The 72,089-nt window shown below is 32.2% G+C and overlaps 3 protein-coding genes and 2 non-coding genes across 5 annotated transcripts; 2 read left to right on the top strand and 3 right to left on the bottom strand.

The window, feature by feature from the left end:
* Positions 1-5,893: 5,893 nt before the first annotated feature.
* TRNAY-GUA (transfer RNA tyrosine (anticodon GUA)) lies at positions 5,894-5,989 on the bottom strand. Its single transcript has 2 exons — positions 5,953-5,989; positions 5,894-5,929 (listed from the first exon to the last, which is right to left on the bottom strand). It is a non-coding gene; the product is annotated as a tRNA-Tyr (tRNA).
* A 474-nt stretch (positions 5,990-6,463) lies between these two features.
* On the bottom strand, positions 6,464-6,537 carry TRNAN-GUU (transfer RNA asparagine (anticodon GUU)). The gene has a single exon. It is a non-coding gene; the product is annotated as a tRNA-Asn (tRNA).
* An 11,012-nt stretch (positions 6,538-17,549) lies between these two features.
* On the top strand, positions 17,550-55,821 carry fid (class I SAM-dependent methyltransferase fire dancer). Its single transcript, XM_085196620.1, has 8 exons — positions 17,550-17,743; positions 22,064-22,259; positions 46,193-46,405; positions 47,557-47,660; positions 47,756-47,959; positions 48,123-48,205; positions 48,306-50,272; positions 50,645-55,821. Exons 3-8 carry the CDS (start codon positions 46,213-46,215, stop codon positions 52,495-52,497), a joined length of 4,404 nt encoding a protein of 1,467 aa, XP_085052746.1. The 5' UTR covers positions 17,550-17,743; positions 22,064-22,259; positions 46,193-46,212; the 3' UTR covers positions 52,498-55,821.
* Positions 55,822-55,947: 126 nt separating this feature from the next.
* On the bottom strand, positions 55,948-63,149 carry Top3beta (DNA topoisomerase 3-beta). The gene is made up of 14 exons (XM_085196621.1): positions 62,912-63,149; positions 62,544-62,833; positions 62,011-62,230; positions 61,407-61,653; positions 61,049-61,166; positions 60,715-60,797; positions 60,230-60,366; positions 59,614-59,801; positions 59,075-59,191; positions 58,603-58,758; positions 58,090-58,344; positions 57,613-57,800; positions 57,080-57,229; positions 55,948-56,913 (listed from the first exon to the last, which is right to left on the bottom strand). The coding sequence occupies exons 1-14, from the start codon at positions 63,000-63,002 to the stop codon at positions 56,610-56,612; spliced, it is 2,544 nt and encodes an 847-aa protein (XP_085052747.1). The 5' UTR covers positions 63,003-63,149; the 3' UTR covers positions 55,948-56,609.
* Positions 63,150-63,519: 370 nt separating this feature from the next.
* Positions 63,520-71,888, top strand: Ndfip (Nedd4 family interacting protein). Its single transcript, XM_085196175.1, has 6 exons — positions 63,520-63,729; positions 63,807-63,906; positions 65,340-65,473; positions 67,304-67,433; positions 68,036-68,221; positions 68,737-71,888. Exons 1-6 carry the CDS (start codon positions 63,727-63,729, stop codon positions 68,838-68,840), a joined length of 657 nt encoding a protein of 218 aa, XP_085052301.1. The 5' UTR covers positions 63,520-63,726; the 3' UTR covers positions 68,841-71,888.
* Positions 71,889-72,089: the final 201 nt, after the last annotated feature.

Genomic DNA, 72,089 nt, shown 5'->3' with positions numbered 1-72,089 from the left:
TAAATTATAATGAAGATTTCGTAGTAAATCAATTATCTGGTGCAAGTGTTTTTGCTTTCAGTTTGCAATAATTAGGTAACGCATGCGTGCAATGCGCCGTTGATATCTTTTCTAGTGCACCTATAACGTGTATTGAGTAATCCGAATAATTTATAAATATAATTATGATGACGGAAATGTTATATGAAATTGTATACTTTATAATTTTGTTGGTTTATAATTTTAGAGCTTATTGTTGCATTAACATTGTGCATAGTAACATAAATTTCTAATTACGTAAAACAGTAAGTTATATTTTAGGTAGAAAATTAAGAGTCCAGGTATAGCTTCAAAAAATTTAATGTAAAGTTATACAGGCAGTGATTTTTACTTACACAAAAAGACAAATTTTCTCTGATAATGAATGAAAAAATATCATATTTGTTATAAATAATGGATTAATTAATTTTCTAAAATCTGTCCCTTATTTCACATTTTTTACTGTTTTTATCTTTTTATAGAAGAAAATGAATGAAAAGAAATCGAAAGTTTCGCTCTTTACACGCAATGTTATAATTAGATATTATTATAAAGACTAATAATATAAAAACTACTTATGTTATATAAGAAAAAACTTACCGCTAAAAGGACGATAAAGCACAGAAAAAATAATAAAAATCCTTAAATATATTTTTTAAAAGCACAACGCGTCACACACTGTTCGAAATATAAAATCGAGTGAATGAATTCGAAAATCGAATGGTAGAGCAACGTATTGTCGCGTTCCGTACGAAACGTCGACTGATCAACAAATCGTTCGAAATTCATTCCTCACGCATCGGTCACTCACTACAGGTCGTGATGCCAACGCTATAATCGATTAAATTGCGACAAATTAAGCTTTCAACTATATTCATTGGCATTTTTACTTATATTGTTAAAAATATATTTAACAAAATAAGCAATGTACGGTAAAATTCAGAGTTATTTCTTAGTTATTTATTTCAATGATCATTAATCGTAAGTCTTAACACGCACTAGACGGTAACATATACGTTGAGCGAATTTAATGAATCAGGGAAATAAAATATAAACTGAATATATAATAGAGAAATAAATGTCATAATAATATAATGTTTTTTTGTGAAAATGAGAAATAATTTGTATTTAGGGGTTGGAGTGTATAAATTAAACGTAAAACATTAAATTTAATCAATATCTTTCGGTTTATTATTTTTTTATGTTCACACATTTATGGAATAAGCACAAATAGGTATGTCTTTGTTATATGAACATTCCATTTTTAAACATAGTAAGATATTTTCTTATAACTTATTAATTAGTCTAATTAAAATAATAATTAAATTAAATATATATAAAATCAACTATTTTTGAATTAATTAATGATGTTATCTAAATAACTTAGAATTAACATTTTACCACTTTTCCAGTTCACAACAGTCATAGGGGAATTGTGCTCAAGATGGCATACTATGATAAGATGACACACTACCAATATTGATGAAACTATTAGCGCTAGGTGCGATCTTGTGACGTTTTAGAGAGTGTCTGTAGATGCAGCTAATGCTTAAATTCAGTATGGCTGAAAGTGAATGCAGATGGGCAAGTAATTCATGTTTTCGTTATTTTGAATTGCTAACAATTTTTCTTTCGCTTTTGCTTGATGGTGAAAAGACATGTAAGATAAAGATTTTCTATTTGAACTAATTATAAATGTAAAATAGGATTATTATATGACACAACTAACGCTAAAAACACATCCTGACCAATAAACTTTTGTCCCAACGGTTAAAATTAAATTCATATATCTATTGGGTAAGATGACATATAAAACGTGAGTATAAGATGGCATACTATCTTACCCTTATAAATAGAATCGATGTATTTTTTTTTTGCCCTACCTACAAAATGCCTGGCAATTACAAACGAATATATATTGGTCGCAAGAAGACATGGATAAGGCTGCTAGAACACCGGCATTTAATAGCCGCAAGTGACGAAGCTTATTTCCCTTTTGGAAAAGTAAGTGACTGATAACGGAATCCAACCTCATAGAATTTGCAACATGTTTGAATCTGGCCATAATATTGTTAACTACTGTTGAACTATGCTCAAAAAATAATGATGGCATTTTTATGTCTCATACGTTGAAAGTGTAATATCACATACTAAGTATGTCATTTTACCCTGTAGATATGTCGTCTTACACTAGTCGACCTAGGTGCGATTTTTGTTTGTTTTTATGATGTTTGAAAGATGATTGTTCTGAAACTAAAATAATTTCGTTGATTATGAAATATATAATAGTATACGCAATATGCTGTTCTCAGATGACTTTATTTATTTGAGATATTTGTCTTGAAACAAAAAGTATGTCATCTTAAGCACAATTCCCCTACTTTACTGCTCAAATGCATAATTTGTTAAGCTTATTATATTTTTTTATGTTCATTTTGGGGAAATACGTGCTTAATCTAGATAGGAAACAATATATCGTACAAAAACTTTAGATCCGTGTATAAAGTATAAATATATTGCTAACGTAATTTAGATTTAAATTGGTAAATAGTATTATCATGTAAAGGAAGAATATTAATAAATATATTGTTTTATTGTTATTGAGAAGCAAATGTCAAGGATTACTCAATCCGTAGGTTTTAAGGAAACAGTTGTATCTTTATTAGTACATAACATTTTAGTTGTTTTTCTTGTACTTTTATTACCTAAATTATAATAAAAATAATTAAACCTTAAAATCTATTTTACATATTGTTTTTTAAATAAGCGTTTGTAATCCTAGTCTTACGTTAGTTACAATTTTTTCGCTGATGTTATACCAACTCTACCATTAACTCTATAAATACTATCTTGATCTCAGAATAGCGTGAAAGACGAAAACAGACCAGTGTAATGGTAATCAAATAAAAATGTACGTAAGCATGTCTATTTCGCCGCGAAATTATACGACCTTGCTCCTTAGAAACTGTGCAAAATATATTCTAAATCTGATCATTATAAACCTACTATACTTTTCTAAGCAAATATTCTGATAATGTAAGATACCTTAAATTAAAAAAGATAATAAACATTTTCATTGATATATACAAGATAAATGTTTTTCACAGTTCAAAACAAAACAAAAAACAACACAAAACCTCACTTTGTAGTTTTAATCTATATATATAAAATCGAAAGGTCACTCACTCATCACGAAATCTCAGAAACTACAAGTGCTAGGAATCTCAAATTTTGCATAGGAGTTACTTATAGGACGTGGGTGCTCGCTAAGACGGGAATTTGCAATATTCGACTTTTAAGGGGTTGTTTTTGGGGTCGAAAGTTTGTATGAAACTTCGTTACTACAAATGCTAGGCGTCTCAAATTTTACCTATAGGTCACTAGGACGTAGTCATGGAGACAGAAATTAAAAATAACATAGTTCACGCGGGTGAAACCGCGAGCGGGCCGCTAGTCTTCTTCTATATATATAAAATCGAAAGGTCACTCACTCATCACGAAATCTCTGAAACTACATGTGCTAGGAATCTGAATTTTTGCATAGGAGTTACTTATAGGACATAGGCGCTCACTAAGACGGGAATTTGCAATATTCGACTTCTAAGGGGTTGTTTTTGGGGTTGAAAGTTTGTATGAAACTTCGTTACTATAAATGCTAGGAGTCTCAAATTTTTCATGGACTTCATTTATAGGACGCAGGTACTCATGGAGACAGAAATTAATAATACGTAGTTCACGCGGGCGAAGCTGCGGGCGGACCGCTAGTATAATATATTTTCGAAGTAATATAATAGTCACCTAATTTTAGTTTAAGATAACGTCAACTGTCTATAAGTAATGTATCCGGTAAAGCACACCGCGGCATATCGGATGCTGGACTTGCGCAATCGAGACCAAACCAACGCTAAATATAGGTTTATATTGAATTAAGTAATCGTACAGTGCGGTTTTACAGTTGTTTGTCCCAAATTATTATTATTTATTATTAGATATTATGATGAAAAACAAAAAGAATATATTTTTCTTCATCTGTATGTTTTTAAAACAACTTGTATTACTGATTATTTTAACATATACGTTTGCAAACATATGAATGAGAAAAAACAATGAATAAGACGTACTGAATCTATTTTTAAGAGCTATCTATTACTAAAATTAAGTAACAAAGTATATCAGTCGGAACGTTGTCTTATCTTTTTTAGTGACAGCTGTCATGGTATGGGTTCTTTGATTATGGCGTTTCGAGGGTGCTGGTTGAGCACATGCACTTCGCCAATGTCTCGTTGCGTGGAAAAGACACGAAGGGGGTTGTACGGTAAAAAAAGATAATGTTACATAGTAGGAGAAAGACTGCTATCATACGACAACAATTGTAGAATCCGTCGAGCATCAATTTCGATTATCTACATTAACTATCAACCTAATAATTAACTACCTACCTGAATCGTCTCTGTCTATCCAAAGATGATAAAGAAACATGAAGAAAAGACATAATCATTCACAAAAATCAGTTAGGACAGGTTTCGTTAAATAAATATTTCATTATAATTTTGTAAAATAAAATAATTTATATAATTTTAATATGTAAATTATAAATTATTAATCATGTAGATGTGAATAACCTAATACATTCAAACTACAGTTGACAGTGTATCTGTGACCGTTACGGCTAGCCATTAATATTTTTCAATTTGCTTAACGGTACATAACGACGTATCTACGGGAGAGGCATGTTATATGCAACATTTTATAATATCATGTTTCACATAAAGGAACATAAATTCTATTAAGCCATTGGTTGCCCGCGTCTTTTCTGGTTCAGTCCAGAAATATTGCTCAAATATATTATTTAATTGATTAAAATACATGCATACATATATAAAACAATAGAATTTACTGCACTGTCTTCGTGTTTGAATTACATCTATATCTTATATATATGGTATCTTTTTTGTCTGGTGTCAATATGACCAGAGTTAAATCACAGGCTTAGATTTGCGAGTGTAAAAAGTCTTACCTTAAATGTTTGCGGATTCGCAAATTCCATATAATTTTATATTTTATTTTCGTTATTGTTTTTCCAATTTTCCTAAGATTTATATTAGTATCCTTTACCAAACTCTATTTTTTTACATATTTTGAATTAATTGTAATGCAATTTCATAAATGCTAACATTACATAGTAGAAAACAAAACGCTTTCCATCCATGAACCAATGTGCATATCTTTTAAAATATACAATTAATTTTAATATGGTTCTTATTTTACTAATAGGTAGACAGAACGATTCAAAAGTAATCTTAAATTAATTACATATTTTTTTAAAGAAAAGCCGAGAATAAATAATGAATATTTTCTACAAAAAGACAAATTCGTACTAAAAAGAAATATTTAAATATGTATTAAAATTAACTTAGACTTATATAATATATTTTATGGTTATTTATAACGATAAGGAATCAATTCCCACTAGCAGTTTGCGTTTAGAAAGGAAAGCGTATATTGAATTCAAGGTAGGTAACTGCACCTAACTAGTTACGCCTAGCAATGACTCTAGTTATTTTAATAAGCGCATTTTTAATAATTCTGTCCTATCTATATGGTTAGAAGACGCCATTGTTACAAAGGTAGATTTATGTCCTTCCAAGTTAAATAATATGCGAATACATTTTTGATTTTAGATGCTTATAAAGAAGAGCCTAATCGCAAGTTTAGCCTGGACGCAATGCTACTAAAATAAGATGGAAGATAGAGTTAGGAATGATTTACCAAAATTCTCCTTTTGTTTTCCCAGGTATAAAAAAATAATTAAAATTAATAAGTAAGTAAAATTATAATACGCATTCAAATGAAAGAAAAAAAGAAACAAAAATATTCCTTCGAGCCGGATTTGAACCAGCGACCTATGGATGACAATGTTACGTATATAAACCTCTACAGTCCACCGCTCTACCAACTGAGCTATCGAAGGTTATATATTGGGTTTGAAATTGTCAGTAACTTCCTCCATGTTATATAATAATAATGTTTATATTAATCATTTATATAAATTAACTTTAATTTATTTTAAATTAAAGTTATTAAAAAAAATCTGTTACTTTTGATTTTACTTACACAATAAAAAATGATAAAAAAAAACAAAAACAAAAAAAAAAATTGCAATTGCTTTAAAAATTGCAACAATGTATTAGAGTTAAATTAAAATGGCCCTTTAATTTTGAGCCCTCATATAAGAATCATTTAAGTTCTAATGAAAAATATTTTAAATTATTATGTTTAAATCGAGTTTTTTTCACATTGCGCAAATGGTTTAAGACTATTATATTATAATTTAAAAATATGTAAAAAAAATGGAAATATCTATTTAATAAAAAAAAATACCGACAAGAACAAAACAAAAATATAAATAAAACAATAAAAAAAATAGTTAAAGAAAAAAAGATAACGCCCCCGGGTGGGCTCGAACCACCAACCTTTCGGTTAACAGCCGAACGCGCTAGCCAATTGCGCCACGGAGGCAGATGAGCACTGTGCTGAAATAATAAATCACTTTTTCTAAATACTATACTATATATTATTACATTTGAGTAAATAATAAAAAATATGTTTTATTTCTCATCTGGTAGTACAATCTGGTATATTTTTTACTTACAGTTTGTTTAATAGCTTAGTTCTCCATCACCCAATACAATTATAATCATTGTGTTTATTTCTATGAAACAATCGACATTTTCCCGAAATGGCTACCACACCCTTTTAGGTTACGTAGGTTCAAGTGTCTTTATTGATAGCCTCATTACTAACATTTATGCATTAAAGCAAAATGTGGCAACCTGTTAAAACATTATTTTTTTATTACAATTCAATATCTCAGCATTTTGAATATCTTGCAAAATCATCAAAATGCTATCTGTAATGTAATGTCAATGAATATAAAGATATAATATTTATCTTAATAGTAAGAAATGCTTTTTACAAATAAACTATTTGCAAATGCGTACTCAATAGATTTCAAATCCATTTCAAAAGTCTAACACGCATTTACAATAAATGTACTTATTGTACTAAATGTTTTTTTTAAATTATTTAACCAAATCAAATACAGTTATTAAACATAAGATCTTATCATAATTTATAGTTTAAAGTATATATTTTTCCTTGAAAAAGGAAGTTAGGACACCTTTGCTGAAGCGGAAACCTTCACCTTTCAAGAGGGCACATTAACTAGGCCAAATCGCCTTTATGCCATTCACTTCCTTTTAACAATTTTAGATGATTGATATAACATTGGACATTTTCGTTAAAAAAAATGTAGTCGTCGTGGCGTACTGCACGCACACTTATTAAGGGTTTTAGTTTTACTAATTTTACATAGTATTGAACAATTATTTTCTAGTGTGAGTATATTATAAAGAATCATATATTTATATTACGTATATTCTTATTCTATATATGTTTTATTACAAAAAAAAGTAATATTGTAATAACATAGAGATACTATATAATAAACTTTATACTTTACCACAAAAGTATAAATTAAAATCCGCATAAAAAAAAATCAAAAGCATAAAATAAAATTCTTATAATATGCTTCATTCATTCTTCTTCATATTCTCTTCATTCAATAGCCTAAAATTAAAAAAAATAGGTAAGAACATTTAATTTATTATGAATCAAATCAACTATTGAAAATTTAAAAAAATACTTTAATATATTATACAGGACACAAATTAAGTATAGACTAAATAACAAAATATTTGAAGTATAATGGCGGCATGGTGGTGCCGTGTTGTGTTCCCATGCTCACTATTCAAAGAAATAATTAAGCAATCCATTGTATTAAACGTTATAGTACTGTATGTGGAAATTTACGGTCAAATATAGTTTTAATCATTTTTTTCAAGTACCTATATAATTATTTTGGATCTAAATTATTCTAATCCAGTTGATTATTTTGTAAGTATCTAGTAAGTATCTAATTTCCTGGCCAGGGTAGATACCCAGCAGTTCATGTCACTAGATTAAAAAAAGCAAATGACGTATAATATGAATACCTTCTCAACTTTCTTACTGTAAGTTATATAGCAAACAGCTTAAACAAAGATGATCGAACTATTTTAAGATGTACAAATTCGCACAAACTGACTAATGTGTTAAAAAGCTTACTCATTCATTAGTACTTACATTTTTACTTTCTATGGCACGGGCTTATGTAAGAAAGGCTTTTGATATTCATTCCTACGTATAAGTAAACACTAAACATACTTAAAATTAAGACTAAGAAACGATACGAAAGTCTAAGCTAAATTGATATATATTCGCAGCGGACGCGCGCAGCTTCGCTTGCGTATTTAGGGGTGAATTCTAATAAACCATGAAACGTGTTCAATGAAATATTTTTAAGAGTCTAAATATCAAATTTTATAAAAATCGGTGGCGATTTAAGAATTTTTCCATACAAACTTTCAACCCCTTATTTGCACCCTTAGGGGGAGAATTATATTATATAGATCGGTGCCGATTTAAATTTTTTTTCATATAAACTTTGAACCCTTATTTCACCCCTTTAGGGTTAACATTTTTCAAAATCCCTTCTTAGTGGATGTCCAGATAACGAAAGTAAACATCTGTCCAAATTCCACGTTTCTACGCACAGCGGTTACGGCTGTGCGTGCGTCTTACCTCAGTCAGTGAGGACAAGTCCTTTTATATATATAGATAATTGAATTTACATCTTAAGAAGACAGCGGGAAACCGCTGGATTCAAAGGGCGCAGGACCGGACGGAGTGGCGAGCATTGGGGGAGGCCTATGTCCAGCAGTGGACCTTAAAAGGCTGATGGATGGATGGATGGAATTTACATCTGGACAAAGTCAGGGTCCATAATATTATTTGAGAAGAATACATCATAAATTATACCTAACTCTCCTGCAAATGTCAGCACTGAATTTAATTATAATAAAAATTCCAATCTCATCAAAACTAGTCCAACTCCAAACATTTATAGATAATAATAAACCAAACTTATATTTATAGCGCCTTATTATTTATATTAAAATACTAAATTATATATCCTATTAATTTTCATATAGCAATATGAAATTAAGAACATGAATACTGTACTTATATATAAAAAAATTATTAAAAAAAATACAGTCGAATTGATAACCTCATTTTCTTACAGAAGTCGGTTAAAAATAGTACATCGTTGTCCTCCGTACTTTTTTATTACTAAACAAGCGATTCGAACAAGCGAACCCTACTAGGGTTTGGCGAGCGAAGTGGAGCATTTTCTTTATTTCGTAATATGTTATAGTTAGGAGATATAAAAAGAAGGTCGTCAGTTCGAACCGGCACCGCGGGGAGGTGAACGACTATGATTATTCACTGAGTACAAACTGAGGTCGCCAGTTCAAATATCGTACAAGGACAATATTTGTACCAATCTTGTTTAAATTTGCAAATTACACGAGTAAGAGAGAGTAACTAAGATGTATATGTACTTTAATTTTTCTTTTAGATTCACGCTTTAGATTGAAGACAGTAGCAACCTATTATGAAGACACTCCTCTCTGCATCCAAGTGATGGCGGAAATTAACGCCGCATTTTGTTTTTACCAGAGGAACGAAATGAGATAACCTATTCCTCCAAATGGGATTCGAACCCACAAGCATAGGTTATACGTGTTTTTGCTAAGGAGTTCCTTTATTCAAATGTTTCGCTAGGCTACCTAACATGGCCATATAATTATGAAGTTGTTGCTCTCGATGGAATACAAAGCAGTACTCATTCTATGCCTTTACCTCTTTAGGCCTCAAAAGAAATGATTACGTATTTGGCAAGACCTACTTATTTCTATGAGGTAGTTGTTAAAGGACCAGTGAAATAATATTTGTGATTTACTAATATGAATACAAAGTTCTAGGAGAATTTCAATTATTTTACAAATTTAACACAATGCGAATTTAAATCTGTACCTGGATTAAAAAGTAAATCAATTCAATAATAGTTATTTATAGCAAGTTTTTCAACCAACATACTTTAAAATGGTTTAAATTTTATATTACAAACAGTTCTATTACTTTACTAAATGCCAGTAATATTTTTTTTTCTTATATATCTTTCATTTACTGACACCGGTCCGTCACTATTTTATTATAAGTATAAAATATGGGCGACAAAAGTGATCACTTTTCTCTAAGTTTCTATATTTCCCATTTTCTTAGAAATACATATAATTAAGACAAATTTAAAGCGACAATCGTATACAATTAGATTCCAATATAGGATTCAAAATAATTAATTAATCATCACATTGTAATTTTATTGGTCTTATTTAAAGAATATAGTGGTATTATAAAATCGCTTTTATTTTATTTTTTAAAATCAGAATATTTTATTGTTTTATTTATTATCTTTATTGTAATAATAATCTATATCAAATTCATAGATAAAACGTAGGATTTAATTGGTAGAGGCAATGACCTAAGACTATTTACGAGATATACTTATATCGAGATGTCAAATTTATAGATAATATTTACTTTTTTTATTACTACCTTCTTTCAAACGTCAACGATCTATATAAATGGCGAAAGAATAATCCATATTTATTAGATACACTTTGCGTGAGTATTTTTCATTTAAATAATACTATGCCACTTCTTTATTAAATTACTTTAAAGTGTTAAATATTTTCATAATTTATTACTAATTTTAAAACACAAATAAATATAATTATGAAATATCTTATACGTATTGATAGAATAAGAAATTATATTATAAATAAGAAATTATTTTACACTATAACACTATAGTATAGCAAAAATAAAAAAATCTTATATATACTTTAAAGTAAAATTATATTAAAATCAAATTTAAACAAATTACACGTAATTTCAAGAGTAAGATCTCTGACAGTGTATTCTTATTGTACACTCTCCTTTGTTAGACTGTGGTCATTTTGCTTCGTGACCATAACATTAAGCTCTGGAGGAATACATCATAGTAAATATTATATAATACAAATATTTTTTTGTTATTTGTTTGTTATATATGCCACGCCTGAATGCTCCGCAGCTCCTGTTGGCATTTATTTATGGTACTTGTATCTGCGAAGGTGTAGAGAGGCCATCCTTATAGTATAGAAAAATGTAAAGCATATTACTACTGAAAAAAATTGTAAAATCAACCATTTAGGCAGTTTGAAAATATACCTAAAGAGAAGTAAACGACAATACATTTTTTACCACCAAAATTAACACGAAACAATCAAATGTTTAGTCAAGTACAAAATCCTTTATAAACACAGCCTTCTTCTCGGCAAACAAAAAAGCAAGGTCAATGACACGAGCATCAAATCATCTGACAATATCATCAAGATCGTAAATCAATAAGTTAATAAAAAAAACTAGTTGAGGTTTTTTACCTTCTGATATGAATACTAGATATAGATCCATGTAAATTGAAATTTAAAACTAAAATATATCCAATATATTTAAATTTTTTAGAGCTTTACAGTTCCTTTTAGATATATTAAATGTTCAAAATTTATCTAAGAGCTTAAGTAGATAGCAGAATATTCTTAAATATTTAAATTTAAATAATTTATTAAATAGTTATACGAGATATTGTGTGATCTAATTCAGTCCCATAGGTGATTTATAATATAATTTAAGTGAATATTTTTAAAAATTTTTGCGACAGTGTTGTTGAGTGGCGGAACTTTGCGCTACTATCAAATAATTGAATGGAACTAAAATCACTTATAAAAACGATTTTCTATATCTATATATTTTTTTTCACGTTACCTACAATGCCTACTAGTTATTTTGATCATTTAAGGACAAATCAGACGTTCAAAATAAACCAATAGTACTTTCAATTGGGGAAGTTCAAAATAACGAAATAGTGTTCGCTTCAATGAATCATTCGTACATAACTTTTAACTTACATAGACTTAGAAAATTGTAGATACAAAAACTATTATATAATAACACAAACGAATTCAATTAGCACGAACATCAAAATACAATATAAAAATATAAACATAAATATAGCTATATTCATCGTTGAAGCGGATATTCGAATTAGCGAAAACATTGACCTTTGAGACTATGTATATAAAAAATATAATAACACTAAGAGAACATCTTCAGTATAAATTAATGACTATACTGTCTAATTTATAGAATTTGTTGTACATACATAATTTATCAAATGTCAAAGTTGAACGTCCCGCCATTTCTTTAGTGTCATCATTATCAATAAAACAATCTAAAAAACATTTTTCTTTCTAGCGTAGGCGTTTTTAAAGTATTTAAATTTATAATTTTTGTAATTGATAGAAAAAGTATTAGTAATTTGAATTTTCTTTTATTATACATAATAATAACAATTATGTTTATATTATGAATCAAGATAATAAAAAATTAGATTTTTATCTAAGCGCCATCTAGCGACGATCATACGTAGGACAAGTTTTATAGCGCCATCTCACTGATAAATCAGCAACTATTTTAACATAACTAGGCTGTTACTGTGAAATTTCGTTTTACCATAGATGTCACTAGGGCGCATTTGTAAATATTTTTTGTTGGTATAACGCATAACATTAATTTATTCATTTGTTTTCAATTATATATTCAGAAGATATCTGTATACTATATAATTTATTTTATAAGTAAGTACTTAAAATATTGTCAAATTACAAAGTAGAAATTGAATTTTAACTGTGTTAATTTTAAAATATTAAAATTAATATTTATTTTTAAGAGGTAATGCAGTATATAATACCGTGCTACAAAGACATAAAAATTAAAACTAAAATAATTTATATTTTAAGAAAATATTTTATTTCATAATATGACTATACTTATAAGTCTAGAAAATGTTACAGTAAATTGTGAAATAATGATTATGACAGGCCATTAGGCATCCTACGTGGCGAGTGACTTCTGACGTAAGTAAACTGTACGTTTTGAAAGAATTTTTCACATTTTCGGCAATCTGTGGCGCCTTTTCTCCGCCTCGTGATTGGTCGACGTAATGTGACGTCTTCGCGCCCACACGTCCTATGTGACGTAAGCCGATCGATGTGTATACCTGTCCTTTTCTAACGTTAGGACGAGCCAGTTGTCTCTATCACACAGGAGTGCTTCGAAATTTAAAACCGTAGGCGTCCTCGTGCGTACTGATATCAATATAGTTAGATCAGGATATTTACAATATGGCTTTATTTATAAAATGGCAATAGACGTTTATTTTGTCTGTTTATTTCTAAGATAATAATTTAATAATAGTAACTAAATTAGTAAAAGTTATTTTTATAGAAGGAGCCGTATAAAAGGTCAACCACGCTATGGGCCGCGTTTAGATAGTCGTAAATTAATCAACTAATTGGGCGTACCTACGCTTCCTAGAAAGTGTGATTAAGCTCGAGCGTCATTGACTAGCTTTCCTATAATTGATATATCTAACAAATAGGTAATATCTATTTCTGTATATAAGTAAACGAAAATCAATAAAAATATTAAATGAAAAATAAATACAACGAAAGCCTCTATTTTAAGCTAGCTAAGTAAACAAGATAACTAGCAAAGCAAAGATAACTAGCAAAGCGAACAACTATAACGAAGCAAAGCGCGCCGTTGAGTTACGCCATTCAACACGCAATGCCTCCAGAATTAGGCGGAAAATAGGCATATAGAGTCGCGAGTGAAAACTAGTTTATTATAATGTTAAACACTTTGCAATTGCTTTACGTTTAAAATTATGAAATAAAATTATTAACTTATTTCCAACCTTATGTCGCGCTATCTTAATCGACACCATAGATTAAACGAATAGACGTTTTGGCCTTAAAATTGAAATAAATAAAACCATTTTTGCTTATATTTCTTTTATTTGGCACAACAAAATAGAAAATGTACTGTCATGGTTTGTAAGTGTTTGCCAAAATTATATTTTTTTTATAGAATAACATGACAAACGAGCGTGCGTCCCCAATTATTCGAATGGCTCTACGTTGTATGCAATCAAATGGTTCAAGTTGATATTGGAGTGCACCAACCCAGAGATGAGAACAGTATTCTATATGAGGCCAAACCTGGACCCTATACACGCCCAATCGGTGTTTTGGCCTGAAGTACCATCTCGCTCTGCTGAGGACCGTTAGTTTTTCGAGGCCAACTTAGTCTTGCTTTTCAGATGAAGACTTTACTGGCAGCCACTCGAAACATTAAGGTTCAATATAGGTACTGATACTGGGCGCGGCAATAAAGGGAATGTTTTGAAAGACTGGCGATACGATAAATGGGGTTTTTTGTGGTTTACGCGCAAACTTGTGTCTTCAGGGGGCTGAATTGCAAATTCGCTGCGTAATTAAACGTGGACCTCACGTGGACCTACAGTTATGAAAATTGACACGAAGTGAGAACTTTCAATAAAACTCAATCACTCTTTAAATAAAATAAAGGAAAATTCAAAATTTATAGTTATTTATAATAAAAAAAATAATATTCTTTGCTTAGTTATGTTTTTAGAAAATGTAATATAAGAAAATTTTAAACATTACAATTTAACGATCAAATTAAACATTATTATATATACTTGTATGTATTTTGAAAATTGATATTTTATTTTTAATTTTTTTTTGCACACCTACACATTTTGTTTGCCCACATGACAGATTGGCTGGTAGAAAATGCTTCTTAGCGTTAAGCCCGCCTATTGTACATTTTTTATTTCTTATTTTCTGCAATAAAGAATATAAATAAATAAAAATAATAATTATTGCGAGAGCTAAAATTTAAGATTAAGATATCTCTTTCTATAACGATGCATGGTCAATGTTATAGGTTATTTTATACGCAATGACCTTCGTATGACGTCAAAGCATTTTGTATGAGAGCCTACTGGCAGAAGAGATATCTCTGTCTGACCTCGGTCTAGCCTGAGCGGCGCCTGAGCGTCTATCTGCATCACCCTATAGAGAAAGCTTTATGGTTTTGCAGAGGCTATGTGTTATTTCTTTGATAAATGTATATGTGCATGTGTATTTAATGAAAACGAATTAATATTAGCATTAATCGTAAAATACTGTTTGCCGAAAATAGTTTAAATGTGGCTGAATATTTTTATTATAAATATATTTATGTATTCATTTCAAGTTGAAATTTATATAATTATTTTTCTTTTATTTAGTGACTCATATAGCAGAGTACGCATGCATGGTAGGGTACCTGGGAACCTAATGTTAGACTCTCCGTCGTCATCTCCGTCACATTTCCGTTTTTCACTTTCCGCTGAATTCTGAGGCATTGCGTGTTGAGTGGCGGAACTTAACGTCGCGCTTCATCATGACACTAGCGCGAAGAAATGAAAATATCAAATATTTCATTTCCTTGAATGAAAATCATCATTTTCATTTCTTTTTTATTATAAGTATTGTTTATTTAATCTTCTTTCGATTCAATTTCAATTGCTATGTATTAGTAGATATAATCTAAAATCGTTTCATATCTAGTTAACTATTATTTTATATAATTATTATTTAACTAATAGAAGCTAGCTAGAGATGAGTAATGAGTTACTTTTTGTGTTAGACGTTATTATTTAAATTTTTATATAACGTTCACGATCATCTATATATATAAAAGGACTTGTCCTCACTGACTGAGGTAAGACGCACGCACAGCCGTAACCGCTGTTGGTAGAAACGTGGAATTTGGACAGATGTTTACTTTCGTAATCTGGACATCCACTAAGAAGGGATTTTGAAAAATTTTAACCCTAAAGGGGTGAAATAGGGGTTGAAAGTTAGTATGGAAAAAAATTTAAATCGGCACCGATTCTTATAAAATTTGAAATTCAGACTCTTAAAAGTATTTAATTGAACACGTGTTTCATGGTTTTCTAGAATTCTTTCCATAAGGGTGCAACTAAGGGGTTGAAAGTTTGTATGGAAAAATTCTTAAATCGCCACCGATTTTTATAAAATTTGAAATTTAGACTCTTAAAAATATTTAATTGAACATGTGTTTCATGGTTTTCTAGAATTCATCCCCTAAGGGTGCAAATAAGGGGTTGAAAGTTTTTTTGGAAAAATCTTTAAAACGCCACCGATTTTTATAAAATTTCAAATTTAGACTCTTAAAAATATTTCATTGAACACATGTTTCATAGTTTATTAGAATTCACCCCTAAATACGTAAGCGAAGCTGCGAGCGTCCGCTAGTCTATATATATAAAAGAACTTGTCCTCACTGACTGAGGTAAGACGCACGCACAGCCGTAACCGCTGTGCGTAGAAACGTGAAATTTGGACAGATGTTTACTTTCGTAATCTGGACATCCACTGAGAAGGGATTTTAAAAAATTTTAACCCTAAGGGGGTGCAATAGGGATTGAAAGTTTGTATGGAAAAATATTTAAATCGGCACCGATTTTTATGAAATTTGAAATTTAGATTATTAAAGTATTTAATTGAACACATGTTTCATCGTTTTCTAGAATTCTCCCCTAAGGGTGCAAATAAGGGGTTGAAAGTTTGTATAGAAAAATCTTTAAAACGCCACCGATTATTATAAAATTTGAATTTAGACTCTTAAAAATATTTAATTGAACACATGTTTCGTGGTTTATTAGAATTCACCCCTAAATAAGTAAGCGAAGCTGCGCGCGTCCGCTAGTTTAATACAAAATTAGTGAATTATTTCTTAGCACTAAATATACTTAGTCTGACATTATATTCAATTCAAACTAAAGAATCTATTTACATCTAAATTATATAAATATCGACTCATCCATAATAATGTCCTATTATATAAATATAATTTTTTGCTAAAAATAATATAATAAGATATTATTCATTAACATTTTCGTGCCCGAAAAATTCGTCGGAAACTGAGGAACACAATATCTTAACACTAGGTTCCCTCTGCCTACTCTGCTATCTGCGGGATACAGCGTGAAGATGATAATATAATAAGGTAGTATGTATGTAGTACCTTTTGTATTTTAACTTTCGTAATGTACCAACAAGTCGGAATATTTTATTTAATTCAAATTAAATTAAAAAAATATCGGCGTCCTACGCAATAACGGAGAAAACAAAGACGAGCAGAAAGAGAAAATATTAAATTAAACCTATAAATATGTTTTCTAATTAAAATTTATAGGTGCGTAGACATTGTAGAGTATCTATGTACGTCGTAGCCAACCGTAGCGCGCTACGAACCCATTACATTCACTTTACTGTGATATAAATAGACAATAGAATTATTTGATTCATTTTTTCCTGTCACAGGAACACTATTAATATATTACAAAATAACCTTGTTTGTAAGTCCAGACTTACCTAGCTCAACTAACAAAGTAAACCAATGTTTAAAAACAACAACTGTTGTGACATAAATGTATGGAAGTTTTGAACGGGAGGCAGCCCCGTCCATACATGCGCGTAGGTGTATTTTGGCGGGTAGGCAGCACGCATGCGTCTCCCGCGACCGTCCGCAGTCCTGCCACCATTCTTTAGTTGCACACCAACCGCCGTGGCGTACAGACGTGTGACATTTGCGCACAACCGAAACCCGTATTGCCAACAAAAACCACTTATAAAAACCTATTTTATTATAAAATTCAGTGTAAAACAATTGTGAGGATTGAATTGAAGCGTTCCGTGTAAAGTGCAGAGGCCCAGCGAGACCAGGGAGGCGTGAAACGGTAAACAAATAGGCGCTATGCTGTAGCGATTTTTGTGAATGAAATTTAAGATGGTGGACGGTGCGCGAGTGTATAGGCGTCGTTTTCTAGTTTTATGCTCGTCTGTGGTCGCTTGATTTTTCCCCTTAGTTTTTCTCGGATGGTGGTGGCGTGGTGGCGTGATGGCGGCGGGCGGCGGGCGTGGTGGCGCGTGGCGACGCGTGTGTGCGTGCGATCGAACTGGATGAATGGAATGACGTGGGTAGACTAATGTGTGCCTGATAACTGCACGGCTCACGGCTATCTACATCGGGTAGATGGAGGGTAGAGCTGCCCCGCGCCTCGTCGACCATTATTTTTAGATCAGATACGTTATATCTGCGTCAGTACCGCCGGCTGTTTTTGAGAATCGAATGAAAATCACTTTGTTTATTAATTTTTCGTACAAATGTTGAAGAATGTAGGAAATTGATGATATATATTCTTTCTTTCTATATTATAAGCATTATAATTGTTATATATTTAAAAAATGGATTATTTATATACATTTTTACAGGAAATAACATAGGCTTATAATAAAATTTTAAGTCATCGTCTAGAAACATTCGATCACACTAGTGATTTATTTCACCTCAGTACGGAGTTCCCATATAACAATACAAAGGCTATATTTAACTTCTTTCATTGAGTGCTCGTGTTAGAAGGCGTTTCGTTACATAACAATAAATATAATGTTGTGCATATTTAATTTGTTTTCTATTATAACATTTCTAAGAATGTATGTTTAATAATAAAATATTGTATTGATATAAGGTTATAGCAATAATAATTTCTAAATCAGATTTTTTTTAGTAAAATCATGAATATTTATTGTATTATCTATTATATTAATTTTATTACAAAAAAAATAAAATTTAATGTGGCAAAGCGCGGCGTTGAATTCCGCCACTCAACACACAATACGTCGAGAATTTGGCGGAAAGTGAGGAACGGAAATGGAGTGGGGATAGAATGTCTTAACATTAGGTTTCCAGGTTCCCTCTATCTATCCTATATGCGGGATACAAAGTGAACTAAAAAAACAAGCATTCTTTAGCCTTTAGTAGAATTTTGCATATTTAGAAATATATTTAGTCTTTTGGTATTGAAGTTAAATAAGTAAAAGTAAAAGTCACATTCGAGCGCTCCATTGAAAATAATTGACATTTGTTATGTCGTTGGGTTTTATGCACCTGCGGGCCAGGTTATGGACTCTACGTGTAAAAGGTAGTCCGTCTATTGTATATAGAATTTTGTATACTGTAATCAACATAATAGTTGAACGTTAATTGTAAATCGTTTTTATAATATGTTTAAGACTATTTAACGGCGTTCGTTTCCGCCTCATTCAACAAATCTCGAAATCATATGGAAAATTAATAACAACGGATGTACTAAAATGTTCTTTCTGCCAACCAAGCCAAATATATAAAACTAAAAACTCTTAAATATATATATTTAAAAAAAAATCATTGTATAAACATATTATACATATTAATATTTGTATGAAAATACCGGATTTCAGTTATTATTTTTCACCTAACGCTACAGTTTTCATACTTGTCTAGCACAGTGCCCTGGATTTCTGCAGAATGACCTAATTGTGTCTTTAGGTCCATTGGTGCAGTGGACTTTATATTTTTGTTGGACAATTGTTGTAGCGCTTTTCCAATTGAAATTAAGATTTTAGACTTTTATATGAACTATTTGTTGAATTTCCTTTCTTAAGCAAAAAATGTATAATAATACCTATATTAAATATGCAATGCAGAGGGAGAAAACATTCTCAGAATCTGTATTGCGTCTGATCTGGCCGTCGTGAATACGTTCTTCCAAAAGAATTCTCAGCACCTTATCACGTATAAGAGCGGGTCCCACTCAACTCAAATAGACTACTTGTTGACCAGACGGTGTCATATGGGCAGGGTAACTAACTGTAAGGTCATTCCAGGCGAAAGACTAACGGCCCAACATCGTCTTCTTGTCATGGACTTTAACGTCACTCCGAAGAAGAAAGTAGCCGAGAAACGTAGGCCTCGGATCAAGTGGTGGTTGCTGAATGGACCGATGCAGACCGACTTCCTGGCAGAGGTGAAAAGTCACGATATTTCGACGAACACCGAGACTGCTCAGGATGCTTGGGATCGGGCTCAGTCGGCAATCATTGCGGCGGGCAGGCGAGTTCTTGGCCTTTCTAGGGGAGGACGTGTCATCGACAAGGAGACATGGTGGTGGAATGATGAGGTGCAGGAGGTGACTCGTGAAAAGAAGGCTGCCTTTAAGAAGTGGCAGGAATCCAACTCTCCTGAAGACAGACTGGAGTACACAGTAGCTAAACGTGCCTGTAAAAGAGCTGTAGCCAGAGCCCGCAGTGAAAGTTTGTCACCATTGTATGATAAACTTGAAACTGTGGAGGGGCAGAAGCTCATTTACAAACTGGCACGTTCCCGGGATAAAGTGACGCAAGATATTGCAAAATGTCTTTGCGTCAGAGATTCCCAGGGCACGCTGCTCTGTAATCATGACTCTGTGAAGGAGAGGTGGAGAAGCTACTTCCAGGAGTTGCTGAATACTCAGCACCCATGCAGTCTTCATCACGACCCACCGCCTAACCTCGGACTTATTACCCTTGACGAAACACGTAATTGCCTTCGACGCATGAAGAACGGAAAAGCGGTGGGACCTGACGACATTCCGATCGAAGCGTGGAAATCGTTGGGCTCTCTTGGTGTGCTCATGCTTACTGACCTTTTTAACCATATCTTGAACACTGGTAAGATGCCGCATCAGTGGCGGCTTAGCTTCATTACCCCTATTTACAAAGGAAGGGGCAGTGTTCAAGATTGTGGTAGTTATAGGGGCATTAAGCTTATGAGTCATACCATGAAGCTCTTCGAGCGCATGATCGACCTCAGGCTCCGCCGAGAGTGTACTATCTCTGAGTCTCAATATGGATTTCAGCCAGGATCGGGCACCATGGACGCCATTTTCGCCCTCAGAACTTTGATGGAGGCATACAGGGAAAAAAGGAGAGCTCTGCATGTGGCCTTTTTAGATCTGCAGAAGGCCTTTGACTGTGTGCCTCGTCAGTGTATCAGGTGGGCATTGCGATCCAAAGGGATCCCTGAGGCCTATATTGAGATTATCAGAGACATGTACCACGATTCCGCTTCTATGGTTAGGACTGCTGTTGGCGACACTAGACCCTTCCCGATTACAGTGGGGGTTCACCAGGGCTCGGCTCTTAGTCCGTTCTTATTCAATGTAGTGCTCGATACTGTCTCGGCTCACATCCAGGACCAGCCTCCATGGCTGATGATGTATGCCGACGACATAGCACTCATTGCCGAGAACCGACTGACGCTGGAGCGTAAAGTGAACCTCTGGAAGGGTACGCTTGAGAACGGCGGTCTTAAACTAAATGTGTCGAAGACAGAGTACATGGCCTGCGGGAGCCGGGACTCGAGCACCATCCTTATAGGTCCTGAGCCAGCCGTTAAGTCGGAGAAGTTCAGGTACCTTGGATCCGTTATGCACGAGTCTGGAGGCATCGATCACGATGTCCAAGGGCGGATAAGCGCTGCCTGGGCCAAATGGCGGGAGGTCACTGGTGTGGTCTGCGACCACAGAATACCGCCCAAGCTCAAGGGGCTGATATACAAGAGCATCATCCGACCGGTTCTTTTATACGGCAGCGAATGTTGGCCGGCACTATCTCGGCACACTCAGGAGCTTCACGTCACGGAAATGAAGATGCTGAGGTGGATGTGCGGCGTAACGCGGTCTGACCGCATACGCAACACATTCATTCGAGGTAGTCTTGGGGTCCGTGACGTAGCGGATAAGCTCCAAGAGCGCCGCCTGAGATGGTTTGGCCACGTTACGCGCCGGCCTAAGAACTATGTCGGATGCAAGTGCCTTGCTATATCAGTTCCTGGAGTGAGACCTCCTGGACGCCCAAGGAAGCGCTGGCTGGATGTCGTGATGCAGGACATGAGAGCCAATGGTCTAACCACCGAGGACGCAAAAGACCGTGCAAAGTGGAGTAGGTTGAGTAGGAGGGCAGACCCTGGCAATAGCCGGGATTAATGCCAGGAGGAAGAAGAATACCTATATTAAATATAAATACCTGCAATATTACATATTTTTTCTGTTTAAACGTTGATATTGAATATTAACTTATACTTCAAACTATATGATGATTTAGTCCCAAATCTTGCCAAAACGGTAACTGACTCGTTTTAGTTACAGATTTCTTTTATATTTTTAAATATAATATTAAAATATTTCTTTTCATTTTAGATACCGAAGTGAAACCACAATAAGAAAATCACACAAGTGCCATGTAAATATCAGCTAAGAGAAAGTGCTTCTACTCTCTCCGAACTGAAGTATTTACGGATATTTTACGGATGAACGCATCTAACACTAGGAGTTGCATCGCGCTATGAGAACTGCTTTACGACTTTACTTTAGCTGTCTGTAGAATATGATCAAGGTATGTACTAATTTAATTAATTAAATATTTATTATTCTGTTAAAGATATTATAATTAATTACCGTAAGTAACATCTCAAGTTTTGTCTCAAGACTTGATTTTCTCATTGTTTATTTGAAATAAATTATACTTTTAATTTTTTTATAATATTTTATTTAACTGATTGCCTAGAAATACTAAATGAGTGCTTTAAAAGTTAGTTTAAAAAACGTAAAGTTTCAAATTAAAATCTTAAATTACTTACTACCAGATACGTAACCTCTTGAACCCTTAAAAAACAACTACCAAAAAGTTTTTCTTTTAATTTACAAATAATGTCACTCGTAATAAATATACGGACATGATAAATTTAGTAAATGATAAATTTAATATAAAAAAATACATAAAATATGTAATTAAATATAATATAATGCCTTAAATCCCTACTGTACGTTTAAAATTAATGTTAGTTTTGCTTTTGCATTGGACATATCAGTAAAACGCCCTCGTAAGCCCAGGGTTGTCCAGCTATTTTTACTTCATATAAACTTAGACTAATCTAGTGCAATATGGTTGACCTTACCGTTGTACAAATGAAAGAGCTGATGCAGATGGCGATGACCATGGTAGTTCAATGTGACATTTCTCATGGACTTCCCACGGCTTGATGAAAAAATAGGAAATAATATATATTTTTTATAAATAACCCTAATAATATTTCTTAATACTAAAAAAAATATATGGGTCATAATCAGAAAAAGTGTACATTTTGTGTCTTTTCTTGTCCCGCTACTTTGAATGCGTTTTAAAAATACAATTTTAAAGATAATTTAAATATTTTGCCATTTACGATAAATTTACTTATTAACTTAAAGATTTTTGTAATATTTTAAATGTATTATGGCTATTAATAGTATTTTTTGTTAGTTGCAAAAAACTTTTTAAAATGCTTCCATACAATTTTTCGTGTCCCATTCACCACTTTACTTTTTAAAAATTGATTTGTTACGAATGTTTATGGTTTTATTTGATTTCAGATATGTTTATATTACTTTACTTTATGCAAAATATTAAACAAAAGTACTTTTATTGATATATTATTTAATAAATAATATATATGAATTAAGTAAATTTGTCCCAAAATATTGTCTTTTTTGTTACTCAGGGCTAGTAACGTACAATTAAATTATGAATGCAATTATTTTGGATGGTGTTTAATATTAGTTTTTATTGTGGCACCATTATTGTAAAAGTCAATGCTGTCGTAGCTACAACAAGTAGTGTTCTCGCAGCAGTTGAGGGGTTCAAATGTTTTAGAGGGAATATGTAAAATTACATCTCAGGGTTATAAACGGCTTTTATTTTGGTAAGTATTCTATAATTTCGTTTTCTTGTTTATGTTATTTGCTTCTTTTTACAAAATCTCAAAAAAGAACTTCAGTGCTTACACATGCAACACGTGGCTTATGAGCAAATATTTAAAAAGGTTAGAATTTCTCAGACTTTATTCTCAATTGCGTTATATTTCGTTACGTAACGAAACTGAGAAAATATGAAGCCTAGTTCATAATTACGTTACCATCGGAAGATATGTATATAAAAAAAAAATTGCTGGCATATGAAAAAAATAATTGCTGACTTTTGATAACGTAAAGTAACCAAAAATAATGATTTTTAAGTTTTTTGCCTGTTTGCTTGTTTGTCTAATGTGTTTGTGCACGCTTATCTCAGAAACGGCTTAACCGATTTAGTTAAAAACATTTTTTTATTCTTCCTGAAATTAGTTGTGATTTTGTAATTACTATTTTTTTCTCTGGAGATAGTGAATTAATAAATATGTAGTTCAAGTGGGTGAAGCTTTTATTTAAAAACAAATACGTTCTGTACTAGCGTTGTTAAAGATCTAAACAATAAACATAAAATATTATTAAATATCTATTGATAAATATTTTTTTATTTTCAGTAAGCGTCATGGCTCCTATGTCAAATGCACACATAAAAGATATAGAGAACGTCTTAAAAAGACCAATCCTATTAAATATGAAGATATGCGGAATAAACACTTACAAAGAATTAAACTTAATTCCCGTGATAACGACTCAAATTTTGATATATTTTAAAGTGGATTTAATTTTATCATTAACTTTGTGATCTCTAACTAGAAATAGAAGTTTATTACGTTACGAACTAGCATTATTATATTGTTAATATTGTCACTTTGTTATGTTTTCTTACATTTATAATCTGTTAATTCAACGATTGAATCTTTAAAATTTTAATTTGTGTCTCATTAAATAAAAACAACAGTAGTTTTATTCGTATAATATCCTTACTTTGTTGTGTATAATGCCTTATAACATCAGTTTCGTAACAAACATTATCAGTGTTGTTACTTATCAGTTACGTTACGAATTCGAAAATGTCCACTTTTCTGATTATGACCCATATATATAGAGAAAGTAATGATATTTTTGCGTTTTTTATATATGTCCATTTACCTACAAGTGTAAAACAACCAATGCAATCATCCAAAACAAATTTAAGCAAGTAAACAATGAAAACATTACTACAGATTTTTATTCTAAATCAATACAGTATCTAATATATAGTATCTAATGAGGCCGTAGTGGCGCAGCGGTTTTGGGTCCGATCCCCACTCGACGAAGTGAAATATTTATTTACGTTTATATTTCCATTTCTTCGCTCTGGTGTCGAGGCTAAGCGCGGCGTTGAATTCTGCTACTCAACACGCAATGCCTCCAGAATTCGGCAGAAAGTGGGGAACGGAGTGTCTTAACACTAGATTCTCTCTGCCTACCCTGCCGTGCGCGATATACAGTGTGAAGCTGATTTATTTATTTATTTTTATCTTGTTACAAATTTTTACAATTGCACTGAAAATGATAAGTAAGTGGCGAGCAGTCGCTACAAGTAATATTCGAGGCCTACAGCTGATATTACTTTTTAAAATATTTTTTACATAAAATTTTACATTTCTGAACTCAGTTAAATGACGGTGCATTTACTTTAACCTTCACACTGCTCATCATGTGCTTACATAAATTTAGAAAATTTAAACCTATACTGTGTACATTATACTAGTATTTATTACTGATTTCCTTATATATTTTTTGAGTAAATTTACTAAATTTACTACATGACCAAAATTTGATCATTTTGATAAACATAAGACAAAAAAAAAACAAAATATTAAAATCCACGAAGTCCACACAAAGTTGCGGGCGACGACTAGTATATTATATAAGGCACATTATAGTACGTTATTCATGTAAAGCATGCTACGAAATTGCACTACTTACATTTCGATAACGTGCTACGAAGCAGCTACGAAAAATTTTACAATATTATAGTTATCAATATTTAAACAAACGCTATCGTAGCGCAGATGGGGTTTTTTGCACAGATTTTGAGCTTTGGTTTCGCACATATATTTGCAGCTAATATTTTCTACATTTTCATTATAAAAATGACGACAATATTAATTTTCACTACTTAAGATATTTTTTAAACCTTATTCTCTGGTAGATGGAGAGTGCAGCTTATCATTGGGTTCTCTTCACAAAATTGACAATTGCACAAAATTGTTATTTCTTCCCATTGTTAATCTTAAAATCAATAACATCAATTATTACTTAAAAAAAATAATTCATGTAAAATATAAATACAATTTTAAGAGACCAGTGAAGTCATTAAAATAGTATACGTTGAGGATTTTTTTTATTCTCTAGGCCTATCCCTGCCAAATGATGAAGGCAGGCACTTGTCGACATGTAGTCTGGGAGAGCTGCCAAATCTGCTAACTTGTGAATGGCAACACTTCGTATTTGGCATACGCTATGATAAATTGTTATTTTTTATCCATACTATTATTAAGAACGATTTTTATTATTAACTTTCACTGTATACAAGCTAGTAAAGCTTCAAGTGATTACGCAACGGTATATTTATAGAACTTAATAGCACCATTTCTTGATAGCGAGTGACTCAAACGAAATCTTTTTGTCTACAACAATATAGGTCGAATGAACCCAGTCAAGTAGAAATTGCCTATTGGATTTCGAAACCACAACAAAAAAATTAGTTAGGACGTCATTATATATTATTAATAAGCGTAATAGTACCACTTTCTCGCTCTGATAACAAGACAAACCGCAGCGTTGAGATCTGCAACTCAACACGCAGAGTGTCTTAACGCTAAGTTCCCTCCGTCTACCGTGCTATGCGGGATTCAGCGGGATTATAACAACATTTAACAAGTAGAGATGTACAAGTGGATACAAAGCCTAAACGTCCTTGATTTACTCCTGCAGTAATTCATCGTATGACAAGCGACATCGCGGGCTAGCCACATTCCTTTTAACTACACCCTTTGACCTTCTGACGCGATTTGATTGGGTCTTTTATAATCAGACATTCGTTAACAGAAAATCTCACTTATTTATCAAATTGAAGTCTTAAAATAGACGCGCATAGCTTCTATTTTGATAGAGGCTTGCTTCGAAATAGATTAAAACATAGAATTCATTAATTTGTAATTAAAAATAGTTTATATAATTATATTATTTTATATATAACCAATATATCTTAGAGATTATGAATATTGGCGCCCAATGTGGGGCACGATTTTCTATTTGCCCCTTATAACATTTCTTATCCTCATATTCATCCCAGTTCCGCCTGAGAAGCGCGGGACGGCGTGACGTCATCCAGGAATACTCAATGGAAGCTAATTTCCCCCGTATTGACGACAGATGGCGCATAAAATGCTGATTTAATATCCCTCTCAATTGACGCTCGTATAAAGTAAACTACGCCACTTAATTTCCGTGAATCACAACCACTGAAATATCATTTACATTTTGTTATTTCATCATCTCTTGTAGGACAGTAATAGGGGCAGGTTTAGTTTTATTTATATAATAATTAGGCAGTCTATTCTTTATGCTTATAGCTTGTAATTCAACTTTGATCTTTGGCGTGGAGGTTGAAATCTTAGCGTATTGTAAGCGTATTATAACTTTTCTGGGGGGGATTATAATATAGACGTTTCCTAGTCTAGTTAGAACAAGTACAGCGTTACAACGTTACAATATGCACTGGTCTCTTAAACGAACATAAGTGGAATGCTAAGTTAGGTTCCTTCCTTCATGTCTCAGTTATATTACTCTTTGATCTTATTAAGCTTTTTTTAGCTTCACGCATATAGTAGGCAGAGACAAAATAGTGTTAAGTTGCTCTATTCCCCATTTTCAGCATATGGTTCTGACCATTGGTCACTTTAGTTACGAAATTCAACACGAGGCGAGGCGAGGAAATAAAAATTATTAATTATTCCGTGTGGAAATTGAACCCACAAACATAAAAATTACAGTCAGATGATGTACCGCTATGCTACAACGACGTCTACATTTTAATCTAGATCTATGAAGTATTAATTAGCACATATATTATTGTATCGTTATTAATTTAATAATCACATACTTTCCTACATATTTAAGACTTGAAAAATGCCTGTATAAAATATTTAATATAGACTCTTAATAGATTTTTAAGGCACAATAAAGGTACCTATACATATATTACTAATCAATTTAAAGCGATAAATCAAGTGCATATAACTCTTAGCAGTAATTACTGGCGTTGGGCGTTCGGCCAAGCAGTCTACGACAGGTTCGCCACAAATTTGTTTCTTACTTCTTGAAACTTACCACCAAATGTTTCTTTTTGAATTTCTTATGCAAAATGAAATTAGATTAAGTTGTGATTTGTATTGTTGGTAGTTTTGGCCATAAGTTTGACCTAGATTACCGCAAACAGCAGCTTTAAAGCTAAGAAGTCAATTTAACGTCGTAATGTTTGAAAACGGTACAGGTTTTTTTTCAAACTAAATTCAAAATATTCTTTATTCAAATAGACTTTTGCAAGCACTATAAATTGTCGAATTTAGTAGTTTGTCATCAAAACAACCTACGCAAAATATAGTTATGTTGGCTCATGGCATGAGAACGGTACAGGTAAAAGCTTGATCAGCATTCGGAGTATGTAACGCAAATCTTCTCAAGCCATGGGGAACAAACTTTATGTTTTTAGTATTAAATATTCTTTATATTATTTTTCAATCGACAAGAGCATGCGCTTCTGCTTGGTCGTTTCACTAGTTAAGTTTAATTAAATAAGAACATGAAATTATGTTCAAGTATTAATAAAAATAAATTTAAATTTAACTTTTTATTATTTTTAAAAAACCCACTCGCGCTTCCGTAAACTTGTCTATATATGTTTTTCTAAAACAGACAATTTCTGTATGTAAACATAATATTTATAAATAACATTACATTTTTTCTAAAGGTTAAAAACAACGTAGAAGGGTTTAACATGTAAAAGACAATTATGGAAAAGGGAAGTTTTTTCTAACAATATCGATCTATACGATTATATACGGCAATCGTACTTTCTATTACACTTGTCATTAATTATTATTTATTATTATATAAACTAAATATTTAAATAATAATATAAAAGTCTGTACGTGACAAAGAAATGGACTGACTGAATAATGCATAAGGAAGATGTACACTCAAATCCTTGAGGAGGTCTTGTTAAAGTAGCAATAAAGACAGATCTCTGGAGCATTCCCGAAGCTCAGATTTCGTTGAAATCTGTGAACATCACTTGCAACTTTCAAGAATGGAGACCATTAAATAAAAATATATTACTTACTTATTGTACCCTAGACCTACCCTATTTTCAGTACCTTATTAATTATAATTAATTATTTTAAATTTATAAGTTATATAACAACGATATACAAGTATTAAGGTTACGTTAGAATAAATATTGAGGCCAGTCGTGGTGCATGGCACTGGCGTGGGGCTCTAAAAGTGACAGGTTGTGGATTCAATTTCCATTCGAGAAAATAAAACATTTAATATTTTCATTTTCTTGGTTGGTAACGAGGCAAAATACGCGGCGGCGGCGGAAAGCGGGAAGCGGATGTCTGAATGGGAACGGAGTGTCTTAACACTATGTTCTCAGGTTCCCTCTACGTACCCTACAATCTGCAGGATAAAAAAATTTAAGAAAAATAGTTATTTAAAAAAAAGAGCCATTTATTGTGATATATTACTATGCTTTTTAAGAAAACGTTTAAAAAATTGAACTCAGCGGGATTTGAACCTGCGCCTCTTGGAAACCGTCCAAGCGCTCTGACCAACTAAGCCATACGTTCTCAAAGTTGAAATGCTTATGTGCTCGTTACAACTTATTTATGTTGCTAGCATTCCTGTAGAGAGATTTTTACAAATTTCCGGTACCCAAAGATAATTACTTGGAATTATCGTTTGGCTAGAGAAAAGGCTATTTATTATAAAAAATGTTTAATAGACATTACTAGTTTCTTATATTTCCCACCAATTTAATGAAGAATATAGGTCATTAAGTCAAAAACACATAACATTTGTATGAAACGTTTATTTCATGAAAGTGTCAACAAGTTTTAGTGTATTTTGCAAGCACAATATTCGCTCACACTCCTGGCCTCTTTCCATGTAACTTCAAAGGGAGTCAGGAATCGCTACAAGAGGCTGCATTATGCGTGCACCGCTCCAGGACGTGCAGAGCAAACACCTTTGAAGTACTTCCTCCTTTTTTTACAAGAAAAATGTGTTTTTTACTATTTAGCTTTTTGTATTATAAAATGGGCGGAAATATTTTGTTTTAAAATTATTCCTTTCCTTTCTTTTTATAAATAATTTGAACGCAGCTTTAAATTACTGTAAAATCTTATATATTTGGAATTTTATTATTAAATAAATATTAAGTAATTAAATTTCTTAATATTAATATTATTTTTTAATATTACAAAAATTGCGTTGTATTTATTATCTAAATTGTAGAGTGAGATTCAATGTGGTAATACAGTTTATAAATAATAAACATATTTTTAATTTGAACTGATTTCTACTTCCGAAATTAAATAATAATACGAATAACTAACAAACCTCAAGCAAAACGGTATAAGCGGTTTTACAGACCAAAATACATTCATCATGCAATGCATGGCGCATATTACATTCAATTGATACTAAATATAGCGGCATTCATGACTGATGCCAATTGAATAGCGACGAAATTATTTCGATATCTATAATACCCCAATGCTTATGTAATGGTGAAAGCCTTAAAATACGACCTCGCTTCACAAGTTTCAAGTTCAATAGCAATTTGTAGTTATTGTAAGTATATTTTATATATTAAATATGGCATATATTTATTTCACCAAATTCATACATAATAAAAAATACATTTAGGATTTTCATTCACAACGTAATTTATTAATTAGTAATTTTTAGTAACTTTTTTACATTATATTATCCACCAATTTTGATTTAATTATAACAACCGTAGCCAACCTACCACTGTGCATAAAGGTAATTAAACTGTCACAAGAACCTACTAAGCATTTAAAATGTTATATACTATTTTTCTGAGACTATTATGATCAAAAACGTATATAATATGCACCTATTTGTATTTGATATACAGACTTTAAATTGTTTATTTTAGTTTCTGAAACAAAATAAAATAATCAATCTGTTTTAAATGCCAAATTTATCTGAAAATCAATATTTGGTATTTTTTTTGTATAGTTTTTAACTTTCATTGTTAAATTCTTTTTCGTCACTTAGTTTGTAATTCCTTATTGCTTATTTCTACGAAATATTTTCCACTTGTCTCTATGACAATATCAACTTGATAATCAGAAATCAGAAGATTTAGAACTTGAACCCGTAAAATCGCTTATTATTGAATTTTATACAAAATATTTAGTATAAAAATAGCTTTATACATACATAGAATCTAAGTAAACATACTTTCATCTTATACGACGCTACTTCCATATTACATTATACCTTACCAGGGCAAGGCAAAGCTTTTTAAAAGACATGAAATTTTCTGTGCACAAAGTTTGCGTAATACCCTTTGAAGAGCAGCGACGCGGCTTTTACGGAATTACAGAAAAAAAGATGCAAGTCTATGAAGACTTGCAAACTTAGATACATCTATCTGTTTTAGCCTCGTTCGTATTGTTATACTATTTCACAATAAAACGTGTGTGATTTTATAGTGTTCTTTTGTATAGCAAAATATTTTTTTGTTGTTGATTATATGTAAAATTTATATTGAGACCGTCATGGCGTAGAGGCTAAGAGTGTGTCTGTAACGCGACAGTCTTGGATTCGATTCCCACTCAAAGGAATGAATTATTATTTATTAATATTTTAATTTCTTCGCTCTGGCACCAACGCGAAAGCCCGGTGAGTTCCGCCTTAACACGCAATGCCTCAAAAATTCGGCAGAGAGTAGAAAACGAAGCGTATTAACACTAAGTTCCCTCTGCCTACCCTGATGTATATTTTAATTTATTTATATGAAACTAGCGACCCTCTTGCGGCTTCGCCCGCTTTAACTACTGGATTATTCATATAATGTATGATTGCAAAGCACTTAAGATAATGTGAAAATTAATTAAACCCTAATGCAACCCGCTTATTTAATGACTATTTTTTATTTAATGACTAATTTTAGATAGTTAAATGACTATTTTTAAACGGAACAAATTATAAACAAAAACCTACCTACTACTAACTACTACAAAAAATGTGAAACCAAATATATCGCGCTTAAATAATACATTCAACTCCAATTATCCAAAACGTGCAAACGCATCTAACTAAATCTTCGTTGCTAAAAAATTAAATAGAATGCATCGGCCGGGAATCGAACTCGGGCCGCCCGCGTGGCAGGCGAGCATTCTACCACTGAACCACCGATGCGTGTAAGGCAAGCGGGCACGGGGGACGCATGGCGAGTGGCGAGTCGTTTCGCAGCAAGGATTTTTTTGATATTATAACAACTTCTAAAGAACTTATTAAAATGAAAAACAGTAAAAGACAGTTTTGATCTACATTAAATGGCCAACGTAACTAATGTACTTATTTATATGCTGAGAGGAAGGGATAAGTGAAACTTGAGTAACATACAGCTGATGTGTCAACGGCGGGATGTGTCAACAATTAAATGAGTTCTTCTGTAAAACTATTCGCAATTTCGAAATATTGTAAAAAGCAAATTTTATCTTCGTTTAACGTAGAAAATTAATAAAGTATTTTAAAGGATAAGGATTAATACCATTATGGAAGAATATCCCTCACAATAAAAAAAATATTGAAATTATTATTTTTAGACAGAAAAATGATTACTACACGTTATTCTTAAAAGATACGAATATGCTCTCGCGGACTTTTTTGTAGATCTTATTAAGAAGAATAAAACTCCAGTACATTTTTTTCATATAGTACTTACCATTAGAGCAGCGCATGCGCAAAAGTGTCTCAACGGGTAGGACTTTATACACATTTATCGTATTTATGTGAATTTACATAAGAATGTACAAATAATAAACTATATATAAACCTTCTACGAAAAACACTCGACTTAATGGTGAAGACCGCATCAAAATCAGTTGGGTGGTTTAAAAGAAGAAGAGTTAGAAACAACAGACAGACACGAAAAGCGACTTTGTTTTATAAGATATAGGATATAGGATATTAATTTAAAAGTTTTCACAAACTAAATGGAACTGGGAAAAATGAACAAAAATCATTTACTCAATAGATTGTCTGTTTTGTATTAGACAGAGGCGATGTTAGAGATAAAATTTATTATTTTCTAGAAAATATTGTTTTCTAGAAAACAATACAGAAGAAAATATTTTTTTCTAATACGAGTCGCAGCCCGCAACTTCGTTTCCGTGGACTTTACACAATAAAATCTTATTTTTTCCCGTTCTCTTACACATTTTGGAAATTCCTTTCAAATTGCTTCCCTACACTTGCCAAGAAAAATATATGCTAGAGTTCAGCGTTCTACACCGCACACTTTTGGTTATTTGTTGTCTATTAGTTTCTTAGAAGCTAAAGAATATTGTTTTTTATATATGTAAATACAAAGATATATATATATATATATATATATATATATATATATATATATATATATATATATATAATATACTACTTTTACTATTAAATATATATATATATATATATATATATATATATATATATATATATATATATATTTAATAGTAAAAAACATGTACAGTTCCACAATTGTCTTCAAGTAAAATTCATCATTACGTAAGAACGCATCCAGCAAGGCGTGAAGAAGTGCGTAATCTTGTCACAGATAAATGGATACAGTGACGTTTCTGTGACTGCTCTCTGATGTAAGAGCTAAGTGGATGTTTATTTCTTAACACTGCATATGGCGAAAAGTAAACGTTATATCTTTTATTTATTTCTTTAGGTTTAAAGCGTCCTCATAATTATATAAAATAAAACAAGGCAGATAGAGAATGGAAGTCGCGCTTTGTCTTATCAAACTAAGAAAATTAAAATATTTTATAATTCGACTTTAATCTAATTATTATTTATGAAGCCAGTCGTAGCGCCGACACAAGTTTAGGAAGCAAATGAAATAATTAACATTTTCTTTTCCTGGCCCTGGTAACGGGACAAAACTCGGCGTTAAGTAACGAGAGCCAACGCAATTCGGAATTCGGTGGAAGTGGGAATCAGAAGTGTTTAAATGAGAACGGAGTGTCTTAGCACTTGTTTCCCAGGTTTCCAGCTAAAAATATCTATGTAGTTTTAAAAAGAAATATAAATATTCTCCTGTATTTTAAGCAAAATCAAAAGCGAGACAGGTATTTACAATTAAATAACTTCTATAAGAGAAACAGTATATAGTAGCTTCTTATTTTTTTAACTTAGTAAAAATATTTTTTTTAATCACATAATGATAAATCTAAGGTAAGACTTTTACACCTTTTAGTTTCACAATACCCATTTCAATAATTTAAACTAAAAACCAAACTACACAAAACAAGCTAACAACATCCATTTCCGATTTAAAAAGATTAAAACTATTGAAAAACTTCATGGTTTGATGAAAAAAATATATACACATACACGTGCACGTATAACTCAAAAAGCTGGAGCGTCCAAAGCTTTTAAGTAAATCTGGTTAAAACAAGTTAATAGTTTTTACTGTGAATGCAATGTTCTCCAGTATGAAGGTGAAATTTAATTAACATTGTGTATTGTGACGTCCACGTTCATGCAATACCGTAATTTGATTATTTCAAACTCTCTTTTGGGTCTTGGGAGTCAGATTCACACAGTAGGGTAGGCAGAGGGAACCACTTTTAAGACACTCCGTTCTCCACTTTCTGCCGAATTCTGGAGGCATTGCGTGTTGAGTGGCAGAACTCAACGCCGCGCTTTGCCTCGACACCAGAGCGGAGAAGATGGAAATATAAACGTAAACAAATATTTCACTTCCTCGAGTGGGGATCGAACCCACAACCGTCGCGTTACAGTCACACCCTTGTGCCGGAATCTAAAGTAATTCTAGTTGTTCTAAATTATTTATAATTGTTTTAAATCAATTAATTATTACAAGAATAAAATTATCTGTTAGATTACATTTTCTCTATAATGGACTGTTAAACTAAATAGAACTTAAATCTGATTAATTGTTGTGTTTATTAGAAATTCTAAATTCATTTTTTTAAGAAATGCCTTGTAAAAATAGTCGATAATCTAATTTACATAAAAAATAAATAAGAATGATTCTGATTATTTTGATATATTATAGTAAACCTATAATTTTACTCAAACTCTCATTATTTCCTTCAGCCAACACCGGAAGTTACATTCACTTAGTGATGTAAACTGCAGAAAGTTTAAATTATGCAAAGAACGTGGCATGAACAACAGTAAACACAACACAATCGACCCAAATATGATAAGAAATGGGGTTTCGTTTCATTTAGACAGTATTCTCGATTCAAAGTATTTATGAAAATTTGAACAAAATAAATGAATGATAATCTCGATGTAAAATAATTCGTACGAGTGGAAAAGTAGCGTACGGCACGCGAGGTTGTTTTACATCCAATATTTTTACATTATTTAGCTATGATAAAATTTTAAATATTTGTGATAAGTATTAAAATATTATAAAAAAACTAAAAACCTAATATTTTATCCAAATAAACAGCAAGAACCCACATTTCCCTCCCCACTTTTTGAGTGGCGGAACTCAACGCCGCGCTTTGCCTCATTACAAGAGCAAGCGATTTCATTCCCTCGAGTGAGAATCAAACCCACAACCGTCGCGTTTACATTGGAGGGCTTCCGCGCCATGACGCTCTCCAAATATAGCTTGTAAGCCTCGTACTTGTACATTTTCAAGTTTTGTACCCACTTTTATTAAATAATAGTCATTTACAATATAAACTGCCACTGAACACATACGGTCTTCTCTACAAAATTATAGCAAGCATTTTGCTTCTCAAAAGCATTCAACTGGAATCCAGGGTGGAATGCGAAACAACTTGGAAACCGGCGGTAGTTGACAAATGACACTGATAAACATCTATCACTGTTCGAAACGGTATTGAAATGTTTCGTGTTGAAAATAAAATAATGTATTCTACCCTCATATCTTAATAAAGAGAACTAAATTGTTTTTCTAGTAAGAAAAAATGGACGTTGAATATAGTTATGTATAAGTATTTATTTTTTAAAACAATCCGAAAAAATCGATAGTCATATTTTAATAAATTTTCGTCTTATGACCGACTCAAATTAAAATTACGAAAATAAGTATAATTGAGTTAAGCGTAATTAATTTTAATTATTAAATAAATACCTAATTCATATTATAAGAATATAAATCCTAGTAATATTAACTCATACAACATAAGTCTAATTTAACAAAAGATACGAACCACGTAACCGTAGTGTGCGACATAATAAATAAGAAAATACGATAATATATATATAAAAAAAACTAAATAATATGACAAAAACTATTAGAAAAATAAGAAAAAATATTAGAATATCCATATCAAAAACGTTGATAACGGCCAATGAGGTCGCCGCATTGCGCGTAACGCCACGGATGCATCAGTTCGTTCAACCCGAATGCTGCAGGCTCACTTATTATCTTGTTTGCGAGTAGCTTTAACGGTTTTCCGCTATGACACTTCCGTTAGTCGTCGTTAGGTTAAATTATAACGAATTTTCTTACTAGGCCGTCGTGGTGTACTTGGATTTCATCATTTTCCTGCTCTGGCTATCGAAGCGAAGGGTTGAGTTTCAGTACTAATTTGCAATATTGTGTAAATTGAATGGAGAGTCGTGAACACAGTGCTTTAATACTAGATTCTCTCTGTCTATCGTGTTATACGACGAAAAATAACTAATGAAATGAATTGAAATTTCGTTAAATATTCTTATACTAATACATGTTTATAATAACATTTCTTAAAATAGAAATTTAAATGGATATTATGGATGGCCTACTACTACGATAATATATAAGTTTTATATAGGAAGTAAGTATAATATTGGAAGTATTTTATGAATAGTCTCACCCCGTCTAAAGTTGTTATGATGACACTCTCGATGTAGAGCACACACGTGTTTACTTTCAATATCGTTAATAAAATTAATTATTTAAATCGATATTAATGTCGGGCATAATGCCAGCTTCAGAATGTATTCCGTATACAGCATGAGATTCAAAACGAACGTAGTGTAAAGACACTATTCTCCATTTTCCACCCCAATACGTCTTACCGGTACTGCAATATGAAAATAATTAATTTCCCTTGCTGTGGCTGTGCTACTATACCAAGATGGCTTCTATCATATTGTATTTACCTAACCGGTAATTGTAGGTAACATGAAAACTTGTAAGAAATAGTAGAAATATATATGTAATAAATATTTTTTCAAATATTTTCTTTTTCTTTCATAAAATAAAAAGAAAACTCTATTTAATTTGCAAATCGTAAAACAGATACCACGACCACGTGTCCCCAAGTTTATTACTATTTAAAAGCTCGAACACCTTCCCCACTTAAGCCGGGCTAATGCTTCAATTTCGGAGGATAAACTCGTATTTGCCGTGAGCCCAGCACTTCCGATCGGTCTAGTTATCTGCAAGTAGGCCAGGGGGCGACGACCCGTGCCGATGCACTAATGATTTTATAAAATATTTCACTGTATTTTCCGCATCCATTGCCAGAGACGATTTATAGTTCTAGCGCTTTCTGGCTGTCATTCGCGCTGAGTTATTAGTTTCTGTTTAACTTGGTGAGCTAAGCTTTACGTGGTTTGTGTGAAATTCTTCTTTAAGTAGAATTGAAGTTATTGGATATTTAAGGAATCGTGCTATAGTTTAGATCTGGATTAACGTGATGGTGGTTATAACTTATTTTCACAATATAAGTAATTCACCGACCGTCATTCATATCGTTACAAAGAGTTTTTCCGAGTGCAGCTATTGGGGTTTAAATAAAGACTATTAAATACCTATACTAAAATATAAATTTAAATACAATAAAATACCATGCGAAATAAAAAAGAATAACATAAAATGTCAAATAAAACAATATAATAAGTTAAACTTGACATGTATTAACATAACTAGCCACAAAAGTAATAGCATTATTTATCTAACGTTTGTTCGAAACTTTGAATGTGGGGCAAACAGCAATGCTCCTGGCAATGCAGATGTCGGTGACCACTTACCTTCACGCCTATCTATGTTGTTCACGTTTCGACTGTACCCCCAAATATATTTGTAAAGTATTTACGTACATACCTATATTATATTTTTTTTAGAGTAATATAAAGAAATTAAGATATTAAGATGTTTTCCTCGTCTTTTATTAGTGATTGTAGGTTCTAATTGTTTTAATTATATAAGAAAAATTCTTGCGATTGCTTTTTTAAAATTATGTAATACAAAGAAGTACACCTTTGTACTTTATTTTTTTAATAATTACAACCAACGAAGTCAGCGAGAGCAGAGAGAACATAGCAGGAAAGAAAGCTCCAAGTTTATAATAAACATATTTTCCAGAAAAAATTAAACCTCGGATTCTCCCCGTTTACCCCATAAATAAAAAAACTTTTTTTTAGCTTCACACTTTATCCCCCACCTAGCAAGGTAGACAGAGGAAACCTGGGAACCCAATGTTAAGAAACTCCGTTTCCATTAAGACACTTCCGTTCTCCATTTTCCTATTTACATAGAAAAAAGCAAGCTGACACGGAGTGATTCCTCACAAACCTTGTAACGCGAGAAGCATATTTCATATTGAATTGTTTTTGACATCAAATAAATATACATATTTATTCTAGTTTAGAAATCTATATTTAACCAAATAGCACGGTCCAGTGGATTTAATTACGTTTTGAATTAATTATTATACCTATGAAAACTAATTATAAATACTACTTTGTAGGATTTATAGAAACTAATATGTAGTTTAATTGAATATATGAATTGTGACCGATTTTCATGTGTTTCCTGAACTTCATGGTAATTATTTTGTAAAATGTATATAACTTAGGTGGCTATACATGTAGACATTTCTCTTGAATAAAAATTCCCAAAGAAGAAAAATTAGACTTGAAGACTATGTAAAAAAATATTCCTTTGAAATAATTATATATAAAAGACTCAAGACTTTCTGCTGGAGTTTCGAACCCACAATTATTATGGGATCTAATCGGTTTCAAATAAACATTAGAGTGGGTAACATAGTGTTTCTTTTATCGGTTTAGTTACTACACAGTGCACTCTAAATTAGGGATGAACTCGTGGAGAGGAAAGTGTCGAAACACTAACGCAGAGCATCATCTACGGTTGCAAAGTTTTTAAAAAATCTATTACATAAAAAAACTAACATAATAAAAAAAATATAATTGATATTAAAATAATAATCAGATTTTATATGTTCATTTATAACATACTATGGAACACTTTTCCCTTGTGATCATTTTTAAATCCACTACCTACGCTTCGTTCCCTGACGCATTAATGTGATTTTTGCGCCATCTTCCGTCGAGATAGATAATCTCCTTGTATTAGTAGAGATATGGCTTCAGGTTTAGCTCATTGCCGTTTAGATATATTACAAGTTATTTATATCGAATTATCGATAATAGTAACTTGAAACTTTCAAATTGTAGATTGTAAATTTATGAAGTCTCAATTATATATATGTTTGTAACAATTTTCATCTGTAATATACATTTCCATTTTTCGAATTTTTTCCTTTATTTTCACCGCAAGTACTTACTTCTTGCCAAATCTAGGTCCACGGGAATAGCTTAAATGCTCGTATCTTTTGATTGCATTAACTTAAAAGCTTAAATAAATAAAAGCAGTCGTGGCGCAGGGGCACAGAGAGTGACTATAACACCGACTGGTTGTGGATTTCCTCCTGAATAGGAGGGTAGGCAAAGGGAACTTAGTGCTAAAACACTCCGTTTCCTACTTTCCAATTAAATTTCACTTGATCAACTTAAGCGGAGAAATGAAAATAATTTAAATATAATCATTCCCCAGATTGTGGAGTTCACAGTTTTAAATAAACCGAAAACGTGTGTGCACAAAAGTACTGTATGCCATTGGTTTCATACAATTTCATAATCTTGTTAATGAAGGAAAGCTTATTAAAAAATTATTTACCATCATTGCATGGATATATCAGATGATAAAGACCCATATAATTTAAAGTTCAGCCCGTTCACGATAATTTAAAATTCGAGAAGAAACTGGTTCGAATCCCGTTTAAAATATTTAAAGGATATCGGACGCAATGATTTAAGTCCGTTACAGTGCAGTAATAGTAATAAATATTGTATACATTTTCTTTGTCATTTATATAAGTAATTCCAGAATACTTTGTTAGAAGCTTTTCACTACGAAAGAGGCGTAAAATACTTGTATGTATTATTCTTATAGATATTTATAAAGCGGGCACAATAGCTAGAATCCGAGGCTTGCCCCAGTTTAGACAGTGCACAAATCGTTACCACTACAATTATATTCAAAAGTTTAAATACGCTCGAGAAATAAACTTTTCAATTCTCAATATTGCTGAAGTAACATTTTATTTTGTTATACATGTTATGTGATGGCACTGTTGTTGACTTTTCGTATGAAATTATTTATCAGTGTTATGTAATTTTAAGATTTTTTGTTTTATTATTAGTAGAGGAGCTCGGGATGTTATTAGAATGAAAAAGTTAATTGTTAAAGAGATATAAAGACATAAATTAACATTGAATATATAAGGTAATTATCATTTTTGAGTTCCACTACTCCCGCAACATCTTGATAATAGGGCGTAAAGAACCGAGTGTTTTAACTCTTAACAATGACTTGGCTCCCTAGGCCGCTATACACAAAAAGAATACCTACACATCTGATTATGTTAGGTACACGTCTAGGAGTGGGATAGGTATCTTTGTGTTATATAACAAAATATAACACAAAGTTGAAATTAAAATGCATTCCATTAATTTCTGGTATAATCATGCAGATAATTAGAAATGCCGTTATAAACATTGTCAACAAAATTAAAATTGAAATTTATTTGTACATTAAATAAATATAACCAAAGTGAATCATGTTCACGGAAACAGACATTGTAATACTTTATAGTCAAAAGCTCTATAAAAAGTTATGAAATCTTTTACACGTGTAACCAAGCACTCGCACTGCACTGCGCGATCGCGTCACATTAAATACGATTTATATATTATATGGAAATTAAGAACTGGTTCAACAGAACTGGAACTGGAAGAGCCCAGTCGTTACGCAGGGGCACAAAGTCTGACTGTAAGCACGACAGGTTGTGGGTTCGATTCCCATTCGAGGAAATGATTTTTTTTAATGTGTCTCCAGAATGTCAATGCCTCCAGAATTCAGCGGAAAATGGGGAACGAAGGTTTTCTCCACCTACCGATACAGCGGACATTAAAAAAAAACTGGCACAAACAGCTGATGATCACGAAGTAAAACCTAAACCATATTTGATTTTCATTCTGAACATCGAAACTAATGGATTATTCATCGAATTGCCAGAAACAAAATCAATAAATGTTTTTGGCGTGACGTTGATAACATCGAGATGCCACAAATAGATATTCTATGACCGATACGGTTGCAGTTGGCGAACTTCATACTTTGATGATAATCTGTATTATATAATACACTGCTATGCTATGCTACGGTATCATATACGAGTACGTCTATGCTGCTGAATTGCATATATTGTTTTCCTTTTAATATTAATATTAATCAAACCTTTTTGGGTAATGTTAACATTAAAAGTAATAATTAGTAAGGTACTTTGAGGCCGTTGTGGCACAGGGGCACTGTAACGCGGCACTTATGGGTTTATCACCTCACGGGGGATGATGATGAATGATCTCTACGCAAAGCTAAAGTACAACCTTTTCACAGATTATTGGGTCCCCAACGATTCAAACAGCTATACATTGTATACGATCAAATAGGTCAATTGATACCAGGGTGCACTAGTCCGGAGATGGGAACAGTACTCTAAATGCGGCAGAACCTGGGCCCTATACATGGACGTTTGGCGTTAAGGACTGTCTCGCTCTGCCCAGTGATGACCCCCAGATGACCCCCAGTTTCTTTGAGGCCAACTTGTCCATGCTTTCTAGGTGATCGCGATACTGGCAGTCACCCGAAAGACTAAGGCCCAATGTGCTTCATACTGGGCGCGGTTTTAAGAGGAGTATTCTGGAAAACTGACGACAAGACAAACTTGTGTCTTTGGGGAGTTTAATTGAACCAGGTTCCTTTCACCCCGTGAGGAAATACTTTCCACCCAATTGTTTAGATATTGTTGATTTATTATTTCCATTGTATAACCTGATAAAATGGAGACAACTACTACTTTTTTTGCTACTCCGCTTTGCGTTACCATGTCTGTGGAGAAAAAAACTCGTACATATACTTTACTAAGAATATGTATATGAATTTGGATTTAAATATGTAAAATTTTGTATTTTCATATAATATACTTATAAAACACGCTGACATCGTTAATAAGACTTAACTAAAAGATTGTTCTTTACGTAGACATCGTACTGAGTGGGCGTTGACATGAGTCTCATTATTTTTTTATCAAATAGGTCAGTATATAGCAGGTATAATTTATATCCGTATCATACGTACACTTTAATTTAGAAACATTAGAATAAAATTGTTTCTTTAATTAAATTATTAGGTATTCTATATTCAGAAAGTGAAATGTAAGGGAACAGTGTTTTAACACTAGGTTGCCTCTGCCTACCCTGCTGTATGCGGAATACAGACGCTAAAAAAAGAAATGCATATATAATCAAAGTCAAAGCTTGTGTTACACAAAAACAAAAATTATACGTTTACTTAATTAGTAATGTGTTCCTCACAAACGAAGTATATATAGCTCACTGCTTGTTACGCACTACATTATTATGTTTATAATTAGTTAGAGACCGTCGTGATACAGGGACCCAAGCGTCCGACTGTTAATTGCGACAGTTGTGGATTCGATTCCTACTCAGGGAAATATGTAATAATAATAAATAATAAAATTATTACATATTTTCATTTCCTTGCGCTGGTAACAACGCCGCGTTTTGCGTTCAGACCAGAGCGAAAATGGAAATATAAATTTAAATAAATATTTCATCTAATCGAATGGGAATCGAACACCCGAACCGAACCAGTCTGTTTTACTGTTACTATCGACTGGCCTGGAACGAAGTGCTTTAATACTAGGTTTCCTATGCTTACCTCTCAATGGTAAAAAGAAGAAACGAATGCTATTTTATAAACATAATATTTTACAAAAATTCTATGTACATCTGTAAATATTAATTATTGATAAGAATTTCTTATTATTAATATTAATATTGCGACAAAGTAAAGCTTAGACAAAGGCACAAAAACTAGGCTATTTTTTGGCTTACTTAATATAAAAAATGTAGATATATATTATATAAGTATTTTAAAATTATAAAGGAACAACAAGAACGTATAGTTGTTTTAACAATAAAACCCATAATACATCATAACGTGTAATGATAACACTATCGATTCGATAACTCGCTTTGCCCTACATTTGCAGTAAAAGCTTATTACACATCGTTTCTTGACAGCTTTCTTTATAAAGACATTTAAGATGTATTTTTTTAGGTTCAGACATGTTAGCTCGTTCGCTCTGGTGTCGATGATAAAACGCGGCGTTTATTTCCACCACTCAAGACACAATGCCTCCAGAATTCAATGGAAAATGGGAAACGAAATGTCTTAACACTACTTTCCTCGCTGAAAAAAGGAACAAATTTGTTAATTTTTTAACGTCAAATACAGAGAGTAATGAAAAAAAGACATTACAAAGTAATTAAGACTACAATTAATATAATTTATTAAAAATAATAATATATAATGCAGCATTTTTAACAGAGAGTTTTAAATTTTAAACGGTAGCTATCAGTGCATTATGCCCGGGAAAGGGGTGAAGGCTCCGACCTGCTATCCTAGATGCGTTACCAAGGTAACTCGATATACTCTTACACGGTGAGAGATATAAATATACTTACTTAGCTCATATGAAGTTGAAATTTAATTTGATCTTTTTAAATTTAAATTTACTTCTTTTATAATCTATGTGTTGTATTTATATAGGTACATTAGATGTATGAATTGTTTGTGAGTCCATATTTTTTTTTATTTACTGTTTTTCTGTTCTAACATTGTATTTATGTATAATTGTAGAGCTGTTTGAGACATTATAAATTATTATTATAAGTCTGGCGCCCACCCCCGAAATTTTAATTATCATTTTTTTCTCGAAAAATTAAAGAAAAACAACATTTACACAAACATTCAAAGCTAAAACCCCACCAGCATATCTCTAGAATACCCTCATGCCCTTACAGTGTTTATTGCGATATATTTTTTTTACAATTCCACGCTACACACTTGAGCAAAGAGATACTTCAGTTTTCGTGTTCTATTTCCAGTGGTTTAGGTTTTAGTATGTACTATGTACGAGTATTCTAACTGGAACTGTCATAAAGATGTGTTCAAAGCTTAAAGAGCTTCAAAGCTTGCCATCAGAGCGATGAAATGAAAATAAATGAGAAGCGAACCCCCAACCGTCACGTTCACATATTTTCGCCACCGGGCTGTGACGGCCTCAAGAAATCTTGTTAAATATATTTGGTTATTATTATCATTTGGTAATTTATGAAATGTTGATTATGATAGCGTACTTTTTGGTCCCAGATATATATATATATATATTACTGTAACATATAATACACATAAATGGTCGTTAAGAAAGTAAAAGAAGACACGATAAATATAGTCGAAGAATGAGCTTAGCGTGGCATTCTACTTCATATGATATGCAAGATAATAATGCATAAGGCTTATTTAATATAATATAAAGACTGCTATAATTACTATTGATTAATAATAATAAATTAGGTCTATATAACTATAATAGTAGAGTTTGAGACCAGGTGCAGGGACATAAAGGGTTTTGGGTTCGATTCCCACTTAAAGAAATGTATTATTTAATATTTTTATTTCCGCTCCGGTGATGAGGAGAAACGTGGCGTTGAGCTTCGCCACTCTACACGCAATACAGAATTAACAAGATTTTTTAACTTAACATTAAAAATTCAAAAGAAAGTAAAACGCATATCTAATCTACACACACGTGACGACCCTTTGTCCCGAAATCCTAACACCCGGGACCCACGCCGCTAAATATTCCGCCAGTAACGGGAATATCAAACGAACATCGTTTACTGAATAGGCAATATTGTAAAGGTTTGCATCGACGTTTTCTATTTTGAAAAATACTGATAATGAAATAAGTTTATTTTCGTATACAACATAAAATAATTTTTCAATTTTAAAATCTTCGCTTTAAAAAAAGCTTCATTTGTGAAAACTAAACGATTTGCCACATTTTTTTTTGTTTCGACAAATGTACGAATATTTTCTTTCTTATAAGTTAAGACCAAAGAATTTTGTTATTTTAAGATATATGCAGATACATTATAATTCAGTTGGACAGCGTTTAAAAGTAAACAATATAAATACTCATTCAGGAAAATTTATCATTTTCTTTTTCCTGTTCTGGTAAAACAAAGCAGAACCACTCAAATTTTGGAAAAATTGAATAACTCGGTTTTAAACTCTAAATTTTTGAGTTTAGAGTTTTTTTTAGGGTCAATATGTCTATTTGTGTACATACAATATATTTTACAGTAAAATGCACATTTGGGCAACAATCGCCATCAACAAGTTAAAATAACAAAAGAAATTGTAATTATTATTGATATTGTAGTTATAAGTATGTACTTATTTTTTATTTTACTGTATCGTTATTTTTTTTTAGCGACAAGACACTTTGTCGGTAGTGAACTCGTCTATACTGTTATTATATATTCAAATGGCAGGTAATAACTAGTAATAGCGAAGTGAAATTATATTGGATATGTATAAGAGTATAATGAATATAGAAAATGTGTGTGACAGTATGAAAATATAAAATCGTTGGGTAAGGTTGGAGACTGTCTTACCATACGTAAGGGATCTCTTTCAATATATTCAGAGTATACAGAGAATGTCTAAAAATATATACTGTATAAATTGTCTATACACATGTATTTATCTTTAGAATGTTTATTTTATGGCTATTCCTATCTTTATTTTCTCGTTTTGGTTGAACGTTATTAGAGTTCTTAAATTAAAACCTAAGTGTATAAAAAATAGGAGTATGCAAAAAAATATACGACGATTGATAGATTTATCTCTATGCTTTACAAAATTGTATGGATATCTTTCTTCTGAAATAAACTATCGTCGGCATTTTTTTACAGTAATATAAAAAGCTTGACCAATTTTCAATTTACGCAACGGTTGCATATAAATAAAAATATATATTCTAATTATTCCAGTGTGGTGCAAACATGCGGTGATGGCGGATGGCGGCGCGGAAGCGGGCGCGGAGGCGGGGGCGGGCGAATGCGCGGCGCGGGGCGCGGCCCTCGAGCGCGCGTACGTGCACGACGTGTACGAGCAGGCGGGCGACGATGGGCCGTGCGCGCCCGCGCCCGCTGTACGCTCGTTCCTTAGCGACCTGGAGCCTGGCAGCCTTGTTTGTGATATCGGTAAGATTTACTAGTTAATTATTTTATTGTAGATTAGATTAGGAATTGAATGAATATTTGTACGCCTTTGGCAAATTAATAATAAATATTTTTTTTTTAATATACACTGACGTAAATTACGCACCAATTAAATTAAAGAAAAAGTTCTATTATATTAAACAACTGCAAATTCCAATGAGAATGTACCGCACAACTCAGAAAAGCAACATTTTCTTTTATATTAATGCGCTTAAACAAGTTGAATTACGACGTGAAAAATGTTTTCCACCAAACACTCCCACGCTCAATTGTGGCAACATCTATTCTTACTTGCATTACGGCAATTATTAAATACACTCTAAGGATACAAAAGCTGCGCAGAAGCTCTGCCCGGTAAAAGTCGTATTATGTTACTCTCGAGACACCATTGTAGATGAGGCGTGGGCACTCTCCCACACAGCCTTTTAAAATATGTAACATCAACAGATAATTAGCAATTCAATAGCGAACACTTTAAGGTGTAGGCGACTTTTGATATCTGATGATTTTGAACTAGAATCCGAGTGAATTTAATAATATTAATTTAAAATTTCATAAATATAACTGACATTTTAACAAGTTTGTAAGATTACTTTTATTAGGTATACCTAATAATATTTACTCCTACGTACATACTATATTCATCGATGCGTAATATGTACAGAAGTTCACCCGGTCGTAAGCCCACATTACAGCTATTATCTTAACCTTTATACATTTATTTTAAGAAAAATAAATGTTAGCTTTCAGAAATGTTAAAGTTTGTTGAAATGGAAAATTTACGAGTTTTTACACCTACCTCCATTTTGTTTTATATATCATACCGCCCGGTGGGCACACTGGCCACAGCCGCAATATTTAACTGAAAATGTCAGCGAACATTATTTTATTATATATTAAAATTATATAACATTAAATATAATGTTTTTGATTTCTATCAAAAGTTAATAAGATCCTTATGACTTAGATTCGTCAGACTCGTTTGAGCGACTAAAGCGTTACAAGCTTACTCCGTTATGGTTACTAAATAGTTGTTAAAATAACTCGCTAAACTCATCCGTAAATTCTTATGGAAGGTTCATTAATTATTAATTATTTTATAAAAATATTATAAAAATTATATTTATTTCTAGGATGTGGAAACGGAAAATACCTAAGTGTGAATCCGTCCGTGTTCGCGGTGGGAGGAGATAGATGCACCAGACTTGCTGCGCAGGCGCACCACAATAGCAATGAGGTACATAATTATTAGAATTATTTAAATATTCTTATAATGTACGACGATCATATGACTGAAGCTACATCAATTGAAAATTGCATATTTCATTTAAGGTTGTGGTATGTGACAATCTGTGCCTACCGTTTCGCGATGAGTCCTTCGACGCAGTGCTCTCTATCGCAGTGGTGCATCACTTCGCGACGGTCGAGCGCCGCGCGATGGCTCTCCGCGAGCTCGCCAGGATAACAAGGATCGGAGGACGGTTGCTACTAACTGTATGGGCTATGGAACATGAAGGCAGAAATTTTCATTCTCAGGTTTATAAGTTACTTCTTTGTTTTATGACAATGCCAAAATAACTTTTTAAAACAATATTTGTCAATCATTTGAAAATTAAATATTAATACACATTGTTTATTTTATTTACTACATGCTTATTTTATTAACGAACAACTAAAATTTAAATATATATTTTTTCAGGATGTTTTAATACCCTGGCATCGACCAGCGACGCTATGTCCGCCGCCTCCTGCTCCACGGTTCCTTTCAGTAGAATATGAACAGTAAGTTCTTTCATATGTTATCTTCTGTATCTGTTAATCTTTTGTATATGTATAGAGAGTTTGTTCTAAGTTTTTTCTAATTATTTTCATTTTCTTACAGCTGCTATGAACCGTGGAAGAGTAGAGATGGTTCACCAGGATCATCTTCGCTGTCATCGCCCAATGAAACATGCTATTCTTTTGTTAGACGAGCTCTACAGCGACTAGCAGGACGTCGCTCTTTTCTTCCTTCATGGGGGATAAATAGAACAACACAAAGACCCTGTCCACGCCCTGAACCTCCCGCAGCAGATTTACCCATTGAATTAAGACGATTAGATGAAGTTCTTCCTCCTAGATTAGTTTCACAGCCTTCAGAATCTTCTACAATGAAATCTCGAAGTCTTACAGACATAGCTGAGATTGAACGTCGTGCACTTGTCAGATCAAGATCTAGTCTACCAAGTTTAGGTGGAGAAGAAAGCGAACCTGTAGTCATAGAAAAACCCGTACAACCAGCTACAGAACGCAAAAAGCCGCGACTGGTAAAGCAAAAAAAGTCTATCAATGAAGATGACGCTGAAGAGGATCTTGATAAACCCACAGATATGAAAAGTTTAGTAGAAGAAATGCCTAATTTCAAAGTTCACACGCAAAAATTACATTCCAAAAAGCCAGGTGTATTTAAACAGACTTCACTTAACGAGGAACTAATGTCTGTGGAACGACTTAGAGAAAAGGAACGTCTTAGAAAAAACATACAAAAACAGGCATCTCTAAATGAAGAATATTTGTTTCGACGACCAGGTGCACTAGACTCAATCAGAGATTCAATTTTCTCAACATCTGCAACAACTGCTAAAAAATTCCAGTCGCTAAAGAACGGCCTCACTAACAAATTTAAAACATCGACAACGAATATAGATAAAGTTACCGTGTTTGTTAGAATGCTTCAAGGCTGGAAAAACCATGGGCCTGTACCCGAAGTTCCTACGCCTAATGATAATATAAACACTGAAAAAAATTATCCTGAAAGAAGACATTCCAGAGAAGATGGGTCTGATTCATCTAAAGATAGTAGTCTACAAAGTGATACAAGCGTCGATTCAGAAGATAGTTTTGCGTCAGTTATATACGTACCTAAAGCAGATGGATCTGGCGATCCATTATCACCGACTCCTTTATCTCCTGGTCCCACATCACCAAGGCTTAAAGTTTCATCTGTACCAACATCGCCCAGAATGAAAAATTCACCAGGGCTACCTTCACCGAGAATTAAACAGGCATTCCCATTGATCAGACCACCAGCTTCACCGATCGCTGCACAAGCTCCTGGTCCTGTTCATAATAAAATTTTAGTAGCTCAGTATAGTTTAAAAAATTATTCCACCACAAACAACATTACACCAGCTCCATTAAAACCACAGTCAAAAAGTCAACCAAATTCACCTCCTAAACCAGAACCAGAAGATAATATTTTGAAGACAGAAATCCCCCTTGTAATAAATAAAATTATGCCTGTGGAAATATATGAAGAGATCGATCCTATACCACCAATAAAAGAAGAAGATGAATCGCCAACAGAAGTAACAAAGGAATTAATAGATGAAATAAATAAAGATATTGAAGAAATACACAAATTAACTGCAGATACAGACGATATAAAACCACGAGTATTACTTCAAGACGTAAAGCCATATCCGAAAATAACTCTTCAGACAGTAGCAGAGTTACCAGAAATACCCCAATTTAAACCAAAGACACAGAACAAATCTCAAACTAACGATAACTTGGATTCCCGAGCAGCTGATAGGAAAAGGAAGGAAAGAATACGACAAATTAAAGAAATGTTAAACAAAGGTATTCCTGCCGTCAACGTTAGCAGAAGACCACCGTTTCCCATTGTGCGCGGTACACATAGAGCTGAGCCTATAGCAAAGAGTCACCCAAAACTCATGTCACTAGAATTATTCAATCCTGCCATCGATGACATGGATAGTGACTCCAGCGGCGTGTCCTCGCCTGATTCAGTTGACAGCGTCATCAGCGTTGTTCCCGATGAGCTTCGGAAAATTGCGATGGAGAAAGGTAATTATTCAATTATTACAACTAAAACTTAAATGTTAAGCGAAGCTTGTCAAATTCTAATATTGAAAACTACATTTAAATCGGTCAAGCTGTTCCTGAGATTAGCCTGAACAAATGTACAGACAAACAGACAAAAATTAAAAAATCATGGTTTTGAATTCTATTACACAATAAATGCCCCTAGTAATTGTTCTTCTGCTACATCTTCCATGTTTTGACACCGATCAGTTATATATAGAAATTAAGATTTTTTTATAATTTGGTTATAATATAAAAATAAGTATACGGGGCCAAAGTCGCGTTTAGGTCGCTAGTATAACAAGCATTCACTTCTTCACTAACATTAAATTTTGTTGTTATATTTCGTTCTAGATTTACCAAACCCTCCTACGGCAGAAGTAAAACAAACAGATGAAGTAAATAGAAATACAATAACATCGAACACATCTCAACATTTAATAGAAGCAGTAGCTGAAGTTGCTCATTCACTGGATGAAACATGTGAAACTGTGATTCAATCCAGTCCAAGATCTAAGAGGCGACACTTAGAAAAATTAGAAAGCGCTGAAGCCATTGCAATTGTTCAAGGTGCTTCGAGTAGTAGTAGCAGCAGTAATTGGAGCTTGAACAAGTTATCTCCAGGTGATTTAAGGATATTAGAAGATCGATCAAGATCTCAATCACATACGAGCTCTAGTGGAAGTTCATCGAGCTTAGAGAGACTTTCACCAGGTCGGAGATCTAAGGATCGTTCACCTAAACAGGGAAGTACTAGTAATTCTACATGGAGTTTAAATAGATTGTCACCTAACAGACCCGAAGGACGATCATTAGATGAAAATCTGAGCAAAAGCCATAGAAGCCCAACGAGATTGCCATACGACTCGTTGTCAATATCAAGCACGGATTCAGAAAAGTCAATATCCAAGTCAGAAAGTTTCAATAGAATACAAAATGAACCTTTAGTAACTTGTAAATCGGATATGTTAGCTAAAGAAGAGGACTGGATTACAGATCAGAATGATCGCAGTCAACATTTGACTGAGTTCGCTGAAAAATTAAGTGAGAAATTGTTACAGGAAATCGATCAATATTCAAAACGAATTAATGAAGAAGATTTCGATCTTCCAAGTAGTAGCAGTAGTGAAAAGAGTATTTCACTTAGACTGAAACGAGAAGAGGAAGACAGAAATACACAAAAGATTTTAGATGAGCTGTCAGATAGTTTGCAGCAATTCGAAGATCCATATAACAAACTTAATATCGATCACAACACAGGTAAAGTAATGAGCGAAAAAGTTAAATATATAACTTCTATTCACGATACGCAAGAGTCTGATATAAATAAATTATTTCCAAAATGTAGCACTAAAACAAAAAGCAAGAAAAGATCTAAAGATGTAGATCCAATTATTAACAAATATAGGGAACTCAAAAAATCTATGAAAGTAACAAGTGACGAAGATATATACCTAAATAATTGTGCCAACATTCAGTACAACGGGAAACCAATAATAGATGAAAAGCTGACAGACATAGATACTAAAAACCCAGACGATGATAGCGCTATTTCATCTAGTAACGGCAATCCAGAAATTACCATAGACTCTAGTAATTACGATACCAGCCAGTCATTAGAGACTGGATATTCTCTTGAGTCCGAAATAAGCGTAGATTCTCTTTGCACCAGCACAGAAAAACGATCCTCTTTAAAGGTCGGACAATCGACTGATTCCAGTGACTTAGATAAAATGGAAATCAGCCCCGAGTCGATGACTTCAAGATCTAGCACCAGCACTGCGCCTTTAAAATCAGGATTCTCTATAGAGTCTAGTGATACTTCGGCAAGCGATTGGAGCCGTCGTGATAAAACAGGAAGTACGGCTTCATTGGGGTGCGCCAGTTTAGCTTCGTTACCGTCGTGCAGTGAGTGTTCTAAGGAACGAAAATTAGAAACCCGTTCTTCATCTGAAGACACCGCTACTGTCCCTCCGGCTCGAGGCATTCCTCACGCTCCCCTATTACCTTCACTAAGCGATGGCTCTGACAGCTTACCTTCCGAAGGAGGTGCTGTGACATACCACAGGTACTACCACGTCTTTAAGAAAGGAGAACTAGATCAACTTATTGATAAATACGTAGAAAGTCTTCATGTCGTATCGTCCTATTATGACCAAGCCAGCTGGTGTGTTATTGCTGAAAAAGTTCAAGTATGGACTATATAATAGCTTCAGTGAATAGCTTCGAAGCTAATTTAGAAAAAGATGACGTTAAAATTCTTCGATATAAATATTGTCTTATGAATTTTTAAATTATCTCATATTTTTTCTATTGGACACGTATCTAAGTGCAGTGACATCCAAGTGACCTTTCTTACTAAACCTAGTGAGTGTTGCGAGTATGATCATAATATCGAAGTAACTCTTACAAATATAGAGTTGATTGTACAAATGCCAAAAGCGAAGCTTTTGTTTTTAAATATATTTTAGACATTCAATACATTCATAGTTGTTACCTATATTATTACATATAAATAACTTCTGGGATTGTATTTGTGTATTGAAAGTTTCAAAAATATTTCTGAAAAGTATACTCTGTAGATTCATTCAGAGTCTTAAAAGTAACACTTTAATAAGACCATATTTATTAATTATGATTCATTGAAAATGTGTAAAGTTTATTAAAAATACATATATGAAATACATACAAATCTTCGTGCAATAGTTAGTTTGGTAATATTCTTAAAATTTGACGCCCACCTCGGGAGGTAAGTCTAACTCTATGACTATGGACTATTCTTATAAGGGCCTTTGGTATTTGATGCGATAATAGAATTCGCATTACAAAAAAACTAAGAGCTTTAAATAGAATATATAATATACTTCAGTGGCTCAATATAATATAAGCTATTCATAGCTTATTAATATAATCTTACCATTCATGTATACTAACCGACGTATCGTACGTTGCTCTATCTTAATACTTAATAGGATTTATACCGTTATCCAAGACCTGGTGAAGATAACGTTTAATATACCAAATAGTCACTGATTAATTGTACGAGGTAAATTATTCTATGACAATAACAACCTTAAATTAATTTAAGATTTTAAATTAACATATCGCTCCTATTATATTTTGCCTTTCTCCTAGCTTTCTCGGTTTTGGTGTATGGTATAAATCGTTGTAATTGTAATTGAAACATTATCATATTGAGAATAATCAGAGCTGGCCTCGCTGTACCCTACATATAAGGGTCTATTGTTTCTATTTATATAAATATTTGGTTTATCTAAAATTCGGACCACATAGTGAGGTTAGAATTTGTAAATTAGAGCCCAGATCCTTTTCCAGGCTAATTATATATGATACTTGAGAGTACAAATACTCAATACGTGTACCTTAAGCGTGGTTTAATCTGTAATAGAATTATTATTTCCGTTTTATATAATAAAATGTGCTGCGCAATTATCTCATTTCATTTCGTCGTCTTTAATAAGCGACATAACGAATTATATTACTTTTTCAATAAATATTTAGATAGTTAAATTTCTAGATAAGTGTCTGACGCGTGACCGTTTATTTCTCTAGTTTTTTGGTGGTTGGCTTACGCGGATATATTCAAATTAGTATTCATATTGTAAATATTGCTATGTAAGTACATATTGCTATTAGAATATAATTATGTTATCAAAAAAAGTGAGATTAAAATTAAATATAGAATAGTACAATAATAATGTACATTTAATATTGATCTATTTATAAAAGAATCTCATTGGCATAAATTATATATATATTATTATTATGTGCAGAGTAGGCATTAGGGTTACGCATAGGATAGCTACCATAGATTTTAGGAAAAAAATATATAAAATGCACAATGATTAACGTATTATTTTTAACAGCGTAAGTTATATATTTCAACTATCTAATAAATATTCTTAAAGTAATTTAGTGAATTAGCTTTGCCGTAACCTTTTTATATTTTTTTTATAATTATTATAAATAAATTTATATATTTATTTTAACACTTTACAAGTAGAACATTTGTTTTTAAATGACAGGGTATTTATGTAAAATGTGTTTTTTGTGGATTAAAATAGCATCTAATTCACTAAATTAATTTTGAACGTAGAATGATATTTTAGATCAAATTATCTAAACTCAAAATGCCAGTTAAAAATAAATAATTTCGTACGATTGTTGTGCCTGCTTCAAATATTTCTTTATAATTAAACATGACGCATATCATACAGTTTAGAATAGACAAATATTTTAAAAAAAAATTATTAATTTATTTTTCATACATCGAAGTACTCGCATTATCACAGGTAAATAAATATTTTTTTATAAAATGCACGTAGATAAAAAATAGTTTTATCATACTTGTATTCTCCAAGTGACCAAATTGAAGCCGGTTATACGTATGAAAGGAATTATTTTAATTCAATTTGATAGTCTTCATTTTTTTTATTTTAATAAACAAATCATTTCATGTCATTATTATTCATTTGGTTTTTTTTAAATAATTTATTACTATTTTGGGGGTTAAAAGAATGTATTTTGCAGCTTTTTCTTAATTTTAAAAGGCTATTTTTATACTCGAAATATTTCTAAAGTTATTGCTAAAAACGTTTAAGATGCATGCCACATGCATGAAAATATTTTAATTTAAGTAAATATTACTTTACTAAATATTTATTAAGCTTTCGTCCTAGTTAATTTGACTGTGTTATACAATATGTTAAAATTACCTATTATTCTTTGCTGATACAAAATGATTATACTACGATTATGTAATATAAGAAACTGAAATAAATATGAGTCTATGTATAATTAAATTTAAACTATTACTATTGTGAAACATGCTTTTGCATAATACAGTTGAAAAATAATAAAATCTCGAAAGTATCTAAAAATCCTATTTATTATATAAAACCTTACTTATAAAACCTTTGTTTCCGCCCTAATATAATATGTATATTTAAATTAAAAGCTGCCTAAAACTGTTTAATAAAATGTTTCTATATTTTGTACATATTTGACTATGTAATAAAATAATTCGATTGCTAAAACATTTCATATTGGCTTGTCTGTGATATATGATTAAAATGATGGCAAATTGCTTTAACTTTCCGAATGTTTTTTTTTTATTTATCTATATTTACAGCTGCGCTTGGAAACGTTAATTACCATTTAACTGGTATAAAATCAATCAAAATATGTTTGTTTATGATTTTAATGAATTTTAATGAAAATTGACGTTTTTGAAAGCAGTTCAAGCATATTTTAATAAAAATGTCAATGTCATTTTTTTTATTTTAAGCGCTTTTTCGTCGCACAGATAATAAAATATACTGTAAAGTTACGCATTACCAGCCAGTGTCACCAGATTCGACCGTTTAGGTTTTCACATAGAAACTGTTTTCGGTATAAAACGAAATATGTATCGATACATATACAGTAATACATTGTAAGCTTATAACGTATTGTACCTATATATCATATTAGGTGACAAACTTCACAATAAAATGAAGACTTAAATAATTGTTCTGTTTAATTTATAAACCTCTTACACCCCTTCTAAAACATTGCATTTATTATTTTTATTTTCGATGGCTATATTTATGAAAAAATATTTTTTAAACACCAAAAAGTTAGAAAATAAAACAAAATTAAGTAGACGACATTTATTACTTTCATAAATACAGTAGACAATAAATAAATATAGTTCTTATACAACTATATACTTAGTAAAACACGATATTACACGAAAAAGTAATAATAAACTGCTTTGTTTAATTGATTTATAAACACACATTATTCATCAGATACGCTATAAGTTTTTTTCAACACTGTGTACAAACTACGAAGGTACTACTTCCTAATAGTTAATTATTTAGCTGTATTTTGAATGTCGCCAACTTTTATATTAGTTACATACAAAATTTTCTAATAATTGTAACTGTTGTAGAAACTAACGGAACATGTACCAAAAACATATTAAGAGGCAGCACGTCATAAACACCGCTTCATATGACTTTAAGCATATCTTCTAATTAGTTTTAAATTAGTAATTTAGATGATCTAAACAAATTCTTTATTGTGTATAAAGAAAACAAGCAGCAAATTGCATTTTACTTTAAAATTGCGATCATTTACAAAACATAAGATGCAGTTTCGCTTATTTAAGCAAACATTACAAAAAATAAGCAGTTAACAGCGCCATCTTATAGAATAATAGATTATTTAGGATAAAAAATATTTATGACTGAGACTTATTTTTTAAATTTTTAAACACTATACTTCTATATAATGTTCCTAATTTAAAGAAACATTAGACAAAATAAGCCGCTAACTGCGCCATCTTATCTTTCGGCTGTTTAGCGCGGTGTTTAGCCCTGGTCCTGGCCCCCCTCCCCCTCGATGCACCCCTCGACACCACAGCTCTGTGTTTCTCTACTAGGGCGCTAAACGCCGGCTCGCAGTACAGACAGGCAGTCATCTCCGTGAGCGCCGCCGGCAGGCGAGTGCGTTCCGCGCGGTACTCAACGCTGACGAGCTGAGCGCCGCAAGCGCAAGAGGCGTCGTTCACTGCCACGCGGGAAGCGTCCTCGAATATGTTTATTATTACGTCGCAACTGAAAAACAAAGTTAAATTATTTTGTCAAATGGAGAATATCTTTTTTTGAAGTCACATAATAAATTATTAATTTTAACAAATCAATAAAGAACAATTCAAAAGTATGATTAGTTATTATATATAATTTGTAATATATTTTGTCCACATTACTGCTCTCAACGTACCGATTACAAGCCAGCTTCCACTTAGGAGCGGAAGGATCGAGCACTAAAACACCATCACATTCGACACAGCCGGACACGCCCGTCGAGTTAACTCCGTACGCACACGTGGGGTGCGTGCAGGAGTTACAACCGAAACCTTTTTTCATGTCCCTGTAAATATTAGGTTTTACAGTAATTATTTTTATAGCCCTTGTGCATTATAAAGAAGAAGAAGCATTAGAAAGAAAGACCTTAAAATGGATTCTATAAAGTTTTATATTTTTTACTACTACATTTAATTACTATTTTCAATAATTTAGGCTGTAAAATGAAATAATATTTCGTTCCTATAGGAATTTTGGAAATCCTTTACTGTTATACTCCAATAAAAATGAAACAATTAAATACATAATATATTGTTAGCAAACTTGTGTAAAAGATTTCAATGATGTCTCTTTCTGAATAATTTAGAAACATACAGATGATATCTTGTTTTTTAAAAACGTTAACCACTACCGATTTCTAACAATATAATTATAATAAAATAACGTTACCTGAAAGGCGGATGATTATAACAGTATGGGCACAGAGGGAAACTCTTCCCCTTGCTGCCGGACGACCAAGATAGCAGTTCAAAGTCATCGAGCGGACATTTTAGTTCACGGTAAATGCGAACTGTGCCATTTTGTGGTAACGAATAGGTATCGTCACAGTGGGAACAATGGAGACGAGCTGGTTTTGCCTGAAAATATATTTACACATATAATATATACATTTATTTTTTTAGCTTCATGCTATGACGGTGTCATGTGCCATGCCATAGAACTTAGTGTTAATACACTCAGTACTTCCGCCCGCAATTTAAGCACGTCGCATTTTGTCTACCAGTGGATAAAAGAACACAATTCATTTTACCGACTGGAGATGAAACCCACAGTCATCGCGTTTTTACTCAAACCCTATCCAACTGCGCCACGGTGGCCTCTAAAAAACCTCAAGATATCAAATCAAATACAAAAAAACAGACAAACCTGAATATATCTCATATAACGCCTACATTTTCCACATCTTGATAACGCTTTACCACTCGTCTTCAAAGACGAGAAACTGACTTCGAACAACTGATCCATAGCTTCAATGGATCTCACAAAATATTGAAATTTCCTCCTAAATATTTCCGTAGTGTGCGCTAAAACCGCATGAAAATCTGCTTTGCCTATTGCTATGAGGTTTAGTTGTTCTTCTACGGCTGAACGCATTGTTGGTAATACCAGTTCTGGATCAATCTGAGGGTAGATTAGAAGATTATATATTTGTATATAAATCGATAGCTTTCTTTTCTAGGCAGTCTTTCCCTTCATTGCCCACCTTCTGCCGAGGCGTTGCGTTTTGAGTGGCGGAACTCAGCCCCGCTTTATCTTACAAGAATGTGGAAATAACAATACTTAAATCCCTCGATTTAGGATCAATCGAACGCACTATCATCGCGATTGCACTCAAACACTATTTTAGGTAAAAATAAAAAATATTTATATAATTTATACCTTTTGATATCCATGAACAAGTACAACACCCAAACCGGTCGGTACTAAACGCCGTCCACTGCCAACTCCTACATAGTTACGTTGGCATATATTATTTATATGCACCGGTATTGATGCATCAGTACCTATACCGTGCTTCTCCATGAGCGTTATTACCTGTAAAATAAAGTTAGCTTATATTTATAAACTAGCGATTTTAACCTGCTTGAAATACACAATTACGTGTTTCTTTAGTAATTTGTGTTTTAATAACATTGTAATTTTAAGTCATTTTTATTGGAAATTATTTGTTATCAATCAATGTTTAAAACACTTTCGACCCTTGTGTTACTTGAGTAAATGACATACAAAATACAGTAGTAAAGTACAGTTTACACCGAGAGCGGAGCGGGCCCATTAATGACTATGTTTCACTCGCAAGAGCAAGTAACTGTAGTAATTCAAATCTTAAGCTTAAAATATATCAATTTACCTCTGACTCAGTGAGGTAGTCCGGCGGCGAGGTCTGACATTCAACAAGCCTGTGATCGTGTGCTCGAAGAACATCGTCCACGTTTAAAACTGGGACGAATTCATCTTTACCAAACGCCTGAAATTTTTAAATAAATTTGTAATAAGCACATAAAGTTAAAATTGTGGGTTCGATTCCCACTCGCTCGCTCTGGTAACGAGGTTAAGCGTGGCCTTTAGTTCGGCCACTCAACACGCAAGAATTCGACGGAAAGGTGTAGGGAACAGTGTCTTAACATTAGGTTCCATTAGGTCTACCATGTTATACATACATTTATATTAATCTCAGAAACTATTTCGATCTCTTTTTGTTTTATTTTTGTATTATATAGTTCATTCATCAAAGAAGACTATATATAATATCACATTAATCGTTTCTATGTATAACCTAAAGTGCCTGCGATCTAGTTACGTAGCGGAATAACTTACTTATTTCCATGCAAAAGAGACCGTATATAAAAATTATTATTAAAAAAAATAAACTAATTTCATCAAAATTACCTGCCAATGCATAATCTCTGTATACCCAGCATCAACCAAAGTGTTTCCCGTATAGTAAAATGTCTCGGAACCAACCGAGAAAGTGAGGGTAGTTGACAAGTACCGACAGTCGCGAGAGAGTGTTGCTATAAAATGGCGGGTTATGTAGTCGTATATGCGCCACATGTCGCCTTCTAGTTCAGATTCAGCTGTGGAATTAGTTAGATTTTTATATTTATGAATATAATACGGTCATTGAGTCGTGGCCGTTCTAAAGCTAGATTTTGTTCCCAAGGGACTGCCTTAAAGTTCAGAAAACCTAACTTAAGGCAACCATGACGCTTCGACCGTACTAAATGCTTATACTTATGGCATAATGGTGCTTGTGATGTTTCTCCTTTATGATAAAAAAAAAGAGAATACTTAACAGCAAAAAGCGTATAATTCTGTTTTTATGATATTGCAAAGAAATTGCTGTAGATTTATAATTGAAATCAAATACAGCAACAGTAGACTACAGTGTCAACTTCATGTAACCAAAAGAAAATTCCTAAGATTACCGTTTAACTCAATGAAAGTAAAAACACTTATAAATATCTTTTTTTTTTTTTCATAATAAAATATTACGCATACTCACAAGCGGGCTTCATAGGTGTTATAGGCGGATGGTCGCCAGCGTCGTGTCCTTTCTTCGGTTTGTTTATACCATTCGCTATTAAGGCACGTACCTCCGCACCCCATTTGTTAGAATTCTGTTGTTGATGTAATGTCCCCCTGTTATATGAAATAAATAAATTAATAAAAATGCGGCATTCATTACCACTAGAACTACGCGGCGTTGAGTTCCTCCACTCAACGTCAAAAGTCTCTAAAATTCAACAGAATATTGGGAATGGAGTGCATTAACGCTAGATTACCAATTTCATTATTGTATTGACAGACCAAAGTTTGTGAATGTGTGTTATAATTTTGTATTAAATGAAATAGATCTTTTATAGATTTTTTTGCGTTTTATTCTTTATTTGTACTACTCACTTCTTACCAAATTTTATTAATGGATTCATGTCAGTGGTGAGTACCGTAAATATCTTGATTATGCTATATTACATATTAAAAACTTACATAAGGTCATAGTTTTCTGAGTAACTCGTAGTTTCTGTTCTCGGGTATGAGATGTAACCCTGAGTGTAGAGGCGTTCCGCTATCTGGATGAAGAATAATTTAAAATAAATATGTTTGACATATTAAATTGTTATTCCAGTTAGAAAAGAAAAATACTTATTAAGACAACATTAAAAAATCCCATACATGATATTCTGAAATCTAAATCCATTCAATGGAAGAAACATTTATCACTCCTTACTTTCATCCAGACAATCACATTTATAATATTAGTAGGATTAATAGAATAATATGAGATTTAGACATATTATTTTACAAAAGTTATATCCCTTACTTGCATAGCATGATGAGGTCCCATTCCAAGACCAGCACTGGCAACTCTCATCAGTTCCACAGTATTCAAAGCCACTGGACGTGGCTTCACTTTCTCCTTGGCTTGAATATTTACAACCCTGTGATGAAACAAGTCATTGTTATATTTTTTAACTTTATATTATTATCCGAAAGAGGAAATGAATGCAAGTCATTCTCTGAAGCAGGAAACAAATCCACGATTATGTAGCATAGCGTTAATAGTCCAGTGGATCTTTTTGCTGTAAGACAAAGCGAGGAATCTTTTTCAGTCACTCAACACACTGCCTTAAATTTTACAAAACGCAGAATACAAAATTTGAAAAAGTTAATAAACTTACGTAGCTTCCTTAATTTCTTTAATATTAGCTAAAAACATATTAGCAATATCTTTCTCGAAACTTCTAACTCTTTTCCATTCTAGAGGCAGTTCTCGACCTTCTGAAGTCGAAGCTGTTACTCTCAACACCCAATAGGTTTCGGGTTTGAAAGTTTGTATTTCATCATGACGTTGAACACAAAAACCTAAGGTTGGTGTTTGACATGGCCCATAAGATATTAGAGAGGCGTCGAGATCTCCATATCTACCTAAAATTGATTAAGTATTTTAATTTAAGGGATATCAATTTTTTATTTATTTACTTGCCCCATTGTGGCCCAGTAGGAAGTGTCAGACTAAATGCGACAATATGATTGATTCTCACTCAAGGAAAGCCCCTGAAACAGAGTTTTCTCACAAGGTTCCCTACCCTACTTTTGGGATAGTGTAAGGATTAAAAAAAGATACTTTATTACTCTGTACTTAACTAACTTACTAATTAAAAGCATTTTTTTTCTAAAATCACTTTAACATCTATCTCATTAAGAATATTATGTCTAGAGTATGTAGAAAATTCTATAAATATTTAGGAAGAAATTAATACTTATACAATTTTTTACTGTTACCTTGAAAATATTTCGTTTGAAATCTAGTAAATGCACAACCAATACGTAGATCCAGTTCCTGTCTGGCATCCACACTTCGTGATTCATTTTCATTTGGCCTCACAAGATTAAGCATTGCAGCCTTAATGTCCTTTTCAGTAATGGCGGAAAATTTTGCTCTATATGTTACAAGAGGTGACAAAACATCCCCTTTCATATATGGTTGGACACAAGACATTACCTAAAATATATTGAAAATGACAATCAGTGTAAATGAGCTTATTGTAGGTCAGAGGCACAGCATCTGATTGTAAAAAAGATGGATGTGGGAGGAATGAACTATTTACACTTCCTTATTCTAGTAAACAAGAGAAATTACATTGTTGGATACAACTACTCTACCACTAATAATTTATTTTAGATAAATTGGATGGTGCCAGAGGAATGGAGAGTCTTAACAATAAATTCCTAGAGGGAATATACCCTGCTATATACAGAATACAACATTGTGATAGTAAAAAGTTTAAAGTATAAAAATCTAGGAACTTCTTTACCTCAAAACAAATGTTTTCACCTTCTTTATCACAATCAAGCCACAAAATCAGAAAGTCGCAACCTCTAGACTCCTGTGCTAAGAATGCTGATATTCGTAATCGTGGCATTGCTTCCTTTTTCTCTGTTGGACAACTAAACAGCTCTATGGGATCCACTTTGTCCCAATTATTATATTTTCCGGTGAAATCTAAGCTCATTACATGTCCGCACACGGATGTCATTTTAAATCGAACCGGCTCATTCTTAAATGTACCGTTCCATTCATGTACTGAACATGCTGAATTAGAACCTACAATTTTAAGAGAAATGTAAAAAATCTTATTAATATTGATAAATTCACATTTAGAAATAAATTGTGACAACAAACCTTTAGTTGTGGTACATTTGCCGTTACTTAAAATATTTGCAAGATTCTGAGATAGCGATGGCTTTTCAGCCACCATTAACGCAGTCTTCATGTTGTTTTAAATATTATTGAATGCTAGAAATAGTAAAATTATCTTAAGGAAATTAACACATTGGTCGAATTTTATTTTTAAGACTTCATTTTTATATACATCCACGGCACAGTGCACGGTCCTAAATTTTGACAATTTGACATAAATGCAGTGTGGCAATACTAAAATAAAGCCTAATATTTTATTTATTATTAATTTCATTACAAGAAAGAATACTAATTTTTTGTTAATTTAATATTGTGAAAGCTTGATCATGTTTAAAGTATTAACGATTTATTAAATATCTTTAAAAAACTGTTACAATCAATATATTAATGAAATTAAAAGGGCTATTAGATCATTATTATAAAGTATTATATGTATTTAATAATTATATTTATTTATAATTAAAAATTAAATAAGTATAATTTAAGAACTTAAAATGAGATATAATTATGTTAACATCAAATATTAAAATCTAGAACATAAGGTAATTTAATCGATTTGTAACGTTTTGGATACTGGCATCACTATTCTATTTTATAATTTATTTATTGGCCAAAGAGAGGTGGATTCTCAGTGCTTTACGCTTGCAATTTTCCAATTCTATTGAGAATTGATTTGATAATATATTAAAAAGACCTTGAATGATGCGAGATAACTTAATAAATAGTATCTAATTTTCTTATACTCTTGCTGTGTACATTCGTGACAAACTGCTAAAACAATATTTGTGTACAGAAAAATGGTATACGATTGTGTTTAAATGTTTATTTATGTAATTACTATAGTGGCGAATATGTGAAAGTTTTGTTTTCGTTACAGAGCCAGGCTCGAATTGATATTATGTGCCCCACGGCACCACTTCGGGTGATATTGCCTTCGTCAATGGATAATAATATGCCACCTCCGTTTATTGATATGAGTAAGTTACTATAAAACTAAAAAATAATCTAATGTTAACCTAGGTCATATAAGTAATTATGGAAATGTTTAGTCACTTATAGTGACATTTAAATGTTTATGATTTACAAAGAAGAATAATTGATACATTTTATTAAATGTTGCAATGAAAATTATTCATCTTTAGCCCTTTATGAAGGAAACTTGTATAATCAATGTGATTAAATCTTGAAACTGTTATATAGGTAATATTTTTTTTTTAAATCGAATCGAATCTATGACATTTAAATCGAATAATCTTGAAAACATTAGATTGTATTGTTGCGAGCAATAAGCTATTGTTATTTTCCCAATCTGGCAAGACAAATTGTGATATTGAGTTCTGCCACTCAACACATAAGCTTCATATTCTGATGAAAAGAGGAGAAAAGCTTAATTACTAATGTTATGATAATTTCTTTATATATACTATTATGGTGTGATAAAAAGTATATTAACCTTAAATATAAAAAAATCTAGTTTGATTTTGAATAATTCTTATAGCTAGTCTTAAACATAACTAAAGTGTCATTACAAGAACGAAACTAATGAAGGACTCCTTGAAAATTCATCGCCATTGTTTCATATAACAATAATGTTACAATTCATTGTTTTAAATGGAATGGCATTAACACTGCCTTATAATAGATATTGATAATAGTTTTATCTTTAACATTGCTAGCATGACAAATCTATTCCTTTACATTATTTAATATAAAAAGTTTTCATATGAAATCTTGATTCTCTTTGGTAAAACTGAAAATATTTATTTTGTCTTTAAATCTTTTAAATACAAGACAATCAATATTAATACATGATAATTATAATTAAAACATCTCAATAACTTATCTACCTTTAATAATATGTTAAATAATACATTACATACAGACATACAAAAGATTTATATGTGTTACACGATTATATACTTAATGTTAAAGGTAGGTGTTGAGACTGGCCATATATCAGACTGACAAAACTAAACTATATTAATTATATGGATTTAAGTATAATCCTGATGCAATAGAATGATATCACATAATTGAAAATGCATCTAAAATTACCATGTATTTGAATCAAAAAAACAACAGCCTAGCTGGATGTCTCCTCTGTTAAATTATGAATTAGATATTTATTATATAAAGTATGTCATAAAGTATTTTAAATAAAATTATTATTAGTTTAACTTTCATTCTATGAATATACTAATGCTTAACTCTGATGAATTTGTTTGAACATACTATCTTCAAGAAATGCTGCTTCAAATTCAAAAATTCTTATGTTGGATGATCCATTTCATGAGGCTTTATTCTGATGTTCTGCACTGAATCAGAAGTTCACTTTCATTTAAAATATGTCAAACAACTAGTAAGAGATATTAATATACAGTACAAGTATAAATTGTATTTTTTTTTTCAGACAATATGGACATACCACCACCTCAACCAGATTTTTCGGCCCCGCCACCGTATGACGTAGCTGCTAACTCCAAGCTACCGACATATGAAGAGGTACAACGTGAAAAGCAAATGGAGGGGGAGGGGCCACCACCTGTAAGTTTATAATTTGCAGTATGATAGGCAGAGAGAATTTAGTGTTGTCTTTTTTTTTTGAACTTGAGGTTGATGCAGTTGTGTGAGTTGATGTAAAAGTCAGACGAAGCCCTGATCCGACGATGGAAGTTGGACCTGGGATGCCCGGCGGCAGGTCTTTTTACGGTGGAAGCGATTCGCCCACACCTGGAACGCTGGTTCTTAAGAAACTTTGGGGTCCTTACATTTAGATTGGTGCAGATACTGACTGGGCACGGTTGCTTTGGCAAATACCTGCACCAGATTGCACGTCGGGAGGTGTCGCCGACGTGCCCTGAGTGTAATGCACCCGTGGATTCAGCGCACCATACTTTGGTCGAGTGTCCTGCATGGGATCCACAGCGCCACGCTTTGGTGGCTGTAATAGGTGGCGACCTCTCACTACCCAGTGTGGTGGGGGCCATGCTGGATAGTGAGAGGAACTGGTCTGCCATGGTCTCCTTCTGTGAATCTGTCATGGCATTGAAGAAGGCCGCGGAACGGCTCCGTGAGTCAAGAGCGAACGCAGACTCGCTCCGACGTCGGAGGACAGGTGGCAGGAGGAGACAGTACCTGCATCTCCAACTACCCTAGACATCCTAGGAGGAAGGTCTTTGTACACTCAGCGATGGTGGCGCGCAATAGGCGGGCCTACCACCGAGGCGTCGTAGTAGCATACGCGAGTGATCCTGCGGCGTCTCAATTTAGGTGGTGAGGTTTCCGCTGGGTTTTAGTGGGTAGTATCGTATTGCCACGGTGAGTCCCACAGTACCATCCGCCCGCAGAACATATTTGTCCTGCGGACGGATGGTCTGCGTAAAAGCATTTCCCAGCGTCAAAAAAAAAAAAAAAAAAGTTGATGTAAAAGTAGGGATCCCTACTTTTACAGCGACACTAGGTGGGTAGCGAAGAGGCTTCCCTGAAGAATTGAAAGCACTATGTGCGCAGTACTATTGGTGACGCAGAGGTGTAACCTAGTATAAAAACACTCCCTTCCCATGCACTGCCCAATTATCGAGACGTTGCGTACTGATTGACGAAACTTAACACCGCCGCAGTCTGCCTTGTTTCACGAGCTAGGAATTCAAAATAATCCACTTCTCCGAGTGGGCATCAAACCCACAAGTGTGACATTTACGTCTACGCTCAAAATTGAAACTACAAAACTTTTTTTATTTAAAAAAAGCCGATAACATATTATAGTATTAAAAAATATTGGCGGCCCTGTGTCCTTGTCTCACCACATCCGGAAACTACCGTGTTCTATTTAGATTATTTTATTTATTAACAATTGTTAATTATTTCATTATTAACTTTTTAAATGTTAATACCGGTGTATAAAAAGTTAATAATATTTTTAAAATATTTATTGTTGTTTGTATTTTATAAAAAACCAGAATCGTTATAAGGACTACTTTATTGTCCGTCTGTCAAAACCATTTATCTCGGGATCGTTTAGTGTGTGTAGATGATATTAATACTAATATATTAATATATAATCTACAGTCCCTTGGAGCACAAAAAAAATCAAGCTTTTAAGTCAACAGAATCAAAAGATATAGTCTGAAGAAATACCGCTGCGTGATCAAAAACTGTTGAATATTCCTTTTAGCTGACTTATAACAGGCTTATTTCTTCCCCATACACTATATTTTTGATTTTACACTGGTATAAAAATAGACTTTAAAAAAAAAGTTTGGACTAAACTTTTTAATTCATTCTAAAGAACCCATTGCGTAGCTTCAAAGATCTATGCATACAGAGAATATCGCATACTATACTTCTGTAAAGAAGACATTGTTTTTTGAGCAGTTGATGCCACCCACTCACCCGACGATAGCGGCGTTCGTAACTGTGGAACCCACAGAGGGTTCCGCGGAACAGCTCGACCCGGAGAACAGTCTGCTCGGCACTGATATTATGTTTTTGACTTCTTTCTTTGGTAAGTGCTTTTTCTTCAAAGAAGTTCTTCTATTTTAAATGTATTTAAAAATATAAGATTGAAATTTAACTAAATGTAGATTATATTTGTTTGTATTGCCAATCATTTGTATTCAGTAATAATATACGGTCTTTTTATAGGTTATAGATATAGTAACTAAGTTTCATATTGGGATTACGCCAAATTTATGACACAAAGATATAATTGTCATCTGTACACTGCCGGCCAAAACTTATGGACCACCCTATTTAATAAAGGAAAATGAAAACAAACATAGGCTATGATTATATAAAATAATTAATAATCAATACCAGCATACTCTTTTATAAAAACTTAATTGTAATTTATGAACAAAAGACTTTACCTTTTGAGCCCACAACCAGAGGAATAGGACAATTCCCAGGGCTTTTGATTAACATAGTGAAGTAATATTATGTATAATAATTTATTACATTCCAACTAAGCCTGGGCTGGTAACGTGTCCAAAGCCAACATTGTAAGTTCATAATTTGTGTACAGTTCGGTTGAGGAGTCGTGGCCGCCTTGAAGTTAGCTACCACGACTCGCCCACCGTACTGTACAAACAAATATTAAATTCAAAGTGGCGTTCCTGTTCAACTGGATCGGGTTTCTCCTACTGATGTGTTTCTGCCACACGGTGGCGAGCCGCTACGGCGCGCTCGCGGGCTTCGGCCTCTCCCTCGCCAAGTGGACACTCATCGTGAAGCATTCCACGGAGCTCGCGTCGCACGAGAACTCGTGGCTGTGGTGGCTTATTATGGCGTTTGGTGAGTTTTTTTTTTGGGTGTTACTTTTTTGTGTCGCGTTTTGTAAATTGTTGTATGCGCGATTTGTTATATTTATTTCTAATTTATTTTTAGCATCACACTGTATTTCGCTGCGCGCATATAGTAGGATAAGCAAAGGGGCAATGTTAAGACACTTCGTTCCCAACGTTCCGCATAAATTTCAAGTCATACTGTGTTGGCGGAACTCAATGCCGCGCTTACCAGATCGAGAAAATAATTCATTTCCCTCGAGTATTGAACCCTCAAGCGCCGAATTTACAGTCCATAGTAGGTGCTGGGCCACGACGACTTCTAAACAATTTTATTTCTTAAAATAAAATTTCTCTTTATAATTCCTTGAGTTAAAATGAAAATAATTATATCCTACGAGTGGGAATTGAACTTGCAACCGTACAATACGTATATTAAAGTTACTTTCTGAGATTTTCTCACTAAACAAACATTTCTTTGATCTAAGAAATAAAATATATTTTTTTATTTATTTATATTTCTAGGTATCCTAATCTGCGTGCGTGCAGTAATCCAATATTTGAATATAAAACGCGGCTGGCGTCTCCTTTCTGGCACAGCGCAGGAAAGGCTCCTATTTTTCTATTAAAATTATAAAAACAGTTATATAGACATTCTCTTTCTAACACATTATTTGCTCTTAATGCGTTCTCAACGCGATTGTACGCCACGTACATACGAAATGCTTGTAGATTACTTAAATTGATGTGTTTTGTGAAATACAGTGTAAACTCTACGTCGAATTAATGATGAACTTTGCGTTAAAATAGCTGTTATTAGTATTAGTTTAACTTTTTTTTCGATGCAACGCTACATCTACTTATAATAAAATCGTACCGGAATTCGGATCGATGTCTGTACTTGGAAGATACAATATATAAGAAAAAGCGTTATTGGAGCCTTTATTAATGTAATAGAACCTAAAAGAATAATTTAAAAAAAAATTACTGTGCTTTTGTTCACGCTAATCTCGCAAACAACTTATTGATCTCAGAATCGTTATGCTATTTTCAATTTATATTGGCAAACATCCCTTAACATTTAGAATTTATTTAATTCCAAATAGGTTTACAAATATGTCAATATAAAGAGTTACGTTCGACAATATTGCTACAAAATAAATGTTATTAAATTGAAAACTTTAGCTATCAATTTATGGATATTGTCTATTATTAATGAGATATTGTCTATTAATTGATGAGAAAATAAATGACTGTATAGTGTACAGGCGGGCGAAGTTGCTTATAAAATCGTAGTTACTTTCAGTAACGTTATTTATTTTATTTTTTTTATACTTGATTGATAATAAAAATAAGTAAAAGATATTATTTTTTCACTCCAATTAAAATCTATCCTCCACACAGTCCCTTCGTTGTATAGAGTTTACACTGTTTTAAAATAATATAAATTTTAGTAATTATCACTAAATAAATGAATGTGGGTATTTGATAATGAATTAGCACAAAATACTTGTTTATTAAAAACCTTTTGCTCACGAATATGTAGTGATTGACTATTTGACGTTGAATGTGTTATTTTTTAATATTTTTTTAATGTAATTATTAATACATATTTTATATTAATTAATATATTATGTGATTATAAAGTTTTGTTTTATATTATCGACAGTCATATTAATAATACGAATTGTATATAAACTTCTTTATTATTTCGTTAAATTTGACGTGAAACGGATTTGTTTTCAAATTTGAACTTTAAAAAAGTAAATGATTTAAATCAATTATTTAATACAAAAAAAAATCAAATTTAAAAGTAAAATTCTGTTACATTTTAAGACTGCTTTAAGAAGAGTGTGAAAAATATTTCCATAGAATAAAGTCGTATCTACATACAATTTGTATACAGGATGTCTCTCGATTTAATATGTATTTAAATTTTCAAAGAGTTCCTTTTTTAATTACTTTTAAAATACGATACGACTTCTTTCTACGTTAAAAGAAGGTGCTTTTTTTAATTATAAATTTATTTAAAACCAAATTAATAATAAATGAATAATTATTCTTATGTAAAAATTATATTTTTTAGTTATTATTATATTAATAACTATGTGACTTAAGCTACTTTGTACTGAATGAAGAATGTGTTTGTTCTAAATAAATCCACTACAATATATAATAATCAAGTTAATTATCATAAAAGTTTTGACTTTTGGTCTTATCCATATTATTAGCATTGAATAAAATCACATTTCACTAAATCATAAAAAAATCAATTTACGCAAAAAAAACCCCGATTTAAACCCCGCTTAAATTTATTGTTCTATTATAGCTAAACAGTAAACTATTTTTGCAAAGTGTCTTTACATAATGGCAAAAAATAATTAATTCCTTTTATTCCAGGGATGTATTTTCAATATCTGTTGACTTTTAATTTTTAGATACGAGTTCATTATTTTTATTATATTAAATGTGAACAATAGTTTATGATATAATAAAAATCTAACATTTATTCAAGAAAAACATATGACATATGACCTTTGTTCAACGAAACTAGTATCTGCAAGTTTGTAAATAATTTCCCAATAAAGTAAATGTATGTAGATTTTGTGGTACACTAAGATTGTGCCGTGTTATATAAGTGTAATTGTTGTTATCTTTTATTTTTTGTCAGACTTTTATTTTATAAATTGTTGCCATATAAACTAAAACCAACTTTATAAATATATGTATAAATTACAAAAGAAGAAGGAACACAATCCTGGAAAGAATACAATCTTAAAATTGCGTATTATATAGTTAATTCATATTTAAGTACATATATACTTTTTTCATATTAAACTTTAACACTATTAAAATTTAACATAATAATGATTTACCCATCTCCTTAAAATTTATGGATAATCAGATAATCTTCAGTTTTAATATAGCAATATAAATATTAATAATAATACATGGTGTTAATTAAGAATTTACATTTAAGAACCAAAATCAGATTTTTTTTTTATTTTCTTTTTTTTTAAATCTAATTTTAGTGCAATAAAGACCGTGTCATCAATGTTTTTAATTATTAAGTGGGCCTTAGACAATATAATTATAATAAACATTTGTGTCTTTCTTACATATTAAATATATTACTTCGATATTCATTTTGATGATGTTTTTACTTTATTAAGAAATTATTAAGTCATATAGTGGGGATGTCATTATTTGAAGCGATGGTTGCGGGCTCAAATTGGTGGGTTTTTTTTTTATTTTTAATATAGTAATTTTTTATTCTGTCTATGTTTACTCAAACCGTGGCTTTACATTCCTTGCTACTGATTTATTTAAGTGAAATAAAGTAATTATCTTTGATATCAGTCTAGGGTCCACACATTACGCGATCTAAGCCTATTTTATATAAAAAATATTAATATTTAAACTTAGTTATATGTATGTTAATATAATATAAATGTGAGTTTATCGTGAATGTGAATTAAATATAGGAATATTACATTATTTTTATAGTTAATTTTAGTTATGAGGCTTCTTAAAATTATATTGATTTTAATAGATGAATGGCTGTATTTTTTAATCTTGATTTGTCCTATTATATCGTGTAAGATTTTTTTTTGTCAAAATAGAGATTATCGAAATAAAGTTTATAATAAAGCCTTAATAAATATCTACTGGTAAAATGATTTTTATTTTAAATCCTTTCTTTGTCAAAATATATTCATTTTTTCTTAATTTAAAATATTCGTTGTTTTAATTTAGTATAATCTCCATTGAATATATAACGTTAATAATTTCTTAATAAAAGATGAATTAATACTTTTGGTACAGTATTGTAAGAAATATAAGACTATGAATATTGTGTATGACATTTCCCAATCGAT

The sequence above is a fragment of the Heliconius melpomene genome, chromosome 13 (genome assembly GCF_056956725.1).
Source record: "Heliconius melpomene rosina isolate 202511_hmr_F chromosome 13, ASM5695672v1, whole genome shotgun sequence".
In the NCBI taxonomy this organism is placed as follows: domain Eukaryota; kingdom Metazoa; phylum Arthropoda; class Insecta; order Lepidoptera; family Nymphalidae; genus Heliconius; species Heliconius melpomene.
The sequence above is the reverse complement of the archived record's forward strand: the minus strand, read 5'-3'. Positions and strand labels throughout refer to the sequence as shown.

Coding starts and splice junctions, on each gene's coding strand:
- Ndfip (XM_085196175.1), top strand. Junction 65,474..67,303: donor AGGGGGAGGGGCCACCACCT/GTAAGTTTATAA, acceptor TTTTTTGAGCAG/TTGATGCCACCCACTCACCC. Junction 68,222..68,736: donor GTGGCTTATTATGGCGTTTG/GTGAGTTTTTTT, acceptor TTATATTTCTAG/GTATCCTAATCTGCGTGCGT.
- fid (XM_085196620.1), top strand. CDS start 46,213: ATGGCGGATGGCGGCGCGGAAGCGGGCGCGGAGGCGGGGGCGGGCGAA. Junction 46,406..47,556: donor CAGCCTTGTTTGTGATATCG/GTAAGATTTACT, acceptor ATTTATTTCTAG/GATGTGGAAACGGAAAATAC. Junction 47,960..48,122: donor GCAGAAATTTTCATTCTCAG/GTTTATAAGTTA, acceptor ATATTTTTTCAG/GATGTTTTAATACCCTGGCA.
- Top3beta (XM_085196621.1), bottom strand. CDS start 63,002: ATGAAGACTGCGTTAATGGTGGCTGAAAAGCCATCGCTATCTCAGAAT. Junction 58,759..59,074: donor ACTACCTCACTGAGTCAGAG/GTAAATTGATAT, acceptor TTTATTTTACAG/GTAATAACGCTCATGGAGAA. Junction 56,914..57,079: donor TGGAAGCTGGCTTGTAATCG/GTACGTTGAGAG, acceptor TTTGTTTTTCAG/TTGCGACGTAATAATAAACA.